This window comes from Lactuca virosa, chromosome 3 (genome assembly GCF_052849685.1).
Source record: "Lactuca virosa cultivar CGN04683 chromosome 3, Lactuca_virosa_CGN04683_v6, whole genome shotgun sequence".
In the NCBI taxonomy this organism is placed as follows: domain Eukaryota; kingdom Viridiplantae; phylum Streptophyta; class Magnoliopsida; order Asterales; family Asteraceae; genus Lactuca; species Lactuca virosa.
Window position 1 is genome coordinate 440,355,432 of NC_136428.1, and position 72,089 is coordinate 440,427,520.

The window sequence follows — 72,089 nt, forward strand, 5'->3', positions numbered from 1 at the left end:
GTAGGACATTGCTATTGAGTTTAGGGTTCAAGGGAACCCTCTAATTGAGTTTACGGTTTTTAGACCATAACTCATTGAGTTTACGGTCGTAAACCCATGAGTTTACGGCCGTAAACTCATGCTTCTTTGACCATCTTGAGTTTTGAAGCCTTATAAGTCCTTAGAAGCATTTCTACATTGAAGTATAAGCCTATGGAAGTGTTTGTGGCATCAAATCACTCCTATATGTAGTTTACGGCCCATGCACCACTTCTCTATGTGTTAACGGCCGTAAACACTTATGATTTAGGGTCTTTTGATGTTTTCAAGTCCTAAACACATCAAGGAAGGGGTCTAGGCTAGTTTCCAAGGCTTGAGAAGGGACTAGGGCCACTTTGGCATACTTTTTAGGGTTTACGGTCCAAGAACATATTGGACCGTAAACACCTTTGATCTTCACTTTCTTGGGTGTTTTCTTGATGTATAGAAGTGTAACAAACCTTAAGATACACTAGGATAGAAGTACTTACAAGATAGAGGCTTGAAATGGTACCAAAAGGCCAAGAACACAAGTGTGTGTTCTTGGTGTTCTTGGTGAAACTTGAAGATCTAACCTTTTGGAAAAATTTCACGGATGGAAGTGTGTTAAAACACTAGATTAAGTGATATCTCAACTTAAAAGGGTTAGAAATACTTACAATATTGAAGATCAAGAAGAATTGTTGGATGATACTTGAGAGAGAAATGGGTTTTGGATCTTGAAATTGTGAAAAGTGATAAATAATGACTAAGTATCATATTTATACTCTCTTTTAGGGTTTACGGCCGTAAACACCTTTGTTTAGGCCGTAAACTCCAAATTCTTGGAGTTTTAGGGACATTATTGTTGCACAATAAACCCTACGACATCCTCTCTCCTGATATCTCCTAAAGTGTTAATCCTAAAAATACTCAAACTGATTCCAAAAGGCTTGAAAGTTAGCAGCAACAGTTCTGACTTCTATTGAATTGGAATGTTGTACAGACTAGAAATTTCAGGTTGTCACAGTTTCAGGCTCGGTCCTCAGCAGTTCGGTTCCAAGTGGTTTCGGGTCCGAGAGGCTTCGGTTCTAAGAGGAAGGTTTCGGTTCTTTAAGGTTATTTTTCAAGGAATCTTCCCGTTTCGAGCGGTTTTTCACCAAGTTAAGTGTCGGGATGACCCGAAAGATTATAAAAAGTTGAAAGAGATTTCGAGAGAGATTTGGGAGAGATTTCACACACTTGGAGAGATTTCTCATACTTGGAGAGATTTGGGAGAGATTTCACATTCTTGGAGAGATTTCTCCTACAGAGAGAGATTTGGGAGAGATTTCACATTCTTGGAGAGATTTCTCCTACAGAGAGAGATTTGGGAGAGATTTCACATAACTGGAGAGATTTCTCCTACTTATAGAGTTTTGGGAGAGTTAGAGAGAAAGAGATTTGGAGAGACTTCTTTTGTGACCTTTTTGAGTGTTTGGATTTGTAACGCAAGGTTCTTACACTCTGTTAAGCCTTGTTATAAATGTTATACGCTCTCGAGGGGTATGGAATAATGTTTTATCAAGTAGATTCATCACTTACCCTGATTAGGGTTAGAATTTCCGAACACGTGAAAACTCTAAGTGATACTTTATATTAAGATTGCGAGTTGTTCAATAAGAAATATAGTGGAAACCCCAATGTACAAGGGTTAGATGAGTTGACCGGTTTGACTTGTTGACTTTAGTTGACTTTGACTTGGCCAAAAATTGACGGTTGTCACATCATCCCCCCGTTAGAAAGAATTTCGTCCCGAAATTAGCGTTTCGACTGGGACTTCAAGAATTTGGAGGAAAGATGGGGGAAACTTTTCGTAGTATAAGAAATTGATATGGCGGGGACCAATCCGCCTGATGTTAAATAACGACCTTGGAATTTCTTATTGTAACTTGAGTTGAGTCGATTTAAAAGGAGTTATTGTTTTGGAATGATAGTGTATTCTATATGTTCCTTTATGCTCCCCGTTTTATCGAATATTCCAGGTTGTAGTTAGTGAGTACTAGTATTACGAATGCTTCAAGAATTTGTGATGAAATTTGCATTATAAGTCCTACCAGCTCTTTTATAATTGCTTGGTGTAAACTAATCGTATATCATTAAGATTGCAAGGGAATTCGGATGGGTGACCCCGCCTTAAGCCCACAACCAAACAAGGAACAGGAAATGAGGCGGAATCACACATTCTAAGTCCATAGAATCTTAATGATATATGACCATAATGTTTACACTAGCCATCATAGATTCACTAGTAAAAACCCTGCATTTTTATATAGAATATAAGACTTATTCGGGTTTTGCCGTGTTCTCGAGATTTATGGTTTATATACTTTAATCGATGCTAGTTTTTAAGTATAGTATTTCCCGATTTTTCGAATGTGGAAAACAATTCATACCAGAGGTCTATATAAATAAACTTATGAATTTAGTAGAAATGAATCGATTGTAATCTTGTGATTTGTTTCATGCCCGATCCACCCCTAAGATCACCCAATGTATACCAGTTGTGTGTAATTAAGGTCCAATAGGCCGTTGAACTTAATGAGTCTGCCCTAAGCCCACAACCAAACAAGGAACAGGACCTAAGGCGGACTTACCATTTCTAAGCCGATCGTCTCTTAATTACATATAACCTTGAGGTATACATTAAGTAATCTTAGAGTTATCATAAGCAAATCGTTTGTAATAACAGGTTATGAAATGTGTGGTAACTCCCACTGAAATAAAATGCATGCCAATTTTTATTGATATAATTTAGTCATATCCTTACCATTTATATACACACGTATAATTTCGCACTTTAGTGAACTATTCTCGGCGTTTCTGCTAACGTCCTGGAGACGGAGTTATGGTAGTGGGTAGAAGTAGGTTTTGTACGGGCGTTAAGATTTACCCATCATGTTGCTCGTGCGAGAATAGGGGTAGAAGAGATAATTAATAGACGCCTAATCCTATAATTACTTATAGGGGGTGATCCTTATTAGTCACGTCTATAATCACGTAGTGCATACCAGTTATACATAATCTGAGATAGAATAGACCTTCGAATAAATGACTCTACTCTAAGTCCACAACCAAACAAGGAACGGGAAGTAGAGCAATAGTCATAGATTTTGAGTCTATAATATCTTTAATTATGTATAACCTTGGCGTATGCACTCAGTCATTATAGACCTACTAATAGGGGTCTTTAGTTTTCACATAAGTTGATTATAGTAGCACAAAATACTCCTATAGTATTTCAATGTTTGACCTATGTTTTTCAATGTTTGTTTGTAGATAGAATTGGTAAGTTTTTACACTTGTTGCAACGCCACAACCATTCCCGGGCATATGCTAATCACTTCTGGGTTAGACATAGTTGATCAGGCTATGTCATTCCCAGACCTGACCATACATCCCCAAGCCTACTTGTGTCATTCAACAATCATAACTTTTCTTTTGTTCTAGAATGATGCTGACCTTAGTATGTATGCATACATGTATACTTTTAACAAGAAACTATTTATTTCTAAAAGTATAGTTATTGGAAAATGTTAAATCAGAGACCTTAGTCCCAATGCATTTATAGTTTGCATATCTTATGTGGTTCGATATTGTGACAACCCGAAATTTCTATTTTGTACAACCCTTCCATTCAATAGAAGTCAGAACAATTGTTGTTAATTTTCATACTTTTTGGAACAAGTTTGAGTAATTTAGAATTTACACTTTAAGAGATATCAGGAGAGAGGATGCACTAGGGTTATTGTGCAACACTGTTATTCCAAAACTCTAAGAAATTAGAGTTTACTGCCTGAATAAAATATTTTCTGCCAAAAACCCTAAATCTGAGAGTATATATATGAGAACTGGTCATTATTTACACTTTTTCCAAAAAGTCAAGATCCAAACTCACTTCTCTCTCAAGTAGCATCCAAAAGATTTTCAAGATCTTCAAACTAGTAAGTGATTCTGGATTTCTTAAGTGATTAAATGGCTTAATCTAGTGTTTTAACACTCTTCTAACCGTGAAATCATTCCAAAAGGTTGATTCTTCAAATTACACCAAGAACACCAAGAACACACACTAGTGTTCTTGGACTTTTAGCTCATTTCAAGCTTCCATATAGTAAGTACTTCTATCTTAGAGTCTTATAAAGCTTGTTATACATCTTTACATCAAGAAAATGTCCCAAGAACACCAAGAACAAGGTGTTCACGGTTCAAGAAGTTCTTGAACCGTAAACACCAAGTATAGGTGCCAAAGGGTGCCTTAGTCCTTCACAAGCCTTGGAAACATGCCTAAATCCTTCCTTGATGTGTTTAAGCACATGAAAAGCACCAAAATCTCTCATTTATATGTGTTTACGGTTTGGGGATCTCCCAAAACCGTAAACACCCCAAAATGTGTATAAATGACCCATATTTCTTCCTATGCCTTAGTAACTAACATGGATCCCTTCTTTGATGAGCTAAGGACTTGAAAACCCCCAAAATACCATAAACCTTATGAGTTTACGGTAGTAAACTCAAAGGAAAATGGTTTAGGGACCGTAAACTCCAAATAGGAGTGAAATAGTGCCCTAGTTCATTCCTTAGACACATACTTCAAGTAGAAAAGCTTCTAGGGACTTTTAAGGCTTCAAACCAACAAATGGCCAAAAGTGTATGAGCTTACGGCCGTAAACTCAAGCGTTTACGACCGTAAACTCTTTTGTTAGTGACCACAAAACCGTAAACTCCCTAATGGAGTTTTCCTTGAACCCCAAGCACACTAGCCTTTCCCTACAACACTTAGATGCAATCCTTCGGACTTATAACACTTGTATAAGGTGTTTAGCATGTCCTAGGGTGTCTTAACTTTGTTTATTAGTTGTTTAAAGACTAATTGGATACATATATGTGATATTATATGTTAACTAGGATCATAGAGTGTGTTCAAGTCTTCACTTGACACCTAGCAATCCTACATCTTCCGTTCATCCAAACTGCCAATTACAAGTGAGTTCATACCCCTTGAATTAACCTTTTAAATGTTTATAAATGCTTTATGGGGGGGATACAAGTTGAATAATGTTTAGTTATTATATCAATCACATGTGATTAATAATTAACATGCAAATGGATTTCTTTATACCTAAACTGTTTTATCAAACGAATACTTTCAAACTGTTTTTTAAACTGACATCAAGTCAATCCTTTCTTAGATATTAATCTTTTTCAAAGGTTTTACAAAACTTCTTTTATGCTTTTATATTATCAAATGCATGCCCATATATGTATAGTTATATAAGAAATGTTTAAAGGACTTAGGAAGGCTAACTCACTCTATTTTCCTTTTCCTCGTTGGGATGTGGTTACATGGTATCGGTTATCCGTCCAAATGTCGTCTAAATATTAGTTATATATCATGTATACATATGTAGACATAAAATCTTTCCTCAGTCAGTTCAGTACCTTTAGGTAGCAAAGGCATACTTCAGGTCATACATGTACATAGTTAGTAACTATTATAGGTATAGTTAGGAGATACTACTTACCATTCCAAGTACAAGGAATCACATAAGAGTCAGTTCATTCATGAGTCTATACTAATACATTACATGTTACATGAGTACGTTTACATAGATACGCTTACATGAGTACGTTTACATAGATACGCTTTCATGAGTACGTTTACATAGATACTCTTACATGGATACTTTTACATAGATAATATATGATGAGTTACTATTACATATTATATGTGTAGATACTATTATATAAATTTCCTTCTTATCTTTATTTTGTGATACATTCACATAAACCGACGAGATAGAGTGGACTTAATCTCCTAGTACCAAAGGATACGAAGGGGTTAACCACTCCTAATCCCTCTGCCAGCTACAGAGGTAAATGCACATCTACGGATGTCTACGGTTGATACCATTATAGGTATACTGAAGGGACTAACTATTCCTACACCCAGCTGTTAGCTACAGAGGTAAATAAACATCTTCGGATGTCTACAGTTAACACTGTTAGTTATCCTAGTGTAACAGGATAATACTTAAGTTAGTTATATTATTACCTTTATCATGTGATTCATTCGCATAACCGATGAGGTGAATTATATTTGTGTATCCTAGTGCCAAAGGATACAATTTCTTATATTAATAATAATAGCCGTACAGTTGGGTCTTGGTAGAAGGCTACTTTCAAAATAGTTGGGTCTTGGTAGAAGGCTACTTTCAAAACAGTTGGGTCTTGGTAGAAGGCTACTTTCAAAACAGTCGGGTCTTGGTAGAATGCTACTTTCAAAACAGTCGGGTCTTGGTAGAAGACTACTTTCAAAACAGTTAGGTCTTGGTAGAAGATTTCATCTACTAATAGGAATCATAGGGATTTCTAGGGCTTTCCAAACGCTTTCAACTACTTACAAACATTTTCATACTTATACGAACTTTCTTTCAAAACAATATCAAGTCTTTCATTACAAGTTTTACAAATCAAAGACACATTAATACTTATGAATTCACCAGCTTTTTGGCTGATACTCGCTTTCAAAATAACTTGTATTCTCAGGTCACAAATAGACAGGTACGACGACCAGGTTTTGTGAAGACGGAGTAGTTCAGACTCGTCTTTTATTTTGATTATTCATTATGTTGTCTTATATTATGAAAGAACACTTGTAACTAAAATTATACTATTAATGTAATGGATGATGTTGTTGCTTGTTTACTACTTTACATTGTTGTGATACATTACATGACGTCCTCCGCCCCAGAACGTTTCCGCCGTTCTCGGTTTTGGGGTGTGACAGATTGGTATCAGAGCATTGTTTATAATGAATTAAGTATATCAACCCATAAAAGATATACTAACTATAAATGCATTGGGATTAAAAATACTCTGACTAAGAGTTTATACTTTTAAATAATAAAATATTTAAGTAAGTATACGTGCCTGCATTCATACTAAAATCGGTGTCACAACGACAAGAACAAAAGTATTGCGATTGTTGAATGTCACAGGTAAGCTCGAGGATGTATGGTCAGTCTTGGGAGTGGCATAGCCTGAATATCTATGTTGTTCCGAAGAGTGATTAGCACATGCCCAAGAATGGTTGTGATGTGTCAACAAGCCTAAAAACTTACCAACACCACTACGATGAGAACATTATAATAGAACCTAAGTCTAAAATACCATAGGGGTGTTTTGTGTTACTATAATTACTTACTCGAGAACTAAAAAGGATCTTCATTACTAAGTTGGTAGTTGCTAAGTGGATACACTAAGGCTATATGTAACTAGGATGTTATAGACTTAGAGTCTGTGAAAATTTTTGCTTTACCCCTATTCCTTGTGAATTTGGAGTTAAGGTCACTTATTCGAAGGCTTATCCTGTGTTGATTACATATAACTGGTATGCACTTTACAAATAGTGATGTAACTAATGAAGATTTTCTAATAATTATCTAGATAGTTCGTCTAATAGTTATTTCCTTACCCCAATTCTCGCGTAGATAACATGGTTGGACTCCATCCCCACGGCAACCCGTACCTTCCGAACGAAGTCATTGCTGGTTGGTTTGGAGAAGAACCAGGGAATGATCATCCTATCCCTTTGAATGATCACCATGATGAAGACCTTTCAGATGGTGCTAACTCCGAACCCGAGGTTGAGAACCTACCCCAGGCAGCCCCCATTCCAAATCCTAACCCTCGTCCGGCTTTCCATGGCCCGACGCCTCCTTGGGTAGAATGCTTGGAAACATGGAGCCAAGGACAGGATCAGCCCATGCCATTTAATGGAGACCGAAGCTTTTATGACCTGAGCAATGGGGGCTCAGCAGACAGAATCTTGCCAATCCTGGTCCGCAGAGTGGCCCGAAATAAGATTCAAGGCAGGACAGCCCTACATCAGATCACCGAAGTTGTCACCAATGCGAGAATGCATACCCTTCGCACCATTCGTCTGGAAGATGCTTGTGAGAGATCTGAAAGAGACCATGAAACCCTGCTTCAAGCACTGGCTGAATCACGAGCCGAAGTCATAGAACTCCGAGTACGCCAGAGGGTGTACGAAAGACACCTGCTTGATATGGAACGCCAACTGGCTGAGCTAAGAGTTCACCAGAGGGATGATCGTCACCAGTAGGAGATACTTTATTTTCCTTCTTGTTTTAAAGAATTGTGTTCCTGTCTATGTCCAATGTGGCATTTTCTATGGAACTGCCTTGTACTGTAGGTACCTTTAGTTAGGCCTTTATGCGGCCAAAACTTTGCTACTCAGGATATGATGTAAGACCTTCTATAAGGTCAAATTTTCCTAAACTTATTACATCTTAAACATCGATGATATTGATAGACGGCTAACTTTCGTGCCACTCTCTGTTCAAAAACCTTCATCATACTTTCATCGGAGTCTATCTGAAACTTGCTTTAGTCAAAGTCTTTGGACTATAGTAATTTAACTCCAGAATCATTTTCAAGCCTCTTTCAAGGGTTGGATCATGTTATTCACCAACCAATGATGCCTCGGCTTGAATGAAAAACGTCTTAAGACCATTGTGCAAACTTACTTCCACTCTTTGCTAGGACTGCATCATAGGGATGTAGGTCGAACCCACGAGAACATACTTCTATTCTTTACATGAACGATCGAACTACGTCTAGGTCCAAACATACTCACTCACAAATTCATTTTCTTTCCGTGAAACAGAATCATGTCGCCAAAGAAAAACGATCAACCCATCAACCAAACACCAACTCTTCATATTGATGTGGCTACCTTTCAAGCTGCAGTCTCGGCTGCCGTGTCAGCTATTCTGACCCACCTTAACGCTAACAACGCGAATGTTAGCGGAATTGTTAACAACAATTCCAATCCAGGTAACAATCAAGTACCTCAACGAGCAACAAACTACCACAACACCCCGAGTTCCAAGACCAAGAGTAACAAACGAAAGTTCTGGGCTAAGGCTAAAGGCAAATCACCCCAAGGGGCGAGCAAAAGACAACAACCTATGGCAACCTTCGCAGCCACGACATCTGTACCTCCTACTACCATCCCTACTGGTATCCCACTTGTCCCTACACCAGCCAGGCAGTATGCCGGAAACCTACCGGAATGCAATAAGTGTAGCTTCCATCATCTAGGTAGTTGTCGTCCGTTACACTGCTTTAAGTGCAACAAGAATGGACATACTACCAGCTGCTGCAGGACCCAGATCCAACACATTACTTCAACCACAAATGTCGAAACTTCTCGGATATGCCATCTATGTGGGGTAATGGGACACTTCAAGAGGGACTGCCCATCAGTGAAGAACAACGGGGGAACAGGAGGAGTTTGAACCCCGAACATTACTATAGCATAGGTTCACTTCCTTTTGGCAGTACTTAAGTATGCTTTCAAACTGTTTAAAACTAGTGCAACTCAAGTCTTATCTTTTGCAAGATCCCGCCAGTAGAGGGATCCTCGTGCTGCGTATACTTGTCTTTTGTAGTATACCTTGTTCGCAGCAGTAGTCCTGTAATTAATCTGCAATACTGGAACTCTGTGAAAAGTTGCACTGTTATGTTTTGTCTGTAATGCCGTTTGGATCTAATCTAATGCCTTTATGATCAAGTTTATTGTCTTTATTTCCAAGTGAGTCCGATATTTTCATACAACTAGAGTCCCTTCGGTCCTCACTAATACCAGTTCGTATGTACATCTCTTTCTCCGTAAACGTCTTTCTAGCGAAGCCGTCATTTCAGAACCCCGAAGTACTCATGCGTAGAGTACCTCATGTGTATTATCCTTTCCGAAGGAACCTCAACAAACCTCCCCGAAGTACCACTCGTACAGTACGTCAAGTTCAATACAAGGACTCTTACGGTTAATCTATCATTGATGAATGTATACACAAGGGTGGTATATAATCAAGGTTCTACAGGTTTAGAATTAATGATTCCCCTTTAACTTCTTTTCCTCGTTGGGATGTGAGCTTAAAGAAGAATCATTTATTCGACTACCTTTTCAATCTTAATTATATACAACTCGTATACACGAGACTGTGATTGATAAACCATGTATGACTTCTCATATGAACTTCAGGACGGAGATTTCCCAAGACGACGAGTAATCACATCGTCATGTGAACAAACTTAGAACCCAGTACGACTCCTACAACCAGATCGCCCTACAATCTAAACACCTATAGAACTACAAGAACAGCCCGGACAACTTAGCGAACTACTCGGCAAAAGAATAGGCAGACCAAGCTTCTCACCCTGGAGAGCTCCGGTCTTATTCTTCAGAAAGGTAGACGGATTGTTTCGTAAGTACATCGACTTCGGAAACCACGTCGAGATTTCCATTGGAAATCATTATCTCTGCCTCGCATAGATGAGTTGGTCGAGAAAACGCAAGGAACGAATTTCCTTTCAGAAAAGGCTTAATATGCTTCGGAAAGCGTGGGAAGCTAAAATCCAAGATAGTTAGGACCTCCGAGATTCTTGCCAGAATCAGTTCTTTAACTCACAAACTCAATCTACTCTGCGAACTTAGTAACGTACATTCTATTCTTCACGTTCCGAACTTGTAAAAGTATCTGTCCGACTAGACTCTTGAAATCCCACTCGACGAGATCGAGTTCCGCAGGAACCTCACTTTCGTGGACGAACCGAAGTGACCAAGGACCGAGAGGTCATGCGAGCGATTCTTAGTCGTTTCCCTTTTAGTGAAGGTCCGCTGGGATGCCAACCCAGGACCCGAATTCACTTGGGAGCACGAGAATCAATCATTTAGGAAGTATCCCCACTTCTTGACTCGATTATTCATGCCTACTTCCTTACCTAAACTCTAACTTCGGGACGAAATTCCTTCTAAGGAGGGGATGATGTGACAACCCGAAATTTCTATTCTGTACAACCCTTCCATTCAATAGAAGTCAGAACAGTTGCTGTTAATTTTCATACTTTTTGGAACAAGTTTGAGTAATTTAGAATTTACACTTTAAGAGATATCAGGAGAGAGGATGCACTAGGGTTATTGTGCAACACTGTTATTCCAAAACTCTAAGAAATTAGAGTTTACTGCCTGAATAAAATATTTTCTGCCAAAACCCCTAAATCTGAGAGTATATATATGAGAACTGGTCATTATTTACACTTTTTCCAAAAAGTCAAGATCCAAACCCACTTCTCTCTCAAGTAGCATCCAAAAGATTTTCAAGATCTTCAAACTAGTAAGTGATTCTGGCTTTCTTAAGTGATTAAATGGCTTAATCTAGTGTTTTAACACTCTTCTAACCGTTAAATCATTCCAAAAGGTTGATTCTTCAAATTACACCAAGAACACCAAGAACACACACTAGTGTTCTTGGACTTTTAGCTCATTTCAAGCTTCCATATAGTAAGTACTTCTATCTTAGAGTCTTATAAAGCTTGTTATACATCTTTACATCAAGAAAATGTCCCAAGAACACCAAGAACAAGGTGTTCACGGTTCAAGAAGTTCTTGAACCGTAAACACCAAGTATAGGTGCCAAAGGGTTCCTTAGTCCTTCACAAGCCTTGGAAACATGCCTAAATCCTTCCTTGATGTGTTTAAGCACATGAAAAGCACCAAAATCTCTCATTTATATGTGTTTACGGTTTGGGGATCTCCCAAAACCGTAAACACCCCAAAATGTGTATAAATGACCCATATTTCTTCCTATGCCTTAGTAACTAACATGGATCCCTTCTTTGATGAGCTAAGGACTTGAAAACCCCCAAAATACCATAAACCTTATGAGTTTACGGTAGTAAACTCAAAGGAAAATGGTTTAGGGACCGTAAACTCCAAATAGGAGTGAAATGGTGCCCTAGTTCATTCCTTAGACACATACTTCAAGTAGAAAAGCTTCTAGGGACTTTTAAGGCTTCAAACCAACAAATGGTCAAAAGTGTATGAGCTAACGGCCGTAAACTCAAGGGTTTACGACCGTAAACTCTTTTGTTAGTGACCACAAAACCGTAAACTCCCTAATGGAGTTTTCCTTGAACCCCAAGCACACTAGCCTTTCCCTACAACACTTAGATGCAATCCTTGGGACTTATAACACTTGTATAAGGTGTTTAGCATGTCCTAGGGTGTCTTAGCTTTGTTTATTAGTTGTTTAAAGACTAATTGGATACATATATGTGATATTATATGTTAACTAGGATCATAGAGTGTGTTCAAGTCTTCACTTGACACCTAGCAATCCTACATCTTCAGTTCATCCAAACTGTCAATTACAAGTGAGTTCATACCCCTTGAATTAACCTTTTAAATGTTTATAAATGCTTTATGGGGGGGATACAAGTTGAATAATGTTTAGTTATTATATCAATCACATGTGATTAATAATTAACATGCAAATGGATTTCTTTATACCTAAACTGTTTTATCAAACGAATACTTTCAAACCGTTTTATAAACTGACATCAAGTCAATCCTTTCTTAGATATTAATCTTTTTCAAAGGTTTTACAAAACTTCTTTTATGCTTTTATATTATCAAATGCATGCCCATATATGTATAGTTATATAAGAAATGTTTAAAGGACTTAGGAAGGCTAACTCACTCTATTTTCCTTTTCCTCGTTGGGATGTCGTTACAGGGTATCGGTAATCCGTCCGAATGTCGTCTAAATATTAGTTATATATCATGTATACATATGTAGACATAAAATCTTTCCTCAGTCAGTTCAGTACCTTTAGGTAGCAAAGGCATACTTCAGGTCATACACGTACATAGTTAGTAACTATTATAGGTATAGTTAGGAGATACTACTTACCATTCCAAGTACAAGGAATCACACAAGAGTCAGTTCATTCATGAGTCTATACTAATACATTACATGTTACATGAGTACGTTTACATAGATACGTTTACATGAGTACGTTTACATAGATACGCTTTCATGAGTACGTTTACATAGATACTCTTACATGGATACTTTTACGTAGATAATATATGATGAGTTACTATTACATATTATATGTGTAGATACTATTATATAAATTTCCTTCTTATCTTTATTTTGTGATACATTCACATAACCGACGAGATAGATTGGACTTAATATCCTAGTACCAAAGGATACGAAGGGGTAAGCACTCCTAATCCCTCTTCCAGCTACAGAGGTAAATGCACATCTACGGATGTCTACGGTTGATACCATTATAGGTATACTGAAGGGACTAACTATTCCTACACCCAACTGTTAGCTACAGAGGTAAATGTACATCTTCGGATGTCTACAGTTAACACTGTTAGTTATCCTAGTGTAACAGGATAATACTTAAGTTAGTTATATTATTACCTTTATCATGTGAGTCATTCGCATAACCGATGAGGTGAATTATATTTGTGTATCCTAGTGCCAAAGGATACAATTTCTTATATTAATAATAATAGCCGTACAGTTGGGTCTTGGTAGAATGCTACTTTCAAAACAGTTGGGTCTTGGTAGAAGGCTACTTTCAAAACAGTTGGGTCTTGGTAGAAGGCTACTTTCAAAACAGTCGGGTCTTGGTAGAAGGCTACTTTCAAAACAGTCGGGTCTTGGTAGAAGACTACTTTCAAAACAGTTAGGTCTTGGTAGAAGATTTCATCTACTAATAGGAATCATAGGGATTTCTAGGGCTTTCCAAACGCTTTCAACTACTTACAAACATTTTCATACTTATACGAACTTTCTTTCAAAACAATATCAAGTCTTTCATTACAAGTTTTACAAATCAAAGACACATTAATACTTATGAATTCACCAGCTTTTTGGCTGATACTCGCTTTCAAAATAACTTGTATTCTCAGGTCACAAATAGACAGGTACGACGACCAGGTTTTGTGAAGACGGAGCAGTTCAGACTCGTCTTTTATTTTGATTATTCATTATGTTGTCTTATATTATGAAAGAACAGTTGTAACTAAAATTATACTATTAATGCAATGGATGATGTTGTTGCTTGTTTACTACTTTACATTGTTGTGATACATTACATGACGTCCTCCGCCCAGAACGTTTCCGTCGTTCTCGGTTTTGGGGTGTGACAGACATACTTAGTTCACTATAAACAATGCTCTGATACCAATCTGTCACACCCCCAAACCAAGGATGGCAGAAACGTCCGGGGGTGGAGGACTTCATGTATAGTATCACAACAACGAGTATAATAGTGCTCAAAGTAAATACAACCATCATAAATATAATTGAAAAAGTTACACCAAAGTATATGTTTACATGTTTCAAATCAATTACATTATGATGACAAAATAAATTGTTTGACGATTTAACGTCTCATCTTCAAAATGTTGTTGATTTCCTGTTTCACTGATTTCCTGAGAATACAAGTAGGTTTGAAAAAGTGTCAACAATTAAGTTGGTGAGTTCATAAGAGTTTTGTTTGAGGAAGAAACCGTTTTCCTTGTAAAAGCGATAGAGTTTGATTTCCAGAAAATCCAATATTTTCTTAGTTAAGTGTGAGAAGAATGTTCCTATGTTATGTGATAATGAACCCTAGAACAAACCATAGATCCCTTCTATAATCACTTAGCGTATATAAGTTATATAAAATTTAAGTTAAATAAATTGTCGAATATAATGGGTCTGCCCTAGGTCCACAACCAAACAAAGAACAGGAGATAAGGCGGGCCCACCATATCTAAGTCGATTGTGACTAGATTCTTATATAACTCTAGCATATACACTTAGCAATTATAGCTGAAGTCTAATAATTCTAGATGAAATAGTTTTTAATAGAAATATGTTTCCAAAGAAAATCCAATATTTTCTTTATTGAGTGTAAAATGAATGTTTCTATGTTATGCGATAATGTACCCTAGAAGGACCTATAGATTCCTTCTATAATCGCCCAGCGCATACAAGTTAAATAAAATTTAAGTTAAATAAACCGTTGAATATAATGGGTCTGCCCTAAGTCCATAACCAAACAAGGAACAGGAGATAAGGCGGGCCCACCAATTTTAAGTCGATCGTAACTAGATTCTTATATAACTCTAGCATATACGCTTAGCAATTATAGCTGAAGTCTAACAATTCTAGATGAAATATAGTTTTAATATCATAAAAACTATTTTGTGTGAACCTGCTAATTTGTATTTGTACCCCTTTTTGTATGAAAACCTTTTGTAATGTAAATGAACATGAACTATACCTATTATTGTTTATCAAAATGTTTGAAATGTATATGCAACCTAACTATACCTTTTATAGTTTAGTATGTTTGTTTGTGGTGTATAAGAACCCTTTTCTATGTAAGTCGAATGCATAGCAAAATATAACTATGTTTATCTTGCTTTGTTTTGTACTAATGGTAATGGTGGAGGATTCTTACAATTCAGTGAGTATTTTTTTGTTATATAATTATACCACAACAAGAAACACATGTAAAATATGAAGTCATCAAAGATTAACACTTTGCTCAACATGTTACAAAGTGTGTTGAAAGTTATAAGCTGTTATTTAGATTTTGACCTTTCTACACCGTTTTAGAATAATTATAGAAAAATCATACGAAGTCGAAAACTGAATCCGTAAATTCTGAGAGTTCGAAAAATGTGTCTAGTTTATTCATAATTTTTATTATGATTTTTAGAAGTCTTTAACTTGTGTTAAAATGTTCATATTCACAGACAGGTCCGAATTCGTTGCTGAAATGATAGGCAGTTTTGTAAAAATCACCATAAATCGTAGAAAAATCGTATGGAGATGTGCAAATAGTCATTTTAAAGGTATGAAGCTGAACTATTTGCATATTAAACAGTTTTGAAAGATATTAAGTTTAATATAGTTAAAACAGTCCGTGAATAAGACTCAACTTTCCTGATGAAAGCTGTTGTTTGAGTTTAGTTAAGTTTTTGGTGTTTTAACTTGTATTCCCCCCCTTAAAACTTAAGAAAAACATGAAAATATAGGGGTATGAACTCAAATTGAGTGATTCCAGTAGATGGATGATGAAGAAAAGAAGTGTTCAACTCAGGAACACTTAGATGATGCTTGAAGATTCGAAGATCTAACAACAAATATGACGATATTTGTGTAAGGAACTCATGATTTGAGTGAAGAAGTGTAAGGAAATCAAGTGTGGGAAGAGATTTACTTACCAAGGTAGATGAAGAACTTGAAAATCAGCCTTGAAATCTCGAAATCTAGAGAGAGAAGTGAAAGAGAATGAGTTTTTGCTTCTTGGTGAAGTATGAGTGAATGGGAGGAGAGATAAGGGTTTTCCTACCCTTGAGTCAAAGTACTTGGCTGGAAAGAGAGGGAAAAAGGACAATGAAATGACCAGATATGGTGGAAGGACAATGGTTGGTCATTGAGTGGGCATGGGTGGTTGCTTGTGTCATACATTAAAGCAAAGTCAACACTCCACCCAAAGTATCCTACCCACTAATCTTGGATAAGATTTACACTAAAAAACGTGATTAATTATGAACTAAGGGATCTTGTATGTTAAAATATAATTTTGGGTGAAAATCCCGTGTAAAAATAATGGAAAACGGGCCTAAAATGAAGTCGTAGTCGAAAACCGGGAAGAAAGGCTGAATCTGCGAGGCTTCTCGGTACTGGGCCGAGGTTCGGTCCCTGATGCTGCTGGGCCCGAAGGCGAAGGTAGGAAGCGAAGGCCAGAGGGATCGGTTCAGAAGGGTTCGGGTTCGGGTTAGCAGGCTTCGGTCCTAGAAGGTTCGGTTCCAAGGGGTTTCGGGCTCGGTCCTCAGCACTTCGGTTCCAAGAGGTTTCGGGTCCGAGAGGCTTCGGTTCTAGAGGAAGGTTTCGGTTCTTTAAGGTTATTTTTCAAGGAATCTTCCCGTTTCGAGCGGTTTTTCACCAAGTTAAGTGTCGGGATGACCCGAAAGATTATAAAAAGTTGAAAGAGATTTCGAGAGAGATTTGGGAAAGATTTCACACACTTGGAGAGATTTCTCATACTTGGAGAGATTTGGGAGAGATTTCACATTCTTGGAGAGATTTTTCCTACAGAGAGAGATTTGGGAGAGATTTCACATTCTTGGAGAGATTTCTCCTACAGAGAGAGATTTGGGAGAGATTTCACGTACTTGAAGAGATTTCTCCTACTTAGAGAGTTTTGGGAGAGTTAGAGTGAAAGAGATTTGGAGAGACTTCTTATGTGACCTTTTTGAGTGTTTGGCTTTGTAACGCAAGGTTCTTACACTCTGTTAAGCCTTGTTATAAATGTTATACGCTCTCGAGGGGTATGGAATAATGTTTTATCGAGTAGATTCATCACTTACCCTGATTAGGGTTAGAATTTCCGAACACGTGAAAACTCTAATTGATACTTTATATTAAGATTGCGAGCTGTTCAATAAGAAATATAGTGGAAACCCCAATGTACAAGGGTTAGATGACTTGACCGGTTTGACTTGTTGACATTAGTTGACTTTGACTTGGCCAAAAATTGATGGTTGTCACAAATTCCAACCCTTAGAGTTTTAAAAGTCAAAATTCAACCCTTATACTATTTATAACATTAATGGTTAATAATTATATATATATATATATATATATATATATATATATATGTATAAGATTAAGTCGTTTTACCGTTAGTAGGCCTCATTCACGAAGCCGGTCTATAAGGGGGTATAAGGTTGTTGCCTATAAAATGGCGGCTTAATGGGTGTCCATTCTCACCCACCGCTTACTTGATCGGTGGAGGGTCGTTAGTCGAACAGGTAGGACAATGACTTTAAATTATCATTAAAAGTATAATGATTATTATAAAGTAACTAAATGGTTTTATAAATTCCCAATCTTAGTTACTTTAGGAAAATGTGAAAATGGTGCTAACCCATGAAATTCACACTTTGTACCTTACCAAGTTGTTGGTGGAGCGTGTGTGGTTAACCGGCACACTAACTTGGACTAGTAAGGATCACGAAGGGTGACTTAATGTTTATCATAGATCGGTGGAGCGCGTGTCGTTAACCGACACATTGACTAGGTGATAATATTAAGGGTACCGAGTGAATTTGCATGGTTATTCACACCTTGTTTTGTGATCCTCGGCATCCCAGTCACAAAAACTTGAAGGGCACAATCGAGATTGAAACATGCCATTGAAAAGGTCAATGAATCTCAAAAGAATCTAGGAAATTTCAAACCAATTAAACCTAATAATTCATTTCATTTTTCATGGTGGAAATTGGTGAATCGTCATTCACCTACCTTCAAATATGTTATAGCTTAGATTACGGCATCCCTCTTCTAAGTTATAATATATTGTGTTGGATCCTAGCCTTAATATTACATTTGGGTATCTTATTAAGGATTCGATGTATCTAATCTATACTTGTTTTCATCTTTTCAGATGTCTTCCAACAACAATGCTTCGGGCTCTAACCCTACTGGCTCCTTCTCTCTCATGAACCTTTGTGGGATAGTCATCTTGTATGGTTCCAACTTCATGGATTGGATCCGGAACATCAGGATGGTTACTCGTTACGAGGAAAAGGAATATGTCCTCGATAAGGAGCTAAAGGAGCTTGATGAGTCTGCTGCTACTCCTGAGGAGATCGCTGAATACCGAACACATGAGAGAGATGCCACCAAAGTGGGATGCATCATGATGGCCACGATGACAGCCGAACTCCAAAATTCCTATGAGGACTATTACCCTTTTGAGATGCATCAGGATCTGATGGAAATGTACCATCAGAGTGCTCGTCAAGAGCGGTATGAAATAATCTCCTCCATGATAATCACCCGTATGAAGGATAGCGAACCAATCACGGGCCACATGCAGAAAATGCAAAGGTATGTGGACCGTTTACTGAAACTGAATGTGAACTTCCCAAAGGAGTTGGCAATTGATATCATTTTGCACTCCTTACCCTCATGTTATGATCAATTCCGTATTACATATCACATGAACAAGGAGGGAGTTACTCTCAGTAAGCTTCAAGGACTTCTGAAGACTGCCGAAAGTGGTCTTAAAAGTAAGTCGGTAGCTACTCCTACTCCTACAACTACCCATGTTTTGGCTATCGGGCAAGGCAAAGGGAAGAAGAGGAAGCACCCTTCGAAGGGTGCCAAGGGAAAGTCTCTTGAAGGCTCCTCATCTGGAACCAAAAGTGGTTCTATCACTCCTTCTGCCATCCCTAAGGATGCTGAATGCTTCTACTGTCAGAATAAGGGGCACTGGAAGCGAAACTACCCTAAGTGTAACATCCCAAAATTCAAGGCCAAAAATTTCATTTTTAAATAAGTTATTACATAAAACCATATCAGAGTGTAATCCCAAAGATCTCATGTGCGGAAAAACATAGTGTGATGCGCTGCGATCAAGCCGGATCCTTTCCTTTGAAAACGAGTACCTGAAACCAAAACTATAAACCGTAAGCACGAAGCTTAGTGAGTTCCCCCATCATACCACATACCATACAATCATATAATGAACAGCTAGGAGATACGGACCTCGCCCACACTCATGGAGATACGGGCCTCGCCCACACTCCGCTAGCTGGGAGATACGGGCCTCGCCCATAGTCCACTATCTCTGAGATACGGGCCTCGCCCACACTCAGCTACTAAACCATAACATGCAAGTATATACAATCATATAATGAACAGCTAGGAGATACGGGCCTCGCCCATACTCCGCTAGCTGGGAGATACGGGCCTCGCCCATACTCCACTATCTCTGAGATACGGTCCTCGCCCACACTCAGCTACTATCACATATATCATAACACAAACGTACTATCAGACATACCTGGGGTGTCCGAACTACCCTTCGGTCCTAACAACCGAACTTGGGGACTATTCCCTTCCTACTACCACTATCACATATAATATATCATGCCAACATATAAACATATCATCACATACTGTCAGACATATCTGGGGTGTCTGACCTACCCTTCGGCTCTAACAACCGAACTCTACTACTGTCACATATAACATATCATGCCAGCATATAACATATCAGGTAGTAGCAAACCTAGATGATATCACAAAGACAATCATCTAACATACAACTCCTACTGATGGGCCGGCATTGTGGCCGTAGACCCACCGACACTGGAAGGTAACTCACCTCACACTGTTGAAGTCCCGTAGACACAATCCCACTCTGCTGAAGTCCCGCAGACTCCACCCCAGCTGCTGGATGACAGATTCCCGAACTGTCAACACCAAAATAACACCCAATTAATAATTGGGTCCCAACGCATAACCAAAATACATACTTGGATATTTACTGCATTACCCCAAGGTTGGCTTTATTCAAGCCCAAGGCCCAAACCATAGGCCCAAAGTCCAACTAGGAATCAAGGCCCAACATCATATAGTCATTACGACCCAAACTATGGCCCATCTATGGCCCAATTTTCCAAATTGGGCCCAAACCCCTTACATGGGCCTTACCCTAGGCCCATTACATATTCTAGTCCATTTGCTTGACTTTGGATGGCCCATTAATAACGCAATCATCAAGGCCCAATAGAAGGCCCAACAATACACCCATGTGAAATTAGGGTTTCACATAAAATGACGATTAGGGTTAAGTTTCCTACTTAACCCATCAAGGACTTAATCCTCTAAGGACTTAATCCATTAAGTCCAATATTGCTAAGATTAATCTTGCCAATAATTATTATTTAATATTTCCAGTTATTAAATAATTCTCGTGTGTCCCGATTAATTCCCCAAATTAGGCTTTTATTGGCATAAGGGTCTTCCAAACCAAATACTAGCTCATTTATCAATTTGTTGGGTTTGCAAGTCAATTAGGGCTTTATTGGGCCTATTAGGCCCACTAGAATATCATTAAGTCCATTAGGGTTTGCATTGGGTCAATTTGAGTCCATTAGACCCATTAGGGTTTTCACTAAGCCCATTAGGCTTCATTGGGCCCATTAGGGTTTCTAGCACCCCAAACGAATCAATCACAACGAGGCAAAGCACACCGCCACCCGACACGGCGGCCGGTGGCGGCAGGAGGCGGCAGCCAACACCCTACGGTGGTGGTTTGAGTTTCTTTTCATTATACTTTAGCTAATTACAGTTTACAATGCCTTAACCAAGAATAAACTCACACACTAACTACATCAACACGCACCCATGGCGGCTTATGGTGGCAGCCACCACCTCACGGTGGTGGCAGCGGCTTTTCCGGCCAACAAGCTACACACAACACATGCTATAGAAAGAGCAAACATCCACACTCTTTTATTGCTTGCAAAAAGGTCCAGCCACCCTCCTGGTGGCGGTTGGCGACGGCGGAAGTACAAAACCACGACAGTGGCGGAGGTGATAGCAACATCTTGCAATAACAACCACCACCTCATGGTGGTGGCGGCGGTTCTTTTGATTCCCAGCCGAGAAACACACACCCACACGAATATGCTCGGAGGATAAGTTCAACCACCCGCCTGGTGGTTCATGACGATGGCAGTGGGTGGAATAGCCGTTGGACGGCGGTGGTGGCACGAGATAAGGCAGCGACATCGGGGAATAGAAGGAACGGCAACGGCGACGCAACCCTCGACAACAGCGGCAGCGACATGGCGGAGAGAAGTCGCTTGTTTGCATCCTCTTCGGCAACTGGAGCAATCAACGGATCTGATAATGGCTTGGACGTCGGCTGCCGCTCGGGGATTCAACAGATAGGAGAACGAGGGAGAAAGGAGGCTGAGTCCTAGCCGGAGATCGATAACAACAACCGCGCCTCCCAACTATGACAACCCTCGCGACGTCGTCCCTGATTTCGGTCTTCGGTCCTCAGCGCAACCCACGACGTTACCGGCAGTGGGTGGCGTACCGGTGGTGAGATAGCGACGGCAGCAGGCTTGGTCTTAAGGCTCCTGATATCACCGGGCAAGGAGAGCAGTGGCTGAAGGGTCGAGAGTGTGAGAATGGTGAAGATGACGGCCACATATGGTCCCTAGGGTTAGGGTTCTCTTTGGCATAAATACCCGGCTCATATGAAACATATTGACATAACCGGCCCCTCCTCCTCCCATTCCTTACAAAATGAGTCCTAATTTTACCCTTTTAGCCCTCGACATTATAATTCTTTACAATTCAGGTTCAATACTTACTAAACAGCCCCTTAGCCCCCAAAATCCCTTCACATGAAGTCCCAGAAGTTACCATTTAGTCCCTGCCTTCATAAATAATTACGAATCCGATTCGAAACTTACACTTTTAGCCCACGACTTCTAAAAATGTGGCAATTAACTCCTCGAGACCAACCTTTGACATATAATTATCTATTTTAGGGCTACCAGCCATTCATTAATTTATTTATTTATTTAATAAATAAACGGGGTTTTACAACTCTCCCCCACTTAAATTAGATTTCGTCCTCGAAATCATTCCTTACCAATCCTTACATACCAAGCCACTCTAGTAACATAGTCATCTTCCTGGGCACACCCTATCCTTCCCAGGGTAGCCGTGACCAATCTTCGCAAAGCCCTACAATCCGTAGGCGAACTAATTCCTCGCAACAAGATCACATCTACTCGTCTTGTTAGTCCCAAATCAGCTTGTGTATCAATCAGATCCAATTGATGGTGCGGAATCCCAATCAATTGGATGATCTCAGATCAAATATAGAAGAGAAGGAGGAGAAGAATTAAGATGAATCTAATGATGTATTCAATAATATGAGTGATGCTCCATATACATAGATTCTCTCTCACACACTCTTCTTCTCTCTAACTTTCTCTCTCTAGAACATGCTCCACTCCTTCTCTCTCTTCTAGCCCTAACACTCCCACATGCACTCCTCTATTTATAGCACTCCCAGCAGTACACGAGTGTACAGCTGCACACGCGTGTACGGTCGTACACAGGGTGTGCGGCCGCACACACATGTGCAGCCGTACACAGCCACAAAATTACATATTATATTATAGAAAAATATATTTTCTTAGAAAAGCAAAGTATAAACCAATATTTTTGACCCAACAATCTCCCCCTTGGTTTATAGCTTTCTTTTCTAATTGACCCAACAAACTCCCCCTAAAAAGTAGCTGGCTCTTCTTGTCAATCTTCAATGGGAGCTTGGCTTCAGCTTTTAATCTTCAATGACTTCATCTTGAGCAGTTGGGATTTTCTTCAGAATTTGACATTGAACGCACGTTGGGTGAGGAGGCTTGATGGACAGATTCTTGAAAGATGGCGCTTTCAGCTTGAGAATCTTCAGAGAGAACAGAGAGAACGTATCTTCTGTGTCACTTCAGCAGGTTCAAGATAGCAGCAGACTGATTGAGGAGGCTTCAATGCAATCTGTCACATAATCTTCAAGTGCAGCTTCACCTTGCATCTGGGGTCGAAGGATTGAATGTTGAAAGAATAATCTTCATTTCTTGCTCCTTCGAATGAGAATTATTCGATGCTCACGGATGAAGCCTTGGCTCAGAAATCTTCGACACAAACTCCATGAGTTTCATCTACACCTGAATTCACTTTTCAAGACAAAAGAAAACTAAAAGAAAACTTAAAACAGAAACAAAAAAAGAAATAACACTATTTTTGGATTTTTAATTTTCTGATTTTTGTTTGATTTTTGAAATTTTTAATTCTCCCCTAATATTTAAATTAGAAGAAAATATGAACAAATTTAACAAAAATAAAATGATATCTAACTTTAAGAGTGATTTGGGATCAAAGTTGTTAGACAGCCCTAATCCACTTGTCGGTACCTTTCATCTTCACATCTTTGTCTGGTCAATCGCCGGTATTGTGGTCCATTTAAACACGAAAAATTGTGGCAATATTAGGACATACTAATAATTGTAAGACAAAGTGATCCTAAGTTCCTAGATACTATATATGATCCTAAGTTCCTAGATACTATATCTTAAGGACCATTCAGCTGACGGCGACCAGGGATATTGTTGTCCACCTAAATTGAGCAGCAAGATCTATAGACAATCTTTGAGTGTTCAATTTTAATTGTACTGGAACATGTTTCCCGCTTCCTGATATACCCCAATAATCAAGAACTTCCAGAGTACTCCTTACATCGGGTGAGCAGACAATCATTCAGAGAGAAGATAGATTCAGATTATTATTAATTATAGTTTTAGAGGGATTGAGAAGTAGAAGATTGCATATGCTGTGTACCAGGTCGGATTGTGAGTCACGCAAAGGAGACAGCATATGGCTAACAGATAGGAGGAATTTCATATATATAATTTGCAGAGAAATAGATTTGCATATGTTGCAGTCCAGGTCGGATCTCTTCCAATCACGTAAAGGAGGCAACATATGACTGACAGATAGGAAGAGAAAGAAAACAATTTTCTACATAACTAACTCATCGGAATTTACCAGTCGCCCCATCAATACCGGAATTAAGGACAGAATCCGCACATCGAGGAAAAGTTAATCCACGGTTCCAAGTACGGGTTCATTTAATGTGACGAGTGGATTCCCATATATATCTCCCTGCTCAACCTATCCGAGCATCGTATTGTCAGGCTAAATGGATCTAACTAGGTCAAGATTTGTTAAGTCTAAGAATTTCTTAAGTTCAACTCTGCCTAGTCAAGTCCATTTGTAATCATTCGTGCCTACCGGCGCATCGAACCAGAGTAAAGACCCTTCAACTTTGGGTACGTTACGCAGACTCAGATTGCCTGTTATCACCTCATAATATCACTTCCCAAAACATCTCCCTCAAGCACATTCCATAACCAACATATTTTTGGATTTTCTAATTTTCTAATGTTTTTTTTGTTTTTTTTTAAATTTTCTAATTTTTGTTTTGTTTTTATTTCTCCCCCTAAATTTGTGCATAGGAGAGAAACGAAAGTAAATGCGCAAATTTAAACTATCCTAAAACAAAAATTAGTCTTTAAAGCGAATCAGCTTAAGAAAAACTCAGGAGAATAGAGAAGAAAAACTCAAACCGTAAGTCATCGATTGAATTTGCATCCAAAAGGTCTGAGAACACCACGCATAATCTCAGAATAGATCCGAAAATTCTTCACATCGTTAAGCACTAACCCCGTTTGTGATCTCTTCCTTTCTTCCTTTCCCGTAAAGGACACATACTCCCAAACAAAGTTCTGAGTGTTGTACAGTTGAGAGATGTCTCCTGTCATGTGCCTGGAACAGCCACTACCAACAAACCGAAGTCTGATGATATGCCTCCATAGCTGCTCCGACACAGAGCGGGATTAGTTGGTCTTTGGAACCCAGTCCATTTTGAAACTGGGTTGACCTTTTTCATCCTTGCACGGTACTCTCTCCCATGACATATCCTGTTTATCACAAACAGAAGATGTAGAAATATTAGAATCGTTAGAAGATTTGGGAGAGTGAGCCTTTGGAACCCATTTGTAGTTGGGTTTAACCCATTTCTTTTTCGATCCGATGGGTGGCTCAGTACTTGGTTTTGATCTTGATGTCGGCCGTTGAGATGACTTTGATTTTAGCTTCACGAGAGCATCTCTTGGATTTGGCTTCTTGGCCGACATTCCCTTCTTGCCCTTGGGATTCGGATTCTTGGCCTTGTGGGTTTGATTCTTGGCCTTCTGCGCGTTCCAATCGTCATTGTCTGAACGTGACCTTGAGGGGTTTCTTTTGAAGTATCTCCCTCTTGGCGCGTTCTGCCAGCCTTGTGCATAGTAAGGAACATATGCGCGATTTGGGCAATTTCTGGCAATGTGTCCAGGTGTTCCACAGTGAAAGCAAGTCTGCTTCTTCACGTAGGAGTTGTTTTTTCCTGCCCCTGGTGGCGTGTCCTTGCCTTGTCTCTGGTTGTTCCCACATGCACACTTACAGCAAGCCGTCGGTTTCGCTTGTTTTGGTGGCTTGTATTTCTCAACAGCAGGTTGATCAGAAGCAACTGAGTTCGAAGCAACAGATTCAGGGTTCAAGGAGTCATTGGATTGTTCAATTGTTTTCTCCTTGTTCTCATCCTCTACTACTTTACCTGCACAAGAAGTAGAATCATTAGTATCGTTCAGCTCAACACCCTCAGTTGCCTGTTCAACAGCTGATTTGCCGTATACCATAAATGGTTCTCTATCAATCTCTTCCTGAGTCAAGGGATTAACATAATACGAATGGTTAAATGGAGGAGGGACACTATCATACCCTAGACCCTTGTTTTGATTATCCTTGAATTTTAATTGGTTTTCAAATAAGGATTCGACTGTCTTACTTGACGCAGTATAATTTTTGAAACTAACATCTGTTTTTCCACACTTAATCTTCAAAGCGTCAAGTTCAGCAGTCACAGCTTCAAATTTTTGTTTGATATGGTCATAGTTCTCACATTTGCTGCTGTAATCCTCTTGTAATTTCCTAAAGTCCTTTATTTTATTTTCTAGTTGAGTCTTTAAGGGCTTTTGGTTTTTCCTAAGTGTGTATCCCTCATATTTTAAGTCCTCGTTTTCTCTCTTGATTAAGTCTATTGATTCTCGCAAAAATTTAATCGTTTTAACACAAGATGGAGAGCAACCGGATTCATTTACCTGAATTGATGCGAAACTCATTATATATATATATATATATATATATATATATATATATATATATATATATATATATATATATATATTTTAAATGCCCTTTGACAAAAAAAACTTAAAAGTCAACCTTAAAAGTCAAATTTAAAAAGTCAATCTCAAAAGTCAAACTTGAAAAGTCAAACTTAAAAGTCAAACCGAAAAGCTAAATTTGAAAATTTAAAAGTCAAACGAGAAGGTGAAAGTTTAAAGTCAAAGTTCAAAATTTTAAGTAAAAAGTCAAAAATAAAAATCAAAAGTGAAAAATAAAATCAAAAAATAAAAAACAAAAATTTTTGGGTTGAAAAAGGATTTTAAAAAATAAAATTTTGAATTTTTTGGGCTGATTTTGTCAAATTGCGAAAATGGGAACCGAGAAAGACAGGTTTTGAACTAAATTTCGAAGGGAAGTAACGTGTGGTAAGTCAGCTCAGTTGGTAAGACGCTTGGTTCCTCAACCATAGGTCCCAGGTTCGATCCCCGGCAACCCCCGAATCAGCTTCCCTTTTTTATCGAAGCGCGTTGCTGCCGAAGTGACCTGCTGCTGAGCCGAGTCGTGCTTTAAGCCGATCACCGAGCCGTACCGAGCCGCAATCCACCGTCCACCGAGCCGAGGCCGCACACTCCGTGCCACACACGTCCGAGCCGGCCGCACACACCGAGCCGCACATGTCCGAGCCGGCCGCACACACCGAGCCGCACACCTTCAAATTCTGGCAGCAAACATTCAACAGCCAACAGCAAACCTTCAACAGTTACGAAAATAAAACGACGTTTTTCACCCTTTTTGCTCAAAAACTTGTTTTTATGAAAAATGCAAAGAAGAAACCCCCCTTATTTTGGCCCGATCTATCCAAAAACGCATAAATCTCTTCAAAATAAGATCAAATAAGCTCCAGATCTGAAAAAAATTGATTGATACAATCCAAGCTCTGATACCAATTGTTAGTCCCAAATCAGCTTGTGTATCAATCAGATCCAATTGATGGTGCGGAATCCCAATCAATTGGATGATGTCAAATCAAATATAGAAGAGAAGGAGGAGAAGAATTAAGATGAATCTAATGATGTATTCAATAATATGAGTGATGCTCCATATACATAGATTCTCTCTCACACACTCTTCTTCTCTCTAACTTTCTCTCTCTAGAACATGCTCCACTCCTTCTCTCTCTTCTAGCCCTGACACTCCCACATGCACTCCTCTATTTATAGCACTCCCAGCAGTACACGAGTGTACAGCTGCACACGCGTGTACGGCCATACACAGGGTGTGCGGCCGCACACACATGTGCAGCCGTACACAGCCACAAAATTACATATTATATTATAGAAAAATATATTTTCTTAGAAAAGCAAAGTATAAACCAATATTTTTGACCCAACACGTCTGAATTTTGTTGTCTCGAGATGGCCTAGATCCCTGACAGACCACTCTTACTGAATCATTATTGCTAAATCCAGTCCACTCGTCTCTTAGCTGCCTACTCATCTCCTGATAACTCAGGGCTCCCACTGGAAAAACAGAATCACAGTTCCACTTATCCCTGTGGTTCACTTATACTTGGCCAAAAGTCAGATAATCCCGTTGTAAGTGACTTACCACTTCCCAATCAACCAGCTATTTCGTCTGTACTTGCAACATGAAATGCAAATACTAATGTTGCCCAAACGCTGAAACTGCCCGAACACTGAACTGCCTAAAGCAGTATGTTGCTACATAGCTGCTTACCAAAAGCTACCAAGACCTCCTGGGTCTTAATTCGCTTGCCAATCCTCTGAAATGCTAGGTTTCCACCCGGCTGCGGAGCCAAAGGACTCCCTACTTAGTCGCCTCACACGAATCCTGAACGAAATCCTTCTTTGGAACTAGTTGCCACTAGTTATCATGCCACTGTGATTCTACTACTTTCTGATCTAACCGATCAGGTCCATGCATCGAATCCTGTCATCATCAAATCCAAGACTAAAAGTGATTTCTACCTGACCAATGATAGCCATATCTCACACGTCCTTAAGCAGTCCATTGTTATCCCTGATCCCATAACTGTAGTAGCGCTCCTACAGTCCTATCACTGGCTCAACCAGATCTAATCCATCTGGGTAATTCCGAAATCCAATCCGTGGATTTCCTTATCCTTACTGCCACACCCGAACTGGTGGGTACTACTGTTCCTTCTGCGTCTTAACAACACGCTCATGCCATCTACCAACCTAGTGAATGCTACGGCTACAACCGCAGACTTACAACACTCTATCACTATCTAGCTGCTAGTGAATGCTACGGCTACACCCGCAGACTTACAACACTCTAATACTATATGGCTGCTAGTGAATGCTACGGCTACACCCGTAGACTTACAACACTCTAACACTATCTGACTGCCTGGTGAACGCTACGGCTACACCCGCAGACTTACAATACCCTAACACTATCTGCCAACCTGGTGAATGCTACGGCTACACCCGCAGACTTACGACACCCCTCACACTATCTGCTGCTAGTGAATGCTACGGCTACACCCGCAGACTTACAACACTTTCTGTGCTAACTGACCGCTAGTGAATGCTACGGCTACCCCCGTAGTCTTACAACACTTTCCATACTATCTGACCGCTAGTGAATGCTACGGCTACCCCCGTAGTCTTACAACACTTTCCATACTATCTGACTACTAGTGAATGCTACGGCTAACCCTCGTAGTCTTACAACACTTTCCAACCTGGGTTGAACACGCACTCGACCTAACCCTCAACTGAACTCGAGTCCTAACCGGAACTCTAACCTGGTTTCCAAAACCTGCTATCACGTGACCCCATTGTATCAATACCGCACCCATGTCCGTGATCAAAGCGTCACGGTAACCCACAAAATCATCTACACCCTCTGGCAAGGTGAGAAACGGTGCCTCACACAACCGCTGTCTAAGAGCCTCGAAGGCTGCCTGCTGCTCGGGCCCCCAACGTAAGGCCACCGACTTCTTGGTCAGTCGGTTCAAAGGAACCTCAATCTCGGAGAAGTCTCGTATAAATCTCCGGTAATAACCCGCTATACCCAGGGAATTCCGAATCTCAGATGGAGACCTCGGTATCTCCCACTGCATCACGGCCTCTATCTTGGCCGAATCACCTAGAATACCCTTCTGGTTGACAAGGTGGACAAGAGATTGCACCTTGCGCAACCAGAACTCACAGTTGGAGAACTTTATAAAAAGTTTCTCCCCCACTTAGATTCGACTAAGTCTTCACATTACTTGAGAATTGAAGGATTTCCAATCCTTCTCGCTTTCTAATATCCCACTGATGACAACCTGTGCCTGCCAATGCTAGCGTTTAATCACCGATTAAACCTTGAGATCTCCCATCCTCGGAAATCTTGATGAGTACTCTTGAAATCTAATCCAGTCTGACACCTCAATCCATCTAACATGCTGTCAGTTGAAGACCTTAATCTTCACTCTAGCTGACGAATCCTCATTCCCACTCCTAATCTTGCAGTACCACTGGACTCTAACCGAACACAGCCCATGCGAAAACACAATGCTCTTGAACATCTAGTGACCAACCACTTATGCATCTAACACCCGCGACTGACACTACCCTCTTCATGTCACCAGCTCTGTCCTAGCAACGGTAGTGCCTTGAACTCCAAAGTTCATCCATAAACAATCACCGACCATACCTGAACAATGGTAGAACCACTGAACGCTGACTTCACTGGAGAACTACCGCTCTACACCTGACCGAGTATCCTCTAAATAATACTCCTGCATAGATCCCGACAAAGATCCGAAATGATAACGGTATGCGCGGTACCCACTCTACAAGATGCGTCCTTATGTGGGTTCATCAAGGACCTTTCGGCATGTATGATGGAATATATGATCCTTGGTAACCCAAACACTAGCAGAAAAACCGACCCAAGGTCTTACTTATCCAAACTCACTCACAATTCCAAAGCGGTACGTATTCCAAACGTCCACCTAATATCATACAAGATGACATACTCGCAACATCTGGAGGAATACTGACCCCCTTCTGCTGATATGACCAATCCTGCTACCCTGTAGCAGCCTAAACCCTTGGAGTGACAAACTCCCTCGTGTACTTTCTCGTACGCGCTGCACTGACTCGGGCCCTGCTGGCCTCTCACCCGATGATCAGAAGTCATGGGTCTCTTCCCGGGACCCTCTACTATACGCACCTGGCACGCATCTCTTTTTCCAGGGTGCTCCCAAATCGATCTCGCATCTGCAACTCTTGGAAATCATATCCTTCAGGGTCTGACACCTATCACGCTCACTAGCTCGCTTGCCAAAGGCTAAGCTGCAACAACTGGAACATCATCTGTCCCCAAACTGGGTCACAAACTCTTCCCTGAAGCTTCTTAGATTCTCCAAGACTCACTGATTCGAGTATGGATCCTGTGCTTTCAGTAGTACGGGCCCAATACTACCTTCCACACATATCCATACTTTCCTCAGCAATCCTCCCGAATCCTCTAAGTCACTTCCTCAAAATGGTACAACCAAGTCTCACTGAGCCTCACTGCTAACCCACTGAAACGTATCCTAGGCTTTCCTAGGTTCCCGAACTCACCCATTCCTCAGCTGCTGAAAGATTCCCAGTAATGTCAACTAGCTACCTCATGGATATAGCCACATGCAACAGAGATCAGATAATCCTTCGAGTAATAGACCCATCCCTAGAACGGTTGGACTCAAACAAGAGCTGCGCAATAGGGCCAAATCTATCACTCTGAGATTATCCAGCCTGTGCCACATGTGACTTAGCATATTCACTTAATAGTTAACTCACATTACTAAAAGTCCCACAAAGCACAAAGCAAGCAGCATTCAGACAATGGAAACTCTAACCATCATATTCCAATCAAATCATTCTATCCTCTAATCAGGAATCTGTACATGCAATTCAAAGGCTCATACAATCAGGCATAACCTAAACAGGCTATCCTATCACTGACTGTCAGTACTAGCATGCAAGTCTACAAGCACATACAATAGGCATATAAGGCATCCTCCTAGATCCTTAGCCCTAATCTAGCATGCAATTCTAATAATCATATCATAACATAACCTATCATAACATGTATGGGTATCTTGGGGAAAACTTACTTGAGCTCGGCTGATTGCACGCATCACACACCTTGTTCTTCTAAAAGTTCCTTTCTCTTTTCAGATTCTTTTCAAACTCCTTTTTATAAAAATGGTTTTATTTTCTTGAAAATTTTCATACCAAGTCCTTAGTTTGAGTTCATACACACCCGAGAGTGTGCCCGAATCCCTCAAACCAAGGCTCTGTGTAACACCGTGATTTTTCAAACTAAAATTTTCATTTAAACTCATATAAATTCTCATGTCACCTTCTATTAAAATCTCATTTGCTCTTTAAGTTACAAACATAACTCCATATTCAATTAAATAATACTCCAGGATCCTCAAAACATAACTCTTTCTCTGGTGTGTACAATCGAGCCGGTGCCGTCCTGTGATCCTGAGAAAAACCTGCAACACATATCACATAACACTGTAAGCACGAAGCTTAGTGAGTTCCCCAAAATACCACTCTAACACATATTAGCCACTCGAGGCTATAACTCCATGGGCCCTCTTGCCCTAACTCTGTGGACCCTCTGGTCCTAACTCTGTGGACCCTCTGGTCCTAACTCTGTAGACCTTCCGGTCCTAACTCTGTGAACTCAGAACATGCACAACATAAATCACATAGAAATATAGCAGTGCAACATATAACATACATAACATACAAGATACTCTATCACATAACTCTGGTTACCTACTCAAGGTAAAGTATAGTGAGAAGACTCACATCGGGTAACTCGGTAAAGCTCGAACTCTGTAAAATCTGGTCTAGCCCCCGCCTAATCATATGAAATATACACTCTAAATCAATACATCTCTCAAGGCTAGACTATTCCTCCTCTTAGTACTCTCAGAAGGGTAAAAGACCATTTTATCCCTCCCATGGCTCAAAGGCCCTAAAGTTGACCAAACCCTAAAAGTCAACAAAAGTCAACCCTCCGGGTTACGCTGCGCGTACCAAACACGTACGCTGGGCGTACCCGGCGTCCTCACAGAAACGGAGTGCGCGACCCCTTACGCTGCGCGTACTGAGATTACGCCCCGCGTAACTCTCAGTTTCAGTCCCTTAGCTCTTGAGGTCTTAATCAGTTAAGACTCTCGTCCAACTTTTAGATCTGACCGTTTCTAAGCCTCTTAATCCATAAAGTCGATAACTTTAAGCCTTTGCATGGCTGAACAAGTCACTAACACCCAAAATATACCACTTCTAGCCCTAGAAAGCTCAAAACTCTAGCATGTCCTCATATCAACGACCAAGATAGAAACTTTATGGATCTAAAACATAAATATCACTGAAAGGGGACAGATCTTGGACCATGGAGCACCTTACACTCATAAAGTCTCCACCTTTGGGACTTTTAACCCTAGAAATGGCCCATGCAACAACAAACCAAAAGAAGAGGAAAGCTTTGAACTTTATACCTCTAAAAGCAGCTCCTTCCTCTGTAGATCTCAGATCCAAACTTGCACTTCAAGCTCTAGCCTCCACAAGCTCCTCTCCTTCTTCTTCACTAACACCCCAAGGCACTTTTAGCTCCAAAATCACACATACTCACTAAGGACGATGGGAAGTTCTCTCTTAGGGTTTTACTCACTGCTAGGGAGGCTGAGAAATAAGCCTTAGCATCCAATATATAGGGCACAAGTCAGAAATTAGGGTTTGCACCTGGACACATTACGCCCAGCGTAACCCTGAGTACGCGCAGCGTACTCAGACGAGTCTGCATCCAAAATAATCGCATGAGTACGCGCAGCGTACTCTTGAGTACGCCCAGCGTACTCATTTGCTACCAATTCCTCTTAAGGGCTTAACTTGACACCTTGAATAAAAGAAGGGCTAAATAGTTGTACCTGAATTTCGGGATGTTACAATTCTCCCCCACTAGAACTAGACTTCGCCCTCGAAGTCTCACTCAACAAATAACTCTGGATACTGCTCGCGCATCTCTAACTCCGGCTCCCAGGTCATTTCAGAACCCTTCCGATGTTGCCACTGGACTTGAACCAATGGCACCTCCTTGTTTCTCAAAGTCTTGATCCTTCGATCCACAATCGCAACCGGTCTCTTAACATAATTCAGGCTCGCATCCACCTGAATGTCCTCTAACGGAACCACTGCCGACTCATCAGCGATACACTTCCTCAACTGAGACACGTGGAAGGTATCGTGAATCTGGCTCAACTCCGTAGGTAGCTCCAAACGATACGCTACCCTGCCCACCCTAGCAGTCACCCTGAAAGGACCAATATACCGAGGTCCCAACTTACCCCTCTTCCTGAATCGGATCACCCCCTTCCAAGGAGATACCTTCAGGAGTACTAAATCACCAACCTGGAACTCAAGCTCGGATCGTCGCCTATCCGCATAACTCTTCTGGCGACTCTGAGTGGTTCAACAACCTCTGTCTGACCCGCTGAATCTGCTCAGTCGTCTGAAGTACTATCTCTGTACTACCCATCACATGCTGCCCGACCTCACCCCAACAAATGGGAGTCCGGCACCTCCTCCCATACAACAGCTCAAAGGGTGGCATACTGATGCTCAAATGATGGCTGTTGTTATAGGAAAACTCAACCAAGGGTAAATACGTGCCCCAACTTCCTCCGAAGTCCAATACACATGCCCGAAGCATGTCCTCGAGCGTCCGAATCGTCCGCTCACTCTGCCCATCTGTCTGGGGGTGGTATGCGGTACTAAAATGTAACTTCGTACCCAACTGGAGATCGACTCAACCCCGACCTCTATCATCTGATACTCATCGTTGGACCCTTCGGTCCGGTCTATATCGTTGGACCCTTCGGTCCGGTCTGTACAACACATCACCAGCACTCAACTCAACTCAAGAGTTTGGTCCACCCGTAGTTGGAATCGTTCGTTCCAATGACTCATTCAACTCATAGCTTGGGGACCCGCAACCCATGCGTACTTTACTTATCCAATCCCTTCGGATTAGATGTCCACACTGACTCAGAATGTAATGATTCCCAATCATTGAGGAGACCCCGGTCTCACCCCTGGTCCGACCACCAGGCTCCCAAAACTCATGCGTAGGGCTTTTCAAGCCTAAAACCCTCCTGTGTCATGCTCAGATCAAGAAGGCTTCCTCATAACAACCTCTCGCTAATTAGTGCGTATTACGGCTCCCCATAACATCACCACAACCTCCTACTGACTAGTGAGTACTACGGCTCCCCATAGTATCACAACAACCTCTCTCTGACTAGTGAGTACTACGGCTCCCCATAGTATCACAACAACCTCTCTCTGACTAGTGAGTACTACGGCTCCCCATAGTATCACAACAACCTCTCTCTGACTAGTGAGTACTACGGTTCCCCATAGTATCACAACAACCTCTCTCTGACTAGTGAGTACTACGGCTCCCCATAGTATCACAACAACCTCTCTCTGACTAGTGAGTACTACGGCTCCCCATAGTATCACAACAACCTCTCTCTGACTAGTGAGTACTACGGCTCCCCATAGTATCACAACAACCTCTCTCTGACTAGTGAGTACTACGGCTCCCCATAGTAGTACAACAACCTCTCTCTGACTAGTGAGTACTACGGCTTCCCGTAACATCACAACACCCTTCCCTAGTAGCTCCTGAAGCTGCGAGGATAACTACTGCGTCTCTGGCGGCGCAAGGCGATAAGGCGCCTTGGCGATAGGCGCTGCCCCCGGAACCAACTCGATGCGAAACTCTACTTGCCTCTCGGGAGGCACACCCGACAACTCCTCGGGAAAAACATCCGGGGACTCTCGCACTATCGGAACGTCATCCATCGAACTTGGCCTCCCAGCGGCCTCTCGTGTGTCCATCACATAGAACACATACCCGCTGCAGCCTTGCTGAAAACTCTGTCTCGCTCTGGCGGTTGAACAAAACGCCGACCCACATCGGTTACCCTCGTTGTACACCGTAAGTACTCCCCCACTGGGGTCTCGTATCGTCACCAACTGTCGCTCGCAGTCTATGACAGCCCCAAATCGGCTTAACCCAACCATGCCCACTATGACACACACGTCCCCCATCGATATCGGGACCAGATCTATCAGGGACTCAACACCGAAGATCTCGAGTACACATCCTCGACTCACATTCATAACATACTCCGCTCGCTCGTCCGCTATGGAAACTCGTAGAGGTCGACTCAACGCCTCTCGTCGGCTACTGATGTGCCGACCAAACGTTATTGACACAAATGATCGACTCGCTCCCGAGTCAATTATCACCAAAACAGGTATGGAACCCACAAAAAGTACCAGCCACAACATCGGGCGATGCGCGGAACTCCTTCGTTGTCAACTGTAAAGCTCTCCTGCGAGCCTTCGGTGCCTCGACCTTCGCTGGCCGAACCTCGGTAACTCTAGCAGCAGGTGCGGATTCCTCAATTCAAATACTCGGTTCTTCCCCGCTTAGGGTTCGAACCACCACCAATTGGTGCACCAACACTCTATCCCTCATGCTGTCTCCACCAGTAACATCGCACCTAATTCCGCAAGGTGCTATGCAACACTTGATGATTTCTCTGACAAGGATCAAACAACTCCAGATACCAAGGTCTCGTATGCAACCTTCAGAACTTACCATCGTGACTACCTTTAGTCATTCAGGACCTCACACTATACTCTCACCGGACCTCCCAACTGTCCAGTGTTATCACTAACCCTGGATCTGGAATTAATGAACCATCATACTCCTCATCCTTGACTCCTTGCCCAACGTTCCAACATGCCCCTTATCATAAGAGCAGAAACCACATTTCCACTCCTTATACCTCTCAAGAACAATAGGAGTCACTGCGCTGATATACCCCTCTTGATCACCCAACACTGCAGCTAACACCTGCCCTATTATACTCAAATAGGGTGTATCCTGATCCTTGACCGTTTCAGTCTCGACTGTCAGCCTGCTCAAGCTATACCATTCCATTGCGACAGACCCGCTGCCGGATACTCTGATTGAAAAGTCACCATCAGTGTAATTCCACAGGGCTCACCCCAACTCAGAAACCGAAATCTCAACACCCCTTACGCCTCCCATAAGAAACGGAAATAGCACCACTCGGGTCACGGAAAGTGACATATCTACTATCGGCCGGCTCTCCAGCTCAGACCGTACCCCTCCATAATGCACCGTCCCTACTCATCTCTTAGTCTTGTGACTCCACTGGCATATCACCAACAAATCCCTTAGAGCTAACTCGTTTTCCTTATCAAGGGATGCTCCACTAAAACTCGTTCTCCCTGGCCTTCTGGGCCCATACTCATTCACATCCGACCTTGGTCTAGATAATTGCTGCGGAATAACCGGCAAGGCCAGAAGCACTGACCGCCACATTTCATGGTACTCGAACCATGTCCTCTCTGCTCTGCCCGCCTCAAATCATGGTACTCGAACCACGAAATCACCTCTCGATCTGCCACCAATCATGGTACTCGATCCATGACATCACCTCTCGATCTGTTACCAATCATGGTACTCGAACCATGACATCACCTCTCGATCTGTTATCAATCATGGTACTCGAACCATGACATCACCTCTCGATCTGTCGCCAATCATGGTACTCGAACCATGACATCATCTCTCAATCTGCCATCAATCATGGTACTCGAACCATGACATCACTCCTCAATCTGCTCCGATGTATGGTAGTCGAACCATAACATCACTCCTCAATCTGCTATGATGTATGGTACTCGAACCATAACATTACTCCTCAATCTGCTCCGATGTATGGTAATCGAACCATAACATCACTCCTCAATCTGCTCCGATGTATGGTACTCGAACCATAACATCACTCCTCAATCTGCTCCGATGTATGGTACTCGAACCATAACATCACTCCTCAATCTGCTCCGATGTATGGTACTCGAACCATAACATCACTCCTCAATCTGCTCCGATGTATGGTAATCGAACCATAACATCACTCCTCAATCTGCTCCGATGTATGGTACTCGAACCATAACATCACTCCTCAATCTGCTCCGATGTATGGTAATCGAACCATAACATCACTCCTCAACCTGCTCCGATGTATGGTACTCGAACCATAACATCACTCCTCAATCTGCTACTTAGAACCTTCAGAATACTCCATGTATCGAGTATGGGTCCTCTGATTTCGGTAGTACGGGCCCATACTACCTGCCACATCTACCCATACTTTCCACACGGACCATCCTAGAGTTCCTAAGTAGCTACTCAACCTTATCGTTCACCAATTCCGTCGCACATGCTCGCTCCTCAGCGAAATACTCTACCCTGCCAGCGCACTCATCTGACTAAGGTTTCTCCCTAGGCTCTTCCTAGATTCCCACTCTTCTCCTCCATCAGCTGCTGAAGAACTCCTAATGATGCCAGCCATCTACCTCATGAATATCGTCATATTCACTCAGTAGCTGGCTCCCATCATCGAGGGTCCCACAAAGCACAAAGCAAGCAGCATTCGGGCATCGACTAATACATAGAACTCACTCTAGGTGATAACTCCACTTGATCTGCTCATTCTCATAGATATCACCGAACTCTGCAACTCTACCCCTCACGGGTTCTAACTATTCTCTCGATAAGCTCCACAATAATCATCTAGGCATCTCTCCTAGATTACTCCTCTACTCGAATCCCTCTCTACTTGGGATTCCTGCTGGATACTCTTACTCAACATATACTCGAAAGCACAACTCGGATAACCACAATCCTAGGCTAAGGCATCACAAATCAGGCCACTCTAGTCCTAAAATATGAAATACCTAGCCTATCTCTAGCATACATAATATCTCATAAACATTTCATAACACAAAGTAAGGGTATTTTGGGAAATCACCGTTCGGGCTCTGGCTGATTGTACACACTGATCTTTCTCGTTTTCTCTTTGAAACTCTTATTCACTTTAGAAAAATCATTTCTTCGAAATTTTTTCTCAAATCCTCAGTTTGAGTCCAGATTTACCCGAAGGCGCATCCGAATCCCTCAAACCAAGGCTCTGATACCAACTTGTAACACCGTGATTTTTCAAACTAAAATTTTCATTTAAACTCATATAAATTCTCATGTCACCTTCTATTAAAATCTCATTTGCTCTTTAAGTTACAAACATAACTCCATATTCAATTAAATAATACTCCAGGATCCTCAAAACATAACTCTTTCTCTGGTGTGTACAATCGAGCCGGTGCCGTCCTGTGATCCTGAGAAAAACCTGCAACACATATCACATAACACTGTAAGCACGAAGCTTAGTGAGTTCCCCAAAATACCACTCTAACACATATTAGCCACTCGAGGCTATAACTCTGTGGGCCCTCTTGCCCTAACTCTGTGGACCCTCTGGTCCTAACTCTGTGGACCCTCTGGTCCTAACTCTGTAGACCTTCCGGTCCTAACTCTGTGAACTCAGAACATGCACAACATAAATCACATAGAAATATAGCAGTGCAACATATAACATACATAACATACAAGATACTCTATCACATAACTCTAGTTACCTACTCAAGGTAAAGTATAGTGAGAAGACTCACCTCGGGTAACTCGGTAAAGCTCGAACTCTGTAAAATCTGGTCTAGCCCCCGCCTAATCATATGAAATATACACTCTAAATCAATACATCTCTCAAGGCTAGACTATTCCTCCTCTTAGTACTCTCAGAAGGGTAAAAGACCATTTTACCCCTCCCATGGCTCAAAGGCCCTAAAGTTGACCAAACCCTAAAAGTCAACAAAAGTCAACCCTCCGGGTTACGCTGCGCGTACCAAACACGTACGCTGGGCGTACCCGGCGTCCTCACAGAAACGGGGTGCGCGACCCCTTACGCTGCGCGTACTGAGATTACGCCCCGCGTAACTCTCAGTTTCAGTCCCTTAGCTCTTGAGGTCTTAATCAGTTAAGACTCTCGTCCAACTTTTAGATCTGACCGTTTCTAAGCCTCTTAATCCATAAAGTCGATAACTTTAAGCCTTTGCATGGCTGAACAAGTCACTAACACCCAAAATATACCACTTCTAGCCCTAGAAAGCTCAAAACTCTAGCATGTCCTCATATCAACGACCAAGATAGAAACTTTATGGATCTAAAACATAAATATCACTGAAAGGGGACAGATCTTGGACCATGGAGCACCTTACACTCATAAAGTCTCCACCTTTGGGACTTTTAACCCTAGAAATGGCCCATGCAACAACAAACCAAAAGAAGAGGAAAGCTTTGAACTTTATACCTCTAAAAGCAGCTCCTTCCTCTGTAGATCTCAGATCCAAACTTGCACTTCAAGCTCTAGCCTCCACAAGCTCCTCTCCTTCTTCTTCACTAACACCCCAAGGCACTTTTAGCTCCAAAATCACACATACTCACTAAGGACGATGGGAAGTTCTCTCTTAGGGTTTTACTCACTGCTAGGGAGGCTGAGAAATAAGCCTTAGCATCCAATATATAGGGCACAAGTCAGAAATTAGGGTTTGCACCTGGACACATTACGCCCAGCGTAACCCTGAGTACGCGCAGCGTACTCAGACGAGTCCGCGTCCAAAATAATCGCATGAGTACGCGCAGCGTACTCTTGAGTACGCCCAGCGTACTCATTTGCTACCAATTCCTCTTAAGGGCTTAACTTGACACCTTGAATAAAAGAAGGGCTAAATAGTTGTACCTGAATTTCGGGATGTTACACTCTGATACCAACTTGTAACATCCCAAAATTCAAGGCCAAAAATTTCATTTTTAAATAAGTTATTATATAAAACCATATCAGAGTGTAATCCCAAAGATCTCATGTGCGGAAAAACATAGTGTGATGCGCTGCAATCAAGCCGGCTCCTTTCCTTTGAAAACGAGTACCTGAAACCAAAACTGTAAACCGTAACCACGAAGCTTAGTGAGTTCCCCCATCATACCACATACCATACAATCATATAATGAACAGCTAGGAGATACGGGCCTCGCCCACACTCATGGATATACGGGCCTCACCCACACTCCGCTAGCTGGGAGATACGGGCCTCGCCCACACTCCACTATCTCTGAGATACGGGCCTCGCCCACACTCAGCTACTATCACATATATCATAACACAAACGTACTATCAGACATACCTGGGGTGTCCGAACTACCCTTCGGTCCTAACAACCGAACTTGGGGACTATTCCCCTCCTACTACCACTATCACATATAATATATCATGTCAGCATATAAACATATCATCACATACTGTCAGACATATCTGGGGTGTCTGACCAACCCTTCGGCCCTAACAACCGAACTCTACTACTATCACATATAACATATCATGCCAGCATATAACATATCAGGTAGTAGCAAACCTAGATGATATCACAAAGACAATCATCTAACATACAACTCCTACTGATGGGCCGGCATTGTGGCCGTAGACCCACCGCCACTGGAAGGTAACTCACCTCACACTGTTGAAGTCCCGTAGACACAATCCCACTCTGCTGAAGTCCCGCAGACTCCACCCCAACTGCTGGATGACAGATTCCCGAACTGTCAACACCAAAATAACACCCAATTAATAATTGGGTCCCAACGCATAACCAGAAATACATACTTGGATAATTACTGCATTACGCCAAGGTTGGCTTTATTCAAGCCCAAGGCCCAAACTCCAACTAGGAATCAAGGCCCAACATCATATAATCGTTGAGACCCAAACTATGGCCCAATTTTCCAAATTGGGCCCAAACCCCTTATATGGGCCTTACCCTAGGCCCATTACATATTCTAGTCCATTTGTTTGACTTTGGATGGCCCATTAATAACGCAATCATCAAGGCCCAATAGAAGGCCCAACAATACACCCATGTGAAATTAGGGTTTCACATAAAATGACGATTAGGGTTAAGTTTCCTACTTAACCCATCAAGGACTTAATCCTCTAAGGACTTAATCCATTAAGTCCAATATTGCTTAGATTAATCTTGCCAATAATTATTATTTAATATTTCTAGTTATTAAATAATTCTCGCGTGTCCCGATTAATTCCCCAAATTAGGCTTTTATTGGCATAAGGGTCTTCCAAACTAAATACTAGCCCATTTATCAATTTGTTGGGCTTGCAAGTCAATTAGGGCTTTATTGGGCCTATGAGGCCCACTAGAATATCATTAAGTCCATTAGGGTTTGCATTGGGTCAATTTGAGTCCATTAGACCCATTAGGGTTTTCACTAAGCCCATTAGGCTTCATTGGGCCCATTAGGGTTTCTAGCACCCCAAACGAATCAATCACAACGAGGCAAAGCACACCGCCACCCGACACGGCGGCCGGTGGCGGCAGGAGGCGGCAGCCAACACCCTACGGTGGTGGTTTGAGTTTCTTTTCATTATACTTTAGCTAATTACAGTTTACAATGCCTTAACCAAGAATAAACTCACACACTAACTACATCAACACGCACCCATGGCGGCTTATGGTGGCAGCCACCACCTCACGGTGGTGGCAGCGGCTTTTCCGGCCAACAAGCTACACACAACACATGCTATAGAAAGAACAAACATCCACACTCTTTTCTTGCTTGCAAAAAGGTCCAGCCACCCTCCTGGTGGCGGTTGGCGACGGCGGAAGTACAAAACCACGACAGTGGCAGAGGTGATAGCAACATCTTGCAATAACAACCACCACCTCATGGTGGTGGTGGCGGTTCTTTTGATTCCCAGCCGAGAAACACACACCCACACGAATATGCTCGGAGGATAAGTTCAACCACCCGCATGGTGGTTCATGACGATGGCAGTGGGTGGAATAGCCGTTGGACGGCGGTGGTGGCACGAGATAAGGAAGCGACATCGGGGAGTAGAAGGAACGGCGACGCAACCCTCGACAACAGCGGCAACGACACGGCGGAGAGAAGTCGCTTGTTTGCATCCTCTTCGGCAACTGGAGCAATCAACGGATCTGATAACGGCTTGGACGTCGGCTGCCGCTCGGAGATTCAACGGATAGGAGAACGAGGGAGAAAGGAGGCTGAGTCCTAGCCGGAGAACAATAACAACAACCGCGCCTCCCAACTATGACAACCCTCGCGACGTCGTCCCTGACTTCGGTCTTCGGTCCTCAGCGCAACCCACGACGTTACCGGCAGTGGGTGGCGTACCGGTGGTGAGATAGCGACGGCAGCAGGCTTGGTCTTAAGGCTCTTGATATCGCCGGCAAGGAGAGCAACGGCTGAAGGGTCGAGAGTGTGAGAATGGTGAAGATGACGGCCGCATATGGTCCCTAGGGTTAGGGTTCTCTTTGGCATAAATACCCGGCTCATATGAAACATATTCCCATATTGACATAACCGGCCCCTCCTCCTCCCATTCCTTACAAAATGAGTCCTAATTTTACCCTTTTAGCCCTCGACATTATAATTCTTTACAATTCAGGTTCAATACTTACTAAACAGCCCCTTAGCCCCCAAAATCCCTTCAAATGAAGTCTCAGAAGTTACCATTTAGTCCCTGCCTTCATAAATAATTACGAATCTGATTCGAAACTTACACTTTTAGCCCACGACTTCTAAAAATGTGGCAATTAACTCCTCGAGACCAACCTTTGACATATAATTATCTATTTTAGGACTACCAGCCATTCATTAATTTATTTATTTATTTAATAAATAAACGGGGTTTTACACTAAGTACTTGCAGGATGTCAAGGATGAGAAAGTGAAACCATCCCATGCAGGTATTTACACTATATTGTCTAATAACTCACCATATTCTAACTCTTGGGTGCTTGATACAGGATGTGGTATTCACATATGTTCTGATTTGCAGGGCCTAAGAAGAAGTGAGGATGTGGAGCACGGGAAGATAAACCTGATCATGGGGAATAGGAAGGCTTCACCTGTTTCCAAGATTGGAGTTTATACTTTGTTGCTAGATAGTGGGTTAAAGTTAGATTTGAATAAATGTGTTTACTCGTCAGAAATGGCGAGGAATATTATTTCCTTTCATGCTTTGTACAAACAAGGTTTTACCTTTTCTTTTGATAATGAAGTTGGTAGTATTAATGCTTTCTTTAATAATGCTCTTTATTTTAAAGCATTACCTTGTGATGGTGTGTATAAAGCTGTATCGGTTGTAGATAATTTAGGAAATAATGTATTGTGTATTGATTCCTCTACTAGCTTGGATAAAGCATCTTTGTGGCATTGTCGTCTTGAACATGTAAGCAAGAAACGCATAGGCCAGCTCCAAAAGGATGGAGTCTTGGAGTCGTTCGACCTTAAGTCGGATGATAGTTGTGAATCTTGTCTACTTGCAAAAATGACAAAATCACCCTTCACTAGTACTTGTGCAAGGGGTGAGGGTTTGTTGGACCTTATACATACTGATGTATGTGGACCATTCAAAACCGCCACAAGGGATGCTAATCGCTATTATGTGACTTTTATTGATGATTTTAGTAGATATGGTTATGTCTACTTAATCAAACATAAGTCAGAAACTTTTGAAAGGTTTAAAGAGTTTAAACAGGAAGTAGAAAATCAATTGGGCATGAACATTAAGATGCTTCGATCCGATCGAGGTGGTGAGTATCATAGCACTGAGTTCCTCGACTATCTTAAGGTGTGCGGGATTGTCTCACAATTGACACCTCCCAGGACACCACAGCTGAATGGTGTGGCTGACAGGCGTAATCGAACTTTGTTGGACATGGTTCGCTCTATGATGAGTCGAGCTTCGCTACCAATCTCTTTCTGGGGTTATGCCTTAAAGACTGCCGCCCACATCCTTAATCTAGTCCCTACAAAGAAGGTTGCCAAAACACCTCATGAGATGTGGACTGGGAAAGTTCCCAATTTGGACCACATCAAGATGGTAGTGTAGTGTCAGTGATCGTTGTGGTAGTGGCTTGTAATTCTATTTCAACTATAATCAAAATATCATCCCACCAACCCTAAATGTAATTCGATTTCAGTTCAGAAAATGGGAGCTATTTACTTAACCATATGCAAAATTAAAGAAGAGATGGAGAATTCTAAACTCGAAATCGAAGAATGGAAGCAGCAACCTTTGGTGATACGCTCATCGAAGTTAACAATAGTAACGAAGGAAGTTATCAGAGTTGTTGTGAGGAGTCAATAAGTAGGGTGAGGAAGAAGAAGTCTATCAACACCTTCTTAAAGTTAGGTTTTAGTAATATACTTGAAGGAACTTTAATCTTTTTTACATCGCTAATGGTTGTGGTTAACAAACTTTAACGGTCCCAAGGACCAAAGCTGTTACCAAACAGTTCAATAGAGACCTTCCATGATCTTGATCAACAATATTAGGACCAAAATTAACGCTTTGTGGTTTGGGCAAACCACAAATGACCAAATTTGTATCTTAGCCTTATTTTTATTTTTATTTTACTTTATAAATTTAAATAATAAAATATGTTTCTTACCAATTTCTATAATCATATTTTAATTTGATAGCAATCTATATATGATTTTATCAAATTCATTAAACTTTCCTCACATTGGAACAAAAGCCCAAACCAAAAAAAAAAAAATGTGATCATCAAAAGACGAATTGCAAATTTGAGTGCAAGCCCTTGTATTTATACAAATATAGAAACAAATGGAACAACAAAGATTGTCATCACCAACATTTCCAAAATACAATCTCCCACACAAACAAAGAACATCCTCCCATTCCCAGATCTAATATTATAGAGATCTTGAAGGCCACTCTATCCATCCACAAAATAAACAATCAACAAGAAACCAAGGAAATCAATCCAACCCCAAAAAGGAAAAGAAAAAGAAAAAGAAAAAGAAAATGTTGAATAGTTGTAGAACTAAGTGTAAAGATTAGGAACACAAGGTCCTCCAGCAGCATCAGGAGGGTTAGGAGGTTCTTTCCAAATCCTGCCTGTAACCCTGAGTTTAAGCTCTTTCCTTTCACCACCGGAGAAGAAGAGAGCCATGTTCCTCTGTATGATGAGACCATCGTGGCTATCACGCACCTTCCTATGTCCATCTCTAATGCTCCTTGGTGTCCCCTCCCAAATCAGCTTCCTTCCATTTCCTCCCACCTCCAAACTGTAACTGTAGTTTCTTGCATCTTCTTCATCTCCCATGAATCTCACAAATGCCATGTACACTGGTGCCATGCTCAGCTGGAATGCCTCAAAGTGCAGACAAAAATATTGCCCAAAGCAGTTGAACACCTGTCAAAGTCAAATAGATCACACTCTGAGTGGTTTGAAAATTAAAAAAATAATAAGCATTGAGATGAGAGAGAGAGAGAGAGAGAGAGAGAGAGAGAGAGAGAAACCGTAAGCATCCAGGTGGCGTTTTCAACTTCGCGTGGATTGGACTTGACATAACGATGATTGAAAGTGCATCCGGAATGCATGTCCACTTTATGATCATCTCTCAAATGAGTGACTAGGAATGGAATATCCCCAACAACAGAGCACTCGGATCCAGCATATGGACAGGTGTAGGGCCTAAAATTGCAGATGAGTTCGTGTTTAAGCTTGCTGTAATACGGGAAGATCTCAGGGCACCCAAGTGGGAAGTATTTGCATGGGAATTCAAGGGATTCAGCCACTTTCTCCAATGCAAGACACCTTATATCACCAAGCTCTTGTCTGCATGTTGGACACCTGTTCTCCACACGTGTTTTACATGTCGAACAAAGCGTGTGCCCATTGTGACACTGTCATAAAAACATCTTTCTCTTTAAGTGTTTGATGATATAATGATATTTGTTCATACACATATATTTTGTTCTTGTTCATATAAAGATATTTGAGTCACAGCTCTCAAATTATCACCAAATGTAGTTTACAAGTTGTTGTATTATTTCAAAAAGAGTCTGGTTCACATAGAGATGATAAGAAGATATTGGGAAGTTAAGTGTGAAATGATATGGAAGCATGAGTTTTGGTAAGTAAAAACACTTAATGGTGTGATTAGCATATGTGTTTACACAAGAAGTAATCCATCCCCTAATGGATAAGGTTACTCCAAAATGACTAACATTCATGCGCAATGAATGTTTTTTGATGCTGTTTTAATTTAATTGTTCAAGGAACAACTATAGTTATTGGTTTCATTACATTTTGTGCTTCATTAACCTTTCATTTTCACTTTCCCTAATATATTTTGTTCTAGAATTATCAACTCTTAATCTTAACTCAAACTTCAGATGAAATTGTAACTATGTTTACAAAATCCTATTCTTTACATACAATAGATTCTTATCAATCCTGAATTCTAAAATTAGTATGCTGGATAGCTAATCTTAAAAACCCTCAAATCACACAAACCTTGAACCGGAAGAAAAGAATCATAAACCCAAAATCAATACATATAACATTATATCAGCCAAATCCAAATCGAACAATAGCAACAATAGATATAAAATTGAGAATCAGAATCATAAGGATTAAGAGGAGAAAAGATAGAGAACCTGATGAATCGGAGGGTACATTGAGTTTGTACATACAGGGCATTCAAGAAGTTCATGGACACTGGTGGGATGAATTTTTGAAGGAATAACATTGACGTTGTGAGTTTTGGATGACGTAAAATGATGATGATGATGTGGGATCTCTTCGTTGCCCAATCCATCGGAGGTTGAAACGCATTCAATGCTATCGTAATCCATGGTTCCAAATTAAAGAAAAAGCAACAATACCCACAAAGAGAGGATCAAATTTACATGAAATTTGTTAGGGTTTTGCCTCTTTTTGTTCGAAATCCGTCTTTTCCTCCCCTGTTTCGGGTTAAAGATGAAGATGGGGAGGGGAAGGGAAAGAAAGAGAAACAGGAGGTGCTTTTCTTCTTAGGTCTTTCACTTCCTTTTCCAATTTTTCGTTATTTTGCAATCTTGAATTTTGAAGAGAGAGATGTAAATTTAAATGGATAAAGAAAAAAAATATTTAACTTAAGTTGCTTTTCAAGGTTAAAAAATTATGTTTTTGTATAGAGATAAACTTAAAATGGTTAAAAAATTATGTTTTTGTATAGAGATAAACTTAAAATGTATAGAGATAATCCCTTAAAAATGTAGTTCGATTTTGTATATAATTGATCACTGAGGTTAGTTTTTTTTGTTTTTTTTAGTTCATATTTACTCATTCAACTTGTTTAACTGTATACATTTAGTCCTTACGACCGGCTACTCCAAGTAAACCGAAAAAAATGACTTAATAGGGTAATATATTTCTCATTCTGTACACATTTAGTCATTATATTTTTTTTCACATTTAGTCCTTAATATTTTATTGTTGCAAAATAAGTTATTGTTGTTTTTGTACACATTCAGTATATATGACCGATTTCTTTAGATTTTTCTCACGACATCCTATGTGGGACAATCATTAAAAATGTGTTTTGAGTTGTTGATGTTTATGGCTACAGCGACCTCGATTGTTTGGTGGTTAGGTCTTGTATTTTGAACGTCATAACTTCTTAATACGATCTCAGATTTCAACAATTTTTATATCCACGCGCCCGTATTTAAGTCTACTACGATTTCGTTTATATTGCTCTCATTAAAAAATAATATTTTTTACTTACGATTTTATAAAAAAAACGTTCATACATACATTGATAAAGAACGCATGTATATAAAGATCATAACTAAAAATATATTACTTTTTAACGGGAGTAATCTAAACGAAAGTTGTAATAGACTTAAATATGAACGTGTGGATATAAAGATTGTTAAAATTTAAGATCGTAAGAAGTTGCGACGTTTAGAACACAAGACGTAAGAGAAACACAAGACCTAAGCAATCAAGCAACTGAGGTTGCGGTGGTCATAAGCATCAACAACCACAAATACCTCATTAATGATTAACCTATATAGAAAGTTGTGAGAAAAACCTAAAGCAACCGGTCATAAATACTGAATGTGTACAAAAACAATAATGCATTATTTAGAAATAAAAATAAATATTAAGGACTAAATGTGCAAAAAGAAAATATAAGGACTAAATGCGTATAAAGTAAGAAATATATTACCACATTAAGGTTCTCTCCGGTGAACAAATCGGTCCTATTAATTCTCAGGTTAGGTTTTTTTGTTTTTGGCTATCTCAGGTTGCACTTATTCCGAGTTGGTTCGACGTTCTTACTCTTTCACCTCTTTAAGTTTTATTTCTTGATTTTTTTCGTATGTGGGTTCTTATCAGATATTGTATTTTACAGGTTCATATGTTTGGCTTTTACCCGTTCATATGTCGTATTTTACAAGTTTAATATAATATGTAGTGTTCTTAACTATTTTAGAAGTTGTGTTTTATTTTTGGATAATATGGTGTTGTTGTAGTATGTTTGTAAGTAAGTGTGTTTATAAGATTGTTTGAAATTATCTGTATAATTATTTGTGTGTATATGTTTATGTGTTTTTTTATATAATTTTATATGAGTGTGATAGTATGTTTGTAAGTGAGTGTCTTTATTGGATTGTTTGAAATTATATGTTTAGCTATTAACATGCTCTTCTTTTGTAGAATAAAAAGAATCTCTAGATCTGCTTATATGAGGTTATGGCAAGCAACATTTATTGCTTTTATTTTATACAAGTTTAAAATAGTCTCCTTAATATTTTTAAAAACGTCAACTCTTGATGCATATGATGTTTTTGAGGGACAAGGGCATATATGGTAAGTTTGAAAATGATTTTACAGGTAAAATTGCACGTTTGGTGTTGTTTGTTATTGGTAGGTTGTATTTTATCGTCCAAAATTACCAATTTAGCCTTTATTTTTGTTGCTGAAGTTATTAATTTTCTTTTTGTTTGGCTTATGAGGTTGGAAGCAAAAAGAAAAACATCTGGATAGCCTTCATTATTTCCATCTTCCCCTGCACCACAGCCATTACAGAACCCTAATCATTTTGGATTGAATACGAGTAACATGTATTTTTCTCATTTTCTTCCAAAAATTTATAGATGTCTGTGTTTATATGTGTTTTGGTTGCAAACCAGTAAGATGCTTTGTAAGCATGCTAAAGAAAGTTATATTATTTGTCCCCTGCCAATAATCAGGGAATCATTTTAGTAGATAAAATGCAGTTTTTTTAATCTTTCAATACAAATAGTTTGGAAAAGGTAGATGATGTTGTTATTAAAATTGCATGTAGTGGAAACTTTTCAACAACATTTTTAATAACACAAACTGCTAGTAAAGGTCCTATTTTAAAAACATCCATACATTTTGGACCTTATGGTTGCGTTTGATGCAATCACGGTTACAATTTTGATTTGTCAATTTATTTATATATTTGCTTACTGATATTTGTTTGTTTTTACGCCATTATAGAAGCATTGTTTGTTGGTTATCTGTGGGATGAAGTGGAACTCATAGGAAGCAAAACATATATGAGATTCGAATATCAGAGATTCCAAGTAACAGGAATCATATTTAAACTGAAAGCATGCATGCCCATCATTGGAAGTAATATGAATTTAATGTGACAGCAAACGATAGATAACTATCTTCCTAAAAACAAACCATAGAATTTAGCACAATTAAATGAAGGGTTTGATATTTGCTTTGGCTTTTATCTTTTTATCTGCTTTGATTAGTTTTGTTATTTTTTAAACTTTTTAGTTATGAACTTTTGCTCAATTTTTTAATTTTTGTTTTGTTATTTAACATGTTTGATTGTTCTTCTACAAGTTCTCGCCATAATAATCAAAGCTTCCAATTTCACGTTTTTTAAGCTTATACATGTTTGATTGTTCTTCTAGATGTTCTTCTGGTACCAACCACAATTTTCTTTCTTTTTTGCCAATAGGAATTAATTCCATGCCATATTGTGATAAGGAGAGGTTGGTTTGTGATTATTATGGATGAGTATTTCGATCAATCATGGGAGCTTATTTTTAAAAATTATTTTTTTGGTAATTCTTTGGATTGTGGTTTTTGGTTTGAAAATTCATGGTTTGTTTGGAATTATCAGAACATTTGGTTAATAGTTATGAACGATCGATTATTACTGAAGCTGCTTAAGGGGTATTTTCGGAATTTTTTGATAATAATAGGCTGCTACGGTCTGATGGAAAGCTGCTGGTTAAATTGTGATTATTTTGATCTGGGTGATTTCGAAATTTGGTTTTTTTTTAGTATTTTGGCCAGAAAATTCATTTATATGTTCTTGATTAAAGGGTATTTTGGGAATTCTATTTTTATTTTTTCTATTGGTTCTACTTGGTGCTATTAGGATTTAATGTGATGTTGCATATGCATTGAAAGCTGGATTGAATTCAAGATTGGTATCTCAGTCAACCAAAATCGTTATCAAAGAGACTAGGGGCATTTCAGTCGAAACACATAACCAACAACATCTAACCCCCGCAACGCGGGGGACACTTTCCTAGTTATTATTATTATTATTATGGTTTTGAAAACAATGTGACATAATTTAGGACAAATGGTTGTTTGATTCACTTTTAGAAATTGATTTTGGTTGTTTACTTTAATTTAAAAATGAAAATTTTGGTTTAAAATTTAGAACGTTACAACATGCAAACATCTTGACTGCCTTATTGGAAGGAAGATCAACAATCAGATCAGCTGGTGTTTTTTTTTGATGGATAGTAAGGAAACACGCATTTATGGATCTAATAGTGGCTTTCTCTCTCATGGGGTAAGGAATGGGGTTTCTCTATGGAACAATCCATATTAAAAGTTGTATTATACAAAATGGAAAAACTGTTTTAAAAGTTGTGTCAATATAAAGTAGCTAAACATGAGAAAGCATACATGGATAAGCAAAACATGTTATAACATTCACCTTTGAATGGATAGTAAAGAAACATGCATACTTAATAGTGGTTTCCTCTATCATGAGCTTAAGGAGTGAGGGTTTCACTATGGGACAAACCATTTTAAAAGTTGTCTCATGCAAAATAGCTAAACACGAGAAAACATATATGTATAATTAAAACACGTTATACCATTCACCTTTGATACTTATGGTTTCCTCGCACCAGTGGCTATGTAACTCTTTGGTAGAGTCTAATTGATCATGTATAATAATTTTATAACCCCTATATCTATAAATATAGTTTTTAAAAGAATTAGTTATGCCATCCAGAAAATGGTTAGCAACACAAATTGTTGCTCGTTTTCATTCTATGCCGATGTAAACGGTTATTCTGTTTGTTTATACTAAAATGGGTATTTTACTCTTCACACAAATACATGAAGACTGGAAGTGTTTTCCTATGAATCCTATGACACAAAACTTAAATTCCATCACAGATTGGAGTTTTCTAAGTTTCATACACAATTACAACCACATACCAAAACAAAACAAAACAAAACTGAATTCTATTTCCAATTCTTGTAAACTCCAAACCAGTAAAAAAATTTGAACGCCCCAAATAAATTCTCAAAATAAAAATATGGCAACTTAATAAAGAAACAAAAAGAGCAGGCACACAATCCCAAGAACCAAAGAAAGTTTGATAAAAATGATAAGTCGCCATTATAAATACCTTCTTAATGCCAAAAAGTCATACCATACAGAATGAACCCCCCCCCCCCCCAAGGTTTTTTGTACTCCAATTCATAGTACAAAATCAACACAAAAAGTTAACATGATTTACTTGTAACTTTGTATAAAAACACACTGTTTCAGAGACGAAGAAAAACAACTAACAGATACCCTATACTGAATATATAGGGCCAAATATTCCTTGGGTCCAGGTTGCTAAGCACTCTCATGGTGACTAGATACAAAATGCCAAGATTGTGGCCTAAATGCATCTGCAATGCCTCCGAATACTGCTACTGCTATCCTTTCCACACATTCATTCTTGGAAAACCACGTTCAATAAGTACACAAGTAGAAAATGGGCCAATATATAAGAAAATAGCAACATACTTTCATTTATTTTGATGACATTGCAATCAATGAAAGTGCATTGTTACTTCTTCAATTCACCCTTAAATAATCAAGATGTTATTGACTACCTAAATCTAAAGCATAGTTACCTATGGACATCCTTTATAACCACCTCAATGAAATTCAAAATATCCGAATTATGAGGGACCAGTAACTCAGCCTTGGAATTCTTCAACCCTTTCAAAATATCGGAATACGCCTAAAAAAATTCCTCTTAAGATGATTCACATACTCCACTATCCCCTTATCGTTCACATCAATGTCAGCACAAAACTTTAAAAGCCTTTTTCACCCAAAGCATAACAGAAGAAACATATCTCTCGAATTGCTCCCAATCACAAGTTCTAAAACACCAAAACACGAAAGAATTGGAGGCTTTACAGACTAGTGCAAGTCACGACTAGAAAGAGCTTAAAGAAGTCTCATGATGTTAGCATTATTCTATAACAAAATCGGTTTTGTTTCCTCTATGTTGATGAGTTTTTGAATCATCATAAGAAAACACCACACAATAAGGATTGTAAATCTCCTTATTTTCTCTATCAGCTGGTGAGAGGTTTTGATAAGTATGAAGTTTATATATCACAAAATAGAGGAGTTGTGTGATGATTTAAGATGCTCCAGAAAAATATGAACAACTCACAACTTTATTCAGTGTCTCATACACAACGGATGTCAGAAAGAAACTATCTGTGTCAGCTCTTTCAGTAGTTTCAATAAGTGAAGTTATGATTTCATCAAGATGTGGGGGGTCAAAACAGAAGAGTCGTTTTCCAAACCTTCATATCCTTAAGCAATATAACATATAGCCCTACACCCATTCTTAACAACATAGGGTGATGAATCTTTGATAGTTTCTAGAATTACCTGTATGATTTTTTTCTATGTTTTCGGTTGAAATTATGGAATGACCAGTGGTGGGGCTATGTAATAACATGAAAATACGGCTTATCGTCCATTTCGTAATCTATTTCACCTAACCATTTTTATCTCCCATGGCCATATCATCAAGCAACAATCTTAAAACATGCAAGACCTTAGGGGACAACTTTTCAACACTTGGACCTTTAAGGATGGAACTAAGAATATATGTGTCGATCCAATGAGACTGCCATTTGGAATTGGACTCTATAAGTTTAAATTTAACAAATGACATAACTGATTCTACAATGGAATCCCTTAGCTTTCTCGCAACAGGACCACGACATTTACTGTTGAAGGTCATCACTAGCCCAATGGAGCTTAATAGAGTTTATCCCTTTATAAAAAAGATGTTATAATGCTCTATAATGATCTAGAAGATTCTAGAACATAGTGGAATCCTATGGAATATTCTAAAACATACAAGAAGACTCAAGAATATTATAGAATGAGATGGAAGACCGTAGAATGTTATGGAACAATCTAGAAGACTGTAGAAGACATAAGATCATCCTAGACCTCTCTAGGACATGGTAGAATGTTCTAGAAACATATGGAAGCTTATAGAGCATTATAGATAGTTCTAGAGTTATCTTGTAAGTACCAAGTATATAATAGTATCTGGAAACTTCATAAGATGCCTATAAATAGGTATGGAGCTCGTTTGCTCCAAACCATTCAAGAAACACTTCAAGAAAGAAAATTGTAGTAGTCTCTCTAAAGTGTAAGTTCTTTTCAAGTGTTCTTAATAAAAGTATTCTTGTTTCCCACATAAAGAGTCATGTTCACCATTTACCTCATGCCACTGAAAAACTACATATATTGCTTTCTTTATCTTTATCTTGCTTCAATAAAGTTTTTAGAAGCAGATAAACTAGTGCACTATAAACCATTTCTATCAAATGGAAATGAGGGTCTGATCTTTTAATATCTCCTTGACGCTTAATCTCTTCATCAAAAATATAACTCCAAAACTCGATTTCTTGAATACCAACCGAGTTTTCTTTATCTTTAAAAGGTTTTTTTGTTAACTTATAAAGGGTTCCATTGTAAGTATTCAAAAATTCATAGTAAGTTGATGCAATTGACATAAGGCATTCAAAAGCTTTTCTTATGATGTCGACTTCTTCAGGCTTAGCTGCTTCACAAACTGTATTCATGATCCATTTCCTTTCTTTCTCAATTGCAAAATTAGTCTGTGCGAAGTTTCTTCACAAACATAACCAAGTTGATGCAATTGACATAAGACGAACACCGCTCTCTTAGGAAACAACCATGCCATTAACTACAAATGTAAGGACAAGATCGACTTGCCTTTGGTCAAGATGATTGTGAGATGTTTCTTCACAAACATAAGCAAGTGACACCAAAGTTTCTTGCTTTAATGATGGGTTATATTGTCGAGGGTGTTTAAGAGTAACTCTTTAATTTGGTTTTTGATTAAACTGTCCATATTCACCCAATTATCGGTGGTGGCATCTTTAGCATCCAAAGAGTTCTTGAGCACAGTACCCGCTAATCTACGCGATTCCATAGATTTATCCTCATTAGAGAGTTCTAGTGAGAGAGATAAAGAGAAGAAGAATAAATTGAGGAAGGTTTTCTTGTTGAAGTTTCTTGAGTTTGTCTTATACTATACTTCCACTACTGCTTCTTTTGATAGAGCAACTAATAGGAATTTTGAACACTCCATGTCCATCTTCTCCTCTTAAAAAAATACATCAAGTACAATCAATCGTTTCTTTTTTCTACAAATATGAAGGGGTAAAAACATATGAAAATAGTCATTTTTTTAACGTAAATAGTAGATTAAACCTATATCTTGCTGATATTTTAATGGTACCCATAAGTTGATGACTACAGATCATACCTATTTTCCCAGCCCATAAGTTGATGACTACAGATAAGAAGGGGTAAAAAACATATGAAAATACACATTTCTGTTGAACGTAAAAAGTAGATTAAACCTATATCTTGTTGATATTTTAATGGTAACCAGCTAAATCAACCCATGTTCCCAGCCCATAAGTCGATGACTATAGATCATACCTATTTTTCTAGAAAGAGAGCTACATTTTGACCTAGGATGTCAACCATATTTCTTTGTTACTTCTCTTTGTATTTATATCTTTTCAACCAACAATTGTTTAACTTTATATAGCATATAGCAAGCACTGAAAATAGGCTAAAGTTTAATCAAATTGCAATAGTTTCGAATCAGTGTTGCATTTAAGACGGATGACCCAACCAAGCATGAACAAAAGTCGCAGATTGTAAACAAATGTAAAGGCAACTTGCAAATGTTATCGGAACCCCACTTGAAAAAAAACTAGACATCGAAAATTGATGAAGGCCCTCTTCCCACTCAAACCGGTGACATTTAGATGCAAATACAAATATCTAAATAGATCATTTGATTGAAATTTCAACAAAACTTAATCTGGTGAACTATATGGGGCTAAAATAAATGCAAGAAATGGCAACAAACATAACTTCCATTTACTTGTTTATTACTTAGATTCTTTTGTATTAATGCATTACTTTTCCATTTTTTCTTCTTATTAAGGCATTGTACTTTATAAAAACAAAACTGCCCAGTTACAACCTTACACTTTCCAACTATTAGGACACTAGTTTGAAAAATCTACCAAAAACTGCTTTAATGACACTGCTATAATAAGTAGATTTTTCAAAAGAGTAGAATGTTATAGTAGGAAGAAACAAAGGTTGGATTCTATAGTTGATGTACCTTAAGACCAAGCATGAAAGTGCAGTGAAGATAGTTGTCAATGTCAGGTTGAGGCATATGAATACTGGCTCTGATCCACGGTCAACAGCCATGTCAACCAAAGTCCCATACAGTTGTGATTCCATTTTACAAAAACAAGGTCATAAAGAGCCAAAGAGGTATAAAGTTAAAATAAGGGCAATTAATGTGTACTTGTAAACATCTTTCAAATCTTGAGCTATAATTTGATCATTGAGAGCGGGAGACCAAAGGCCCATTTGAGTTAAGTCATGCAGCAAATTCTTGTTCACTACAGGAAAAAAAAATCAAACTTATTAGATACTAAACAAATTTATAGTATTAAAATATAAGACACATTATCTTGTTATTTTTAAAAAATATAATAATTGTAATTTACTAGTTAAAATCATTTGCTTGTTAAAGCAGTTGGCATGAGGGCCACAAGTTGGGAATTCCGCACGCCATTCTTCTTTATGAATGAACGAAGATCATCCCAATCCCACCTTCCTGAATGCCTCTTTACCTCCCACATTATATATTACTAGTTGTGAAACTCATGTATTACATGAGTTAATTTAAAAAAAAATAGATATAAAAGTCTAAGTATTTGAGAACTTTAAATTTATAAGAAAATAAGAAAAATAATGAATTATTAAAATTGAAATGTTTTTTTATATATTTTAAATTTAAACAAATAATTTAAATAAATAAACAAAAGAAATTAATGAACTTTAATTTAGGGATTTGAAATTAGACGGTAAGTCCATTAATGAAATTGATATCTATTTATTACTATATTTATTGTAATTATTACATTAAAATATTATGTGAAATTTAATAAAGTAAGAAAACTCATAAAATGACATGTGGAAAAAAAATTAATTCAAAATAACCAAAAAATAATATTTGACAAATTGAATGAGAATGTGTCATGTGACAAAAAAAAAAAAACTTTCATTTATTAGAGTGGATAATATCACACAAAAATTAATAATCTACCCAACTCTCTAATTTTTCACTATATATTTCCAAAGAAATAAACCTCGCTAACATATATGATCCATAGACGCCTTTTTCTGCAGCTAACTCACATGAAGTTTTCAGTTTTCAGGGCATTGTAATATATCGTCTCGAATATTTCTTTATTCAACTTTCGGGCCTAATCAAAATTAAAAACAGAATCAATAAGCAACAACCAGGGTTATAAAATAAGACAGTGAAAACAAGTATTTTGTATTTACCTCTTCTGAATCATATGCCAATATGCCATACCAAGCAATACCCCAATTCCAATGGGCCTATTCGTTAAATTGGACTCCTTTGCAGTTGCAATAGCCAATAGGTTATAGGGCAATAGTTCACATCGATACTTTTGTCAAGATTTTCGGTAGCAATTGATGTGATCTGCCCAACACATGCAACATGAATACATATTTACAACGGTGGTGAAATAACAGATTCTTTTAGGGCTAGATGCAACAAATAGCCATTGATTGTTCCTACTTTCGTTCCTTCCAATAAAACACCATTGTAAATTTTGGCTAAAAAGCATTGTTTTATAGAAAAATTCATATACTTGGAAAAATCAACACAATTATAACATTGTGTTTGGATGGCATTGCTATAAATATAATGGAGTATATTCTGATAAGGAGAAATAAAATTAGGATGCTAGAATAAACAAATCAATGGAAGTGGAAGTGTGTCTCATCATAACCCTTGATAAGTTTCAATAAACTAAACCTCAGCTAGTTTTTCAAAATCAAAGTTCCGTTTGGAAGAATCTCTGCTACCAACAAGCTTTGATGGTTGAGATACACCCTGAAACAAAAATATATTAAATACAAGTTACAAGTTCAGATGAAGCATAAACAAATTAAGATCCAGACTTAAGAAAACATACCTTCTGTTTAACACATTTCATTTTCAGGTGTGGAATGTGGATGACGCATTCATGAAATGGGCTGAAACACATAACTTGGGCTGCTGAAATTCTTAAATGGGCCCTTGCTATTGGTCTGTGCTTAAGCTGGCAGCTATAGCCTATATGTGGTGGTTATCCAACAATCATAGTAACTTCATGGACATACCTAAACTTTGGTAGGCGTTTTTGGTCTTGTGAAACTAGTGGAGCCAAATATGGATTTATCGATCGGATGGCTTGACAACCAATGTGCCCTATGATTATCGCTATAATTACAGTATTGTTGAGGTAAATGAACATGTGGGAAAAGAGCATTGGATGCTACAAGGATGTACAAGTCATTGTTGTTGAGGTTCTTCCTAATTCTGTTTTTCTTAAAATTTTAAACCCGGCCTTAATATTATATTTATTTAATTTGCTTTTGGGTTATGCTGTTGTTTTTTGAAAATATTGTAATATGGTTGGTATTTTCTTATGGAGACGTTGGTATTGTCTTTTGGATTTGTAATGGTTGTGGCATTGTGCCCATTGTTGCTTAATGTTGAATTGTTGATGAAAATTTATTTAGACACAAGTGTAGTTCTTGATTGTGCGATGTACTAACTTTGTTAAGGCTTGCACTAACAAGTTAAAGACATAATGTGACAAAAACGGAGTTAACACATTATGTAACCATATATTTAGTTTGTTGAATGAGGAACATGTTGGGAAATATAAATTTGTAAAAGAAAAGTAGATATTGTTTAATAAAAGCATTAAGGACATCCGAATAAAAAGAAAAGAAAACCCCAAAATGAGGTTCAAAAACTACACATTTGTTTTCACTTTTTCAGATCAAGATCAAAGTGAGAATTTTATGGTGTGCTGTGAATTCCAATTTGGAAAAGGTTCTTTATAAATTAATAAAACAATTAGATTTAAGGCAACGTGTAATTTACGTCGTTTTGTTCCTATTCTATAATCTTTAAATATATATCGAGAAGGTGTGTTTTCTCCAGCTATTACTTTTTAATAAATATGATAAAATACCAAACTTTTTTTTTTTTTTTTTTACTTTTAGGTACTTAGTGAATTGCTTCAGATTTGATCCTTAATATAATAACATTAGAATATTGAAAAAGTAATCCCAAATTTTACACATAATCAAATAGAATTTTTTAACATTTATTTAATTATTCAAAGTCAAATGTAAAATTTAACAGCAATCGAAAAAGTTATACAAAACCGAATAAATTTTTTAAAATTAATCATAAAATTTATACAATATCAAATAGTTTTGCTTAACAATATCTAATTATACTGCTTTAAGTTGTCGATACTTTTTTATGCTAATGTCTTTATTAGGGTTTTTAAATATCAGATAATAACGCTTTAGTTTTATAAGATGAAAAGATAATATTAAAATTATGAATACATATATTTAAAAAAATAGAAAATAAGGATGTATAATATAGTATTCCTAAAAGTTAAAATGCAATAAAAAAAATATACAAATTGTGTTATTGAAAAGCGTATGATAATGTGTCTCTATCATCAAAATTCACATGTACTAGAGAACTTTGGTCGTTTGGCACATCTCAGTTCACATGGGTCTGGGCTCCGCTTGTTACGCCCCTCTTTTCGTTTAATTTTCACACTTTGCTTGTTTGCTTTATCATTGAATCGCTACAATTTTTCTAATTAAAAACTTTAAAATTATATTATTAATATCTTTTAACGACTAATGATTAATGAAGTCAAATTTTTAAATAATAAAATACACTAAATATTAATTTCAGCAACCAATTAATAAACTGTCTTATGAAAATGAAACACGGGTATAAGAAAAATAAAAGATATTTTAATCAATCCCATGATTCAAAATAATATTTTGCTGAAACAATGGATGTTAATTGTTAAGTAGGTTGTAAATTTGTCTAAATTTACTGCTGACTACTTTAATAATATTAAATGTATTATTATTCCTCTTATTAAATTAAGAAATCATAGCATTAGTTATATATATATATATATATATATATATATATATATATATATATATATATATATATATATATATATATATATATATATATATATATAGAACGGTTAGTTAGGGATTAGAAGTTAGTGTCATCAAATTATAAGAAATCGTCAATCTAGGAATTAGAACCCGAAACCTTCAATTTAAGAGGCAAAACATCTACCAAATATGTTAGACTTAAACTTTTTCTAGAATTATTTTAGTGACAACACTCTAAATCAATTGTGCGACTATTTTCTAAAATATATTGTTTTTTTCTAGTAATAATATAAACTAGAAAGGTTACCCCCGTTACGCGGGGGCCATAAGCTTTCAATGTTGTTTCCGAATTGATAAATATGACAGACATAGAAAGTGCAAGGATGAAAAGTCCGGGCTTTGCCCCGGACAAAAAATGTAAAAGTTTTGACTGCAAGGACCAAAAGTGTGAAAATGGCTAAAGAATTAAAGGGCTAGGAATTAGCAACTTTTTAGAAAAGTGATCAAAGTTATCAAACCGTTAAAGTTTTGTGGTCAAACTTTAAATATTAAAAGGTTCCAAAAAGTGTAAAAATATTGATTGCAAGGACCAAAAATGTCAAAATTGGTAAAGAATAATTAGCAAAGTTGTCAAAAAAACATCCAAATTTAGTATTCCTAACTTCCAACAATAATAAAGGGACCAATTCTGCCAAAAAAATGGGAAGTTGAATGGAACACAAACAAAAGGACATGAATAAATTAATTAAAGAAGTACAGGGACCAGATATGTAAATCAAGGGGTCAAAGCTGAACAAAGTATGCCAACTTTACTATTCATTTCTTCCACAACTTTAATATATATATAATAATAATTAAAAATAACATATAAATAATTAGCCCAATATTCGATTCATATAAATGATTAGTTCAAAAATACCGACCTAATTTTTTTAAAACCATATCCAAGCGAACGGTGAGTGGAGTGCGCATAGAGGACACGTGGTTTGACTTCTCGTTGCAACTTTTGTTTTCTTCTTAACTGAGATAGTGAGATTGCATGTGAATAGTGATGAGAGGCCATTTATCAATTATCATTGGATCTCTAATATTGTTAGGGGTGACACTTATCTAATATTTTTTTTTCGAAAGAGGAGTTATCTAATAATTTTAAGGGTAACAGTTATCGACATGATCTGCGACACAAAGAAAAACTGAAATGGATTGAGTTTTACTGACTGGCTGATTCATGTATTATAGAGGTCATGTTCGATTGTAAATAATTTTACGGGTTAAATCCGTGAAACCCATTTATTTTATTAGATTTAGAAAAATGAAAAATATATTTATTAAATAAATAAGAGAGTAAGGACTAATAAATAAATATGTGATGTTTAGACTTTTTTTGCATGACCCACGAACATAAATCTAACCCATGAACTCAGTATAATTAAATAGGTTACATGGGTCATTTTGAGTTTGGTTTATCCGGGTTCATGTTGTACAAGATGACACAAATATTTATATGAAACTGAGTTCGAGCTTTCTAACCCATCAACTCGCAACCCACCAATCCGAACACGACACGAGTGTCTCCCTTGTCGGTAGTATCTGTCTATATAGTTAATGTTCTTCGATTAAGAAAATAATTTTATAGGCCCTAAAGCACTAGATGTTGTGTTGTACGACATGAATATTACCACCTCGAAGAATTTGATCGTCAACACGAAGGTCAACAATTGAATAAGAAATGTGTGATTTTGTTTTATATCAACATTTTGTTTTATGTTAAATCTCAAGTTTGATTAGGTTATGTGGGTATAATAATAGTTTCCAGATTAATTTAGTCTCCAGGTCACGTTATTAGTGGTGGACATTATTAGTAGTGAACGGAGTTATTCCTTGGGAGTTAGCGACGATTTAGACCCTTATTAGCAATGTACATTATAAGCAATTATTACGAAGGTAATCATTTAGACCCATACATATTATGTTTGAGATTGACTCACTGTGTTGCTGTGTTGTTGTTGACACTTGGTCTTGTTGTGTTTTGTCATGCTTGCCTATGATGGTACAAGTAGCTACCCAGTGAGACTTGGTGAGTTTTGATGGGTTTTGTAGGTTACTAAAACATGTAAAGTGGAAACTCTTAACCCTTAAGTTCACATGCAACTTACTTTGGATCTATGTTTTCTCTAATTCATAGAAATAAACAATGAACATCAAGAACCCTAAAAAACCCTATGTATTTCGAAAATACAAGAAGGAATAGGGTTTACATATCTTAGATTTATTATAGCAAATACATCTTATGCCTTTCCTTGTTGGTCTTCAAAAAGCAAACACCAAAAACTTAGTGCCTCTGGTTTGTACCCAAAACCCTAGATAGAAGAGGAATGAGAGGAAAGAGATAGAAATTTCGTTCCTAAGCTTGTAGGTAAAGTTATGAACGAAATTTGTTGGTCTTGGAGTATTATTTATAGTTTAGGTAACTTGCAGACAAAGCCAGATTTGAATTAATTAAATAATAGATTTAATCCAAATTTAAATCATTTCCATATCCGCATCCAGGAGGCTTCCAGTAACCTTAGGAGTCAAGGGTTTTATACTGAAAAGTCTCACTATTTTGGAAATTTTTTTGATAAAGCCCCAAATGTTTTTTTCGAATAGAAAAGTCCCATTATTTTGGGAAAATCACATAATCTGCCATTTCCTATTAAAATAAAAAAGGACTTTTTCGTTAATTTGGGCAAATTGTTAAATAATCGAGACTTTTCTGTTAAAAAAAACATTTAGGACTTTATCAAAAAAATTCTCAAAATAATGAGATTTTTCTGCATAAAACCGTAGGAATCAATCCAAAAACGTCCATACCATGGATGGTTCTTGTAACGGCCCAAATACCATGATAAAATTTTTCATTTTAAAACAAGAGTTACAATCATCAAATTGTTCCAAAACCATCACATAAAAAAATGTCAAATAATCAGAGTAACAATATCAAAAAGTCCGAAATATAGTGAGGGGAGAATGTTGTGCCGTCACGCCGTGCCCTTCCCCTTAGTACCGGAAGTACCTGAAACCATAAATATAAACTGTAAGCAAAAGCTTAGTGAGCTTCCCCAAAGTACCACATACCATACATAAATAAGTTGGTGCTATGGGCCAAATCATAGTCTTACAAGTAATTCCTGCCGAGTGCCAAATCCCGATCTTCCATATAGGTGCAAGGGGTCAGATCCTGGTCTTTCATACAGATGTCAGGGGCTGTTAAATCTATATGCCCGATAATCATTATGGAGTGATATCGCTAATAATATATGATCCTATAGGGTCACACCTCTATCAAGTTGGCACATTTTGTATATTTATTATTAATATGATTATTAATAAATAATATCGATTCTTGTATTTTAATTAGGGAATACTTATTGTTTTGTGAAAATAATAATTATAAGAGAGTATAACTAGTTATTATTTCATATGGTATGAATTAATAAGTCATGCACAACATTTTGGACTTGTTGGATTCTTTTGTCTTTTACCTAAAGACAAAGTTTATATTTTATAAACTTGGAGTTTATAAAAAATAAAGAATTCTCCTCTTTTCAAGAGGTATGGCCTAAAATATTAAAATATGGGGGTTGGTTTTCAACCTCCATGCTTTGTCTCCCATGCTTCTAAAGGCTAGCCATTACTTTAGAGTATTTTAATGGTTAGGCCTTACCTTTCATGGTGTAACATCCGGAATCCAGAAGGCCAATTAAGGAAAGAAAAACCCCAAGTCAATAGGTCTACTCGTCGAGTCCGGGGGGGGGGGGGGATGACTCGATGAGTAGGAGCGAATTTTGGGACGCGAATTAAGTGACCTACTCGACGAGTTGGAATACCAACTCGGCGAGTTGGTCTGGGTTTGGGAAACCCTAAATTCGGGATTTTGTTCCCTATTTAAGCATCTTATTCTCCTCCCATCAGCCTCATTTCTAGCCTACACTTCCCAAACCCTAATCCATAAAACCCTAGTGCCTTCCATGAGCTTGTGAGCCATTTATGAGTGTTCTTGAGTGCTTAGAAGATTGAAGAAGAAGGAGAAGCCTTGGGGATACAAGAAGATACTAGTAGATCCAGAAACCTTTTGCACTCCTCATCATTTCCTAGTAAGAAAGTTCCAACCTTGATCATTATGCACTTAGATCTCTTCTTTGTCACTTTATGGGGGGGGGGGGGGGGTTTGGTCCAAGTATCCTAGCATGTGAAGAATGGACGTCCCAAAGGCTTATATTTTCAGATCTAGAACCATTAAGGGTTGTTATGGCATAAAGGTGCAAACTTTATGCCATAGAAGTCCCCATGCGAGCAATAGAGTGTTCTTTTGGCCTCTTTAGCTCAAAAGGCCATGTATGGAAGGAAAAAGGCAGGAGCTTTGCATGGTTATGAGATGTTTGGGTCCATATCTATTTTTGGATTCATTAGTTTGGTGTATGGTTGGCTTGTGGACCAAAATCTAGGCCCTTAAGAGTTTGAGTTTGAGTAAAATCCTTTAAGCAAGGGTATTAATGGGTAAAGTTGGAAACTTTCCCCTTCTAAGGTCATTTCCAGAGTGTATTCGAAGTTTGGAGTTGGGATCTGAAGTATAGGGGCTTAATCCATTAAGATAGCCCAAACAGACTAAAGGACTCGCTGAGTCCAGGGAGGAACTCAACGAGTCGAAGTGAGTTGTCCCGTTTTCTGTATGGAGGAACTCGACGAGTTGGTTCGTGGTTTCGCGACTATGAGTAGCATGGGAACTCGGCAAGTCAAGGGGGTGACTAGACGAGTTGAGTCAACTCGGAGCGTTGACTTTGACTTTGACCAAGGTTGACCTAGTTTGACTTATGAAGGCTTTTGGACAAGAGCATGTGAGGGGTGGAATGGTCTTTTACCCCAGTGAGGATTTATGGTTAAGTTATAATAATCACAGATTTATCTAAGTTGTATGATGATCGGTAGCTGGGGGAGTCGAGAGATCAGCAGTTCAGGGATCTGCCAGCTAGCAGCGAGGGGTTTATTCGCGGGATTCATCATTCAGCTTGTGAGGTGAGTCTCCTCACTGTTTGTATGGGTCTACGGCCACAATTCCGGCCCATTTAGTTTATATATGGTAGGAAGACCCGGGGGTTAGCCCTAGGCACTATGTATGAAAGACCAGGGGGTGGCTCCTGACACACAGTATGCTATTATGTATGATAGGAAGATCCGAGGGTTAGTCCTAGGCAATATGCATGAAAGACCAGGAGGTGGCTCCTGGCACACTGTATGGTCATCAGCTAAGTAGAGTAGTACGTATGCTAGTTGTATTTGTGATACTTGCATGGAAGACCAGGAGGCGGCTCTTGGCACTTGTCTGTAAGACCCAGGGGGTGGCCCCCGACTTGGCAAGAAAGACCACGTGGCGGCCTGTGGCATAACAGCAAGACTATGTGCGACACATAGCACCTTATTTGATATATGATTGATATGTATGGCTCATAGTATGTATGGTATGTATGGCCCAGTTGATATGTATGGCATGTATGGCCCAATTGATATGTACGGTATGTGGTATTTGGGGAACTCACTATGCTTCGTGCTTACGGTTTACAGTTTTGGTTTCAGGTATCCTCAGTTTTCAGATAAGGAGCTCGGGACGATCGCAGCGCAATCACCCATATTATTCCGCATTATGTGATATTTGGGATTAGACTCTGATATTTGTTTTCAGTGAAATGTTTTCAATGTCTGGAACAAAGTTATGAAGTGTTTTCTTATATTAAAAATGAAATTTTTAGTCTTAAATTTTGGGATGTTACAAGTTGGTATTAGAGCCTTGGTTTGAGGGATTCAGACATACTTTCGGGTGTGTCTGAACTCAAACTGAGGACTCGGTATGAAAATTTTCAAAGGAGAATCATTTTTATAAAAGCGTTTTAAAAAGAGAAAAAGGGGTGATGCGTGTAATCGAACGAGCTCAAGTAAGTGGTTCCCAAAATACCAATACATGTTTGTTATGTGATATGATATGATTATGTGATTCGCATGTTAGATTAGAGCTAAGGATCCAGGAAAGATGCCTTTGTATGTTTATATGAGCTTGTAGAATTGCATGCTAGAACTGATCAGCCAGTGGTAGGATAGCCTGTTTAGGTGTGACATCCCCATTTTCACGGCCAGAAAAGACCAATTTTTGTTTATGCTTTATAAAAATCAGAGTACTTCTTTTAATAAAAATGTTGCGGAATTTGTTCCCAGAAAAACATGATAAATACGTTATCAAAGCATTTCCGAAGAAATGTATTTGTATTCATTTAAAACATTTGGGATGTCATCGTCAATACAGAAACATAAGCATAAACAGAACTTACATTCATTTACACTAGTGATCTACATCTCTTTTAAATCTCTCAGTGCAAAGTAGCTTCGTATCGACACCTGTGATACAAATAAGCTGGAGTGGGTCAGGTTGGGAAACCTGGTGAGTACATAGGGTTTTCAACCCACAATAATATAATTATTATATTTAAACATCAAACAATCAACCCGATTACCCATCCCCGTTATCTTCTTTAATATTCCTTAAAGAATTATCTTAAGGGTCATCTCCTATATCATATTTACCTCTCATCTTTCTACCTCACATTTCCTTATATGCTCGTTCCTAAGGCATGAATACGTAGTTACAACGTCGCTTGAACTCGTAATTCATAGTAAGGGTTAGAGTATCATCGCATGAATATACAGTCACCACATCACCTGGACTCGTAATTCATCACCTACAGGTTATAAGTCTGCTGGTGTTTCCACGGGTTGTCTAGAATATTCCGTGGTCGCCATCTATACTCTAGTAGATGACTACATCTCCAAATTGTCGGACAAGGTTATAGTATCTTTCATCCTACATCACCGATTCATCATCACCTATCCATCACCTAATTATCATCACCTTCCTATCATCACCTATCTCTCATCATTTTATTTCATCACACACCAACTATTTCGTCTACCCATGTTTTATCCCAACGTATTTGTAGATATAAAATAAATATATATTTAAATCATTTAAAACATGTATAAAATCATTCATCCATCATAGACAGCAAGTATTCAGATAATATGCACACATAGCACGTAATTTATATAAAATACTTCATATCTATGTGTAAGATGAAAGGGACCATGCACTCACTTGTTAAAGTGATGATTCCAAACTCAGACAGCGCTTCGTTACTCTTAAAACAATTTCCTTCGACAAAACCTAGTATCAATACCACTAGGGTTTAGTCTAACGTTAACCGCGACTAATTAATAGTCTAGCTATTATTATTATTATTATTATTATTATTATTATTATTATTATATAAGCGTTAAACAACACTCTTATATAACTCATAATAATATCCCAAATAATTGTTTTAAGGTCCTAATAATTTTACTACAATTAATTAGAAGTTATATTAAAAATAGCGTAGGCGTAGCTCACTTACAGCGAGTTTTTATTAAAAACCGGGCTTCGCTGGAGCAGCGTTTCCGAGCCGAAAGCTTTTCTTCTCGGAGCCGTCGGGCGCTCCGGGGCTTTCTTCTCGTGCTAGGGAGGTTCCCTAGACTTGGGAGGGGTTTAGGGAGGTTAGAGAGAAGTTAGAGAGAGAAAGAAAGGTTTGAAGGTGTGAGGAAATTATGAAGAGTTCATCTCTTATTTATAGGAATTGTATAGTAAAGTAGTCTCCAAGCTTCGTCCGTAACTTTCGCATACGAGCTCCGTTTTTTTTCTGTCTTTTTACCGTTGAGTTCCTATTAATGAGATCTTCAACTCTCATTTAGACCTCGTTGGCTAATTCTCATTCTATCTCGGATTTACAAAACTGTATCGAATTCGCCGCGCTCGAAAAGTAGAGACTAAGCTTCATCCATAACTTTCGCATACGAGCTCCGTTTTTGTCTGTCTTTTTACCGTTGAGTTCCTATTAATGAGATCTTCAACTCTCATTTAGACCTCGTTGGCTAATTCTCATTCTATCTCGGATTTACAAAACTGTATCGAATTCGCTGCGCTTGAAAAATAGAGACTAAGCTTCGTCCATAACTTTCGCATACGAGCTCCGTTTTTGTCTATCTTTTTACCGTTGAGTTCCTATTAATGAGATCTTCAACTCTCATTTAGACCTCGTAAGCCAAAAACCGCTCAAACTAAAATTCGAGTTTCGGGCTGTACACTGCTAAGCCGAAACTTCGAAAAATCATAACTTCCTCATACGAAGTCAGATTTGGGCGTTCTTTTTATGGATGCTCTCGGTTTAACGTTTTCTACGACTTTTGTTTAGATCACTAAGGCTAAAAGTCGCTCCATCGCAAATTCACTATTTACGCTTCCCGGTGCCGTGCCGGTTTTGCCGTAAAACTTCGACGGGCCATAACTTCTTCGTTATAAATCGGATTTCGGAGTTCTTTATATGTACGGAAACCTTGAGAAATATTATACAACTTGGTTAAGATTATAAATAATCTTTTGCCGAAAATTCGTTTTCAACACTCATTGCCTCTAAATTGACTAGCCCGGATCTATGGGCGTTACATTAGGTTATGCCTGATTGTATGAGCCTTGAATTATATGCTAGTACAGATTCCTGATTAGAGGATAGAATGGTTTGATTGGAGTATGATGGTTTGATTTACCATTGTCTGAATGTTGTTTGATTTGTGCTTTGTGGGACTCTTAGTGATGTGAGTTAGCTACTAAGTGAATATGCTAAGTCACATGGGACACAGGCCGGATAATCTCAGAGTGATGGACTTGACCCTATTGCACAGGTATTGTTTGAGTCCAACCGTTCTAGGGATGAGTGTTTTACTCGAAGGATTATCTGATCTCTGTTGAATGTGGCTATACTCATGAGGTAGCTAGTTGACATTACTGGGAATCTTTCTACAACTGAGGACTGGGTGGGTTCGGGAACCTAGGAAAGCATAGGACATGCTTCAAAAGTTTAGTAGTATGGTTCAGTGAGTACTGTAATAATGGTTTGAGAAAGTGACTTGGAGGATTTAGGATGATTACTGAGGAAAGTATGGATAGGTGTGGAAGGTAGTATTGGGCCCGTACTACTGAAAGCATAGGATCCATACTCGAATCGGTGAGAAGTCTTGGAGAATCTAAGAAGCTTATGAGGAAAGGACCCTTGGTTATGTTTGATAGTTGGAATGTTGTATTTCAGATTGGAGATGAGCTCTCAAGGAGATAGTATAGGTTTGGGTTCTGGCTCAGGTGCAGACGCTGAGCCGATTAGCGAGCAGTTGCGAGAGTTCATTTCATCAGATATTTCTCACTGTGTTTGAGAGATAATGGATGAGCGCTTGGGCGCATTTCGTACGGAGGCTATAATTGGACCTCGCACACTGACTTTCTGGGAGTTTCGTGCTTGTGGAGCTCATGTGTTTCATGGGGAGAGGGATCCCATTATCAGTCGGAGGTGGTTAGCAGATATTATTGGGTTTTGAGCACTAGTGGCTAGCATGATGCACGACACCTTTGTCGCGTCCTTCACATGAGCCCTATACTCAGCCAGTTGCTCATGAGTAGCAATTTCTTCATCAATATCCTTTAGCTCTTTGTCGAGGACATATTCCTTTTCCTCGTATCGAATGGCCATGCGAATGTTTCGAATCCAGTCATTGAAATTCGACCCATCGAAAATGACCCTCCCACATAAGTTCATGAGGGAGAAAGAGCCAGAAGCATTTGAAGCGTTGTTTGAAGTAGACATCTGAAAAAGAAGGACAAGTTTTATTAGATAGAAATTCCTTAATATAACACCCAAATGAAATATTAAGGTTAGGACCCAAACACAATATTTCACAATTCAGAAGAGGGATTCCGTAATCCAATTGCAAAATATTTGAAGGTAGGTAAATGACGATTTACCAATTTCACCACCCAAAACTAAAATTTTAAAGACTTAAGTTTTATGAAATTCCTAGTTCTTTGAGATTCATTGAACCTTTTCAATGGAATGTATAATCTCGATTATGCCCTTCAAGTTTGTGACTGGGATACCGAGGATCACAAACAAGGTGTGAATAACCACGCAAATATGCTTGGTACTCTCGATGTCATTTATCACCTAATCAATGTGCCGGTTAACCACACACGATCCATTGATCTATGACAAACATCGAGCTACCCTTTGCCACCCTTGTTAGCCCAAATTAGTGTGCCGGTTAACCACACATGCTCCAATAACGACTTGGAAAGGTGCAAAGTGAAATTTCATGGAATAGCACCATTTTCACATTTTTCCTAAAGTAACTAAGGTTGTGAATTTAGAAAAACATTTAGTTACTTTTATAATTATCATTATAATTTTTAATGAGAATTAATGTCCTGTCCTACCCGTTCAGCTAACGACCCTCCGCTAGTCAAGGGAGCGGTGGGTGAGAGTGGACACCCATTCAGTCGCCATTTTATAAGCAATTTCCTTATACCCCCCTTAGAATTTAAATATTTCAAAATTAAAACCTTTTAATCAATTTTAAAATTCCAAAACTTGAGGGCAAGTTTTGAAACTTTTCAAAACTATTGGATCAATTTGAAAACAATTAAATTAATCATATAATTAACTATATCACAAAATTGACTTAATCTAATTGTATATATATCAAGATGATTCAAATCAAATTCTACAAATAATTAGTTTTTCACAAAATCAAGTAATTATCTTAAAATTTGACAATCATCATTCAATTGGATGAGGATAATCATTACCTTATCAGAAAAATCGAATTTTATCAGTCAAAACAGTTTGTGGTAATGATCCTAATCCAATCTTGGCCAAAAAAACCCGAAAATCTGCAAACAGATGATCCAACTCGTCGAGTTCATGGCATGGACTCGTCGAGTTCCCTCATGGGACTCATCGAGTCCAGCAGTCATAGGTCAAAAATGATATTTTTTCAGCTTTGAAAACAATACAATTGCATCAATATAACATAAAACACCCTAGGCTCTGATACCACTGGTGTGTTTTGGGCACTATACCAACCCTATGGTGCACATATAACCCTAAATGATTTGGATCTAAGTTTTCTCAAGTTATACATGCAATTTCATTTTATCCAAATCATAAACCCTAGCTAGCATACAATTGGAGATATACAACATAAAAACTAGTTAAATGAATAAATCTTTGTTGTAGCTTGTAGAACCTTGCCTTTCAAGAGCTTAGTACCTCAAATGTGATACCTCAAATGAGTCACAAACACCAAGAGCAAAAGGAGGCTTATGAGAGAGAGGTTAGGAAGCACCAAAATTGGCTAGGGTTTCACCTTGGAGTATAAGTGGCCGATTTTGGGAAGCTAGGGGTTCAATTTATAGTGTGAAATCCTTAGGGTTTCTTAAATAAAACCCTAATTTACTTAAGCCTTTAAGTATTCTAATGATCCATATGATAGGCCCTTTGGACTAACTCTTCATTGACTCTCATATAGATTTAGTCCATCCTTAATCAACATGGATCATTAGCCCAAACTATAAGTATTAATGATTTACCTAATCAGTCCGTGTAAATTTAATCAGTCTCTTTTGATCACTAAATTAATTCCAAATTAATTCTTGATAAATACCAATTAAATAATATAATTTCTCAATTAATATATTATTCATATAATATATTAATAAATCACAAATAACCTCTTTCTCAAAAATCCATCCTATCAAATTGCTCCGGTGAAGGCAACCCAAAAGGACCATGTTACTATCAGGTCAAGTACATACCAATTATAGTTATGGGCTTAGACACCTAATCCAACTGTTACATGTTACACAAACAAGATAATTTTTTCGAATGAAAGGTCTCACACTATAACGGTTGGACTCAGACAAGAGCTGCGCAGTAGAGTTAAAACCTAACCCTCTAAAATTATTTAGTTTCCATAATATGTAACTTAGCATATCTGTTTACTAGTTAGCTG

The 72,089-nt window shown here is 38.6% G+C and overlaps 1 protein-coding gene across 1 annotated transcript; it reads right to left on the bottom strand.

The window, feature by feature from the left end:
* Window positions 1-45,193: 45,193 nt before the first annotated feature.
* On the bottom strand, window positions 45,194-47,513 carry LOC145167900 (E3 ubiquitin-protein ligase SINAT3-like). Its single transcript, XM_079087167.1, has 3 exons — window positions 47,086-47,513; window positions 45,943-46,329; window positions 45,194-45,835 (listed from the first exon to the last, which is right to left on the bottom strand). The coding sequence occupies exons 1-3, from the start codon at window positions 47,281-47,283 to the stop codon at window positions 45,464-45,466; spliced, it is 957 nt and encodes a 318-aa protein (XP_078943293.1). The 5' UTR covers window positions 47,284-47,513; the 3' UTR covers window positions 45,194-45,463.
* Window positions 47,514-72,089: the final 24,576 nt, after the last annotated feature.

Bases quoted from the DNA above. Each gene is read 5' to 3' on its own strand.
- LOC145167900 (XM_079087167.1), bottom strand. From the start codon at position 47,283: ATGGATTACGATAGCATTGAATGCGTTTCAACCTCCGATGGATTGGGC. The intron at 46,330-47,085 runs GTTCTCTATCTT...TTTTTATGACAG, and splicing joins TGTACCCTCCGATTCATCAG to TGTCACAATGGGCACACGCT. The intron at 45,836-45,942 runs GTTTCTCTCTCT...TGACTTTGACAG, and splicing joins ACGCCACCTGGATGCTTACG to GTGTTCAACTGCTTTGGGCA.